Genomic DNA, 72089 nt, shown 5'->3' with positions numbered 1-72089 from the left:
CATGCAGCGTCCCACATATAGGACGTTTTTAGGATGATTTGCCCACCGGCACTTTGGCGACCCCTAGTGGCTCGGGTGTGCATATTTTGTAATACAATATATATATCGAATTGAAGGCCTGTCGATAGCGAAAATTCAAAATCCGTTAAGCGGTTCTCGAGTTACATGCCAGTATTTGAGGCTTGTGCAAAGGCAATTAACCTCCCGGAAGGTTAAGAAACTGCGAAACGCACAGATTCAAGTTCATTATCCTGCTCATTTGCCATCTCCTCCAGAGTCAGACAGGAAGATTGTGATCCATTTCATCTCTGGTCCAGGTGCATGCTAGCCTAGTCTCATGCTACTGTAGGTGCACGCTAGCCTGGAATCAGTAGAGGAGCAACTACCGTAGCCTATATCTTCATCAAAAGTAAAGAAATACAACTACCAATAACCCCAGATGGCAAATACGTGTATTTCAATCTGTAATGTAATATACATTGTGTTTTTAACCTCTTAACTCAATGGACGCCACAGCGATATGCGTGATGTGTTGTTAAAAGGCAGATGCTCTAAAATATAGGAATACGTGGCTGTGTTTGCAGGGCTATAACTATATTCTATATTATAGCTATGGATACAATACTATGGCCCATTTGACATCGACTATCTATCGTTCAATATGTGTTAAAGAAATAATTTTTTTATCCATACATTCCCGTTTTATACCGTGGTGAATATGACTATAGTTTTAGAGTAATCCTGTCTAATCTAAAACGACGCTATGCAGCAATACGTGCAATTCACTAAAAACGTTGCCGTTTCTCGCCTGTACACGTTACTATTTTGAAATCACATCTATATTATCGGTATTATGTTTCATCATGAATGCCTGAAAGGGTGGGGGGGGGGTCGTTTTTTGATGCTTTGATCGTCACCAACGGCACACGTTGTGGAGAAACGTTACACACATATATTGTGATCGAAGTGAAATCATGGTTGGATCACAGCAGGTTTGATACCATAGGCCTTACCTTCACTAGGATGTACCCCAAAAAGAATATTGCAATTATCTGATCGCAAGTCCCAGTATTGGTGTGGATCGTGTCGCCAACATAATCCGCCACACATCATGCACCGGGAGCATTTGACGCTTCTCAATCCAACCATTATAACCGCCCCCCTTGCCCGACCAATAGAAACCTGACCGGAGACTTTTGATCGACGCACAGGCCAAGATATAATGTTTCAAAGGGTGCTCGATACTCCCACCTGCATGGATGCGGCCGGTATTGCACTTTGGCATTCTCAGGATGATTCCCTATGTTAACCCAGATGTCCATGTGCCTGTAATGAATGGAAATATCGATGAAAACCCGACTATACTCGGGTCTGGCGCTGAACGGTTGGCGGGTTAACCCGACTATCATCGGGTCCGGCGCTGATTGAGTTAAGCCTGCGCGGTCCTGTACCGGACCGACAATGACATCTCGCCATAAATCCATCTCTACAGATTGTATGAATTAATGTCGCGTTTTTTTTCAAATGTAGCCAAGAGTAAATACCCTAACCCTGTCAAAACAACCATCAACGTGTATATTTTCAGCACTACGTTTGTTTACAAATGATTGTAAGTGTTATTAGTGAAATATTAGTTATAGAAATCTAGTCGAAAAAAGGCGAGGATTGACGTGAGGAAATGACGCCACCATTTTGTTGCTAGTCCTATTAGGAGAGGAGACCCAGAACTTTCTATTGGCTTTCGAATTTCAAAAACTACACTTCATACCTCACGCTAGCCCCTGTCAATCGTCTGACATACCTCACGCCAGCCCCTGTCAATCATCTGACTTCTAGATTTACTTTTTTATTTCTTTTATTTTTTGGGATCATATCCCGCAAACCTGAACGTTATTGCCATAAAACAGAACACAGTTAGTTTCTCTACCTTTCTGTGAATGTCTAGCAAAAAAACTAAATTTACATTATAGAAAAGTAACTGTACTTACAGTAGATTTCATTCATGTTTTGTGAATCTTGCCGGGTGATACTAAATCCAGATTGAACTCTGCCATTGGAAAGGGGAGATTTGGCCTGATCCATAGATGTGTGACTCGGCCATAAGGTAATTTTTTGGCCTGATATTCTATTATTCATATTTCAAATTGCATGTGTCCGGATGGCAGAATTCAGTACTGTCTCTACAAAATCTCCTGTTTAATCATCTGCCCTTTATTCATTTGCTTAGATCTTTTGTACACGTGATCTCAAGAAGATGCTGAATGAGCTCAGTGGCAATTTTTCATGTCTGGTCATTTCTAGCATGGTGTTATTCACCATCAAAGATGACAAAAGAAATACCATTTACTTTCAGAAAATAGGGCTCTATAGGTTAAATGTTGCCTATTTAATGTAGATTATCTGCCCATTTTATGACTATGTTTATTTCATGTCTACATTACTGCTGTGAATCACTTTGGGCTGCAATTCCTGTTATGAAGGGTGCTATACAAATACAGTGTATTATTATTATTATAATTTCTTTTTATATATATTTTTTTTATAATTTTTTAAACATAAACATAAACATAACAACATAAAATTAGATATACAAGCATTAATTAACAGTACACATCCAATTAAATCAACATTTAAATAAATGTATTATACGAGATATATACCTAATACTTGCTATCTAATACCCTACACCAGGGAGGGGCAACTGGCGGCCCGCGGGCCGCATGCGGCCCTCACCGACGTTCCATGCGGCCCCAGGCCAATATAAAAAAAAAAAAAAAAAAAAATTATAATTTTTTTTTTTTTTTTTTTTTTTTATTGTATTCGACTAAGAAGAGTTGGCAGTCAACTATGGCTCCTTTCGATCGATTAGTCGACTATTTGACTAATAGGGGTCAGCCCTAGTGTGCACATATTCAACGCTGTTGAAAGTGCCGTGCAGCAATATGGGGGTTTTGATAAACTGTCGGCTGTTGTTACCGATGGATTCGCCGGGCTTCTAAGGCAGAGTGGCATTGAGTGTCCAATGCTGCACTGCATTATACATCAGGTAAGTTCGCTAACATAATTTCCATCTATTGTGCATCACTATAATGACCAATGCGAGTCGAGTGTAGTCAAATTATATGCGAGAGTCGTTAAATCGTTTTTCTTTTTTTTTATCTGATATAGGAGGCTCTCTGTGCCAAGAAGCTTGAATACAGCCATGTTATGGATTTGGTTACCAAGGTTACCAATCTAATTCGTGGAGGCAACAGGTCACTAAACCATAGAAAGTTTGTCTCCTTTTTGGAAGAGATGGACACTGATTATGGCGACTTGCAGCTACACACAGAAATCCGATGGCTGAGCCGTCGGAAAGTACAGGAGCGACATTGAAACACTGCAAATGCAATTCAATGATCGGTTTGAAGATTTCAACGGCATGCAGTCACGGATAGCGCTGTTTGCCGGCCCCCTCACCGCTACGGTGTCAGAGCAGCCCCCACCGTTGCAGCTTGAATTGTGCGAGCTACAGTCAGATCCTTTTTTTCAAGCAAAGAGAAATGAGAGGGGAATTTCGTTTTGGAAACTGCTACCTGAGCACCGCTTCCCACTCCTCAGGGACTTTGCCCTCTCTATGGCCAGTATGTTTGGGAGCACATACATACGTGAGAGCAATTTCTCAAACATGAAGCACATCAAGTCAAAGGAGAGAAACAGGCTGTCGGATGAAACATTATTTCATCTGATACAGATTGCATGCACAAACATTGAAGTTGACATTCCTGCTATTGTGCGCCAAATGGAGAGACCACAAGTGTCTCATTAAAGACAGGGGTGGGAGGAGATGATGAAGAGGTGTAGAGGGGGGGAAGGAGATGATGAAGAGGTGTAGAGAGGGGGGGAGAGATGATGAAGAGGTGTAGAGAGGGGGGGGAGATGATGGAGAGGTGTAGAGAGGGGACCATTATTATTATTATTATAATCATTATTGACCCACTGTGGGGCGAGGGTGAATGTCATGCCAGTTTGATAAAGGGTCAATGGGAGGCATGTAGTATTGCACTTTACTTTACTTGCACTTTACTTGTTTACTTTTGTAGTGTTCAGATAACACTAATAACACAAACACAAAGCAGCATTCCTGCTGCATTTCACTACAACAGTAAATCAAAAGTGCAATAATAAATGATTTTGTTAAATGTATAAACTTGTATCCTGCTACTAAACAAAACATTCCTGAGTGATTCATATCCATAACATGCATTTCAGTGTTATAATGTTTTGTTAGCAGGATAAAAGTTTATACATTTAACAAAATAATTTATTATTGCACTTTTGATTTACTGTTGTAGTGAAATGCAGCAGGAATGCTGCTTTGTGTTTGTTGAGCAGTGGGCTTTAAGTTCATACATTTATTTTATTAGAAGCCTTAATTATAATTGATCATTTTTGTATATATTTGGGGTTACAGGAAATACTTTTAAATTCAGCTGTTTATAAATTCATAAAGTTGAAATTGCATTACTAAATGCATTTGAAATGGAATAAAAACAAAGTTACAACAAATTATAATTGTTTATATACCTTATTTATCACATCTGTGACTATTATTGGCTATTTGAGTGATGGGGTACTACTGGCGGGACTGCCGATAAACAATGCGGCCCCCCAGATTGATTGTGGACATTTTGTGGCCCTCACCATATACAAAGTTGCCCACCCCTGCCCTACACGCATATGCTTTCGCTCGCTTCCCCCCCCCCGAACCCCCACTTGGATAATCCATCCATTATCATTCGCTCCTTACCAGGCACTACAATTCATATGCTAGCTTTTATTCTCTCCACCACTTCTAACCACATTGCAATTTTGGTTTCACTGACACCTAAAATCCTTGTTGTAGATATTTCTAGATAAATCACAATGAGATATGTAAGAATCCAAACCTTCCTACAATTTTTTTCCGGTTGAAACCATCGTGATGCTATCAGCTTTTTAGCCGCTGTGATACCAGATAAAACTAATCTCTTTAGCTGTATAGGGACTGCAAACTCAAAAACATCATTCAACAGCAATACAGAGGGGTGTACAGGTATATTCAGAATTAAGAAATTTGATAATTGCTGGGACACTTCTTTCCAGAATATCTTAACTGGTGGGCAATCCCAGTACATGTGCATAAATGTACCCTCATCCCCATTTGTACATAAGGGGCATCTGGAGAGGGAGCTCCAGTAGCTCACCACGTACCGCGAGCGCTATTTCGGCGCCGTGGACAACCGTGCTCGTCACGGATCTGGGGTTTAGCGAGTTCGAATCCCGGACTGCGGCCGTGCCTTTCCCAGAATGTCTTCCCCCCCATCTGAACCCTTTCAGCCTGTTTCTGTCGGTCATCCTTGACCAGAATAAATGTGATAAACACATAAAAGAGCCAGGGGAATGGCCAAAGTTTAAAAAAAAAAAAGGAGCATCTGGAGTCTTGTTTAAATCCCATTCTGTTCAATCTTATAGGAGTCAGGTATGTCCTATGAATATAGTTAAGATTGATTTGTTGATGGTCCGGGTTACGTGACGCAAGTCGAACGTTTGCCCAGGCTTCTTGCCAATCAAAATGTATTTCCAGGTCTGGTATATCCCTCCTCCAGACTGAGTCTAGGGGGAGGATTTCATACGAGGACGTTAGTAATTGATGATAAAAATCTGATACAAAACCTCTCGATGTCTCTCTTTCATAGAATAATTTGTGGTATCTGTGGTGTTCAATTGGTATCCTTAATGGGACTCCATGAGCCTTCAAACATACCAATAACTGTGCATAAAAATAATATGTGGATCTGGTGAGATTACATTTTTTATGTATTTCTTCATATCTACAAAAACCCTGTTTGTTGAAAACATCTCCTAATGTGTGTATGCCCTGCTTTTCCCATTTAGGGTATCTTATAGGTCGTTTTCCAATCAGGAGTGCATTGTTATTGAATAGGGGAGTATGACTATGCCATTTATGTGGGTTAGAATATTTTTTTTGTGTTTCACGCCATATCCGGATCGCATGAGTATTATTATTATTATTATTATTATTATATTATATTATAGGAATGTTTAGACTTTACAAGCTCAGATGTGTGTAATACGTTTCTCCAGTAGTTTTTCTGTTTATGCAGTCATGGAACTGTAGTTACACAACTGTAGTACAGCTTTGGAGCCATTTTTCGACCACATCAGAATTTTTATTAAATAGATTTTTAAAACGTTTGAAAGGTTCACACCTTTCGACACCAATTTCAGAAATATTGACATCTGGAGATATCTGCAGCTTTACGTGGCTTATTCATAACCAGAATATAATTGTATTCATGTAGACTACTTCTATTTTTACTTAAAGTAATAATCCACAAGATCCCCATTTTTGTTAGTTTTTGGCTATTTCTTTTGGTGATAAGTGATCATTGCTGTTGTGTTTTTGCATTGTATTCACTTGTTTTCCATCTTGAAGATTCATGCTAACTACTGAGTTAGTCTTCTATTCATTTCAACAACCTGAACAGGAATGTCCTATCAGACACCAGTGTTTTAGAACAGCTGAGAACAGCTAATGTAAAAGCGTTCATGAACAGGGTATACGTAGTATCAAGTCGCTCTTAAATGAGTTATTCTGACTCGCTCAGGCCTGCAGTTTGAATAAATGTTTCTCAGTGGTAATCAGATAGTCATTCAATACAAACCATGAATTATTGTGCATCTCAAACAGAAGTACTAGATAGTACTTGTACCTGTTTACACTAGAAAGTACCTGTACCTGAATCTGTTTACACTAGATACAGTAGTACCCCTACCTGGATCTGTTTACACTAGATAAGATAAGATAAGATTTATTCATCGCCTTGTGGAAATTCAGGCATCATAGCAGCATGGGGGATGGGGGAGGGGAGGTAGAAGACATGGTACAGGTCATAGAATTATAGTACAGTGGAGAAGTAAAGATTCAAATAGAATAAATAAAAAAGGCAGTGTAAACAATATAATTAACTCTGGACATGCACATATGGGCAACAAGGTGCACAATGATATCTATGAATCTGTTAGATAGTACCCCTACCTGGATCTGTTTACACTAGATAGTACCCCTACCTGGATCTGTTTACACTAGATAGTACCCCTACCTGGATCTGTTTACACTAGATAGTACCCCTACCTGGATCTGTTTACACTAGATATTACCCCTACCTGGATCTGTTTACACTAGATAGTACCCCTACCTGGATCTGTTTAAACTAGATAGTACCCCTACCCTTTTCCCCATTTTACAACAATTTGCTCTCAGTATGAAGTCATATCTCATATCCATGCACCTCATGTCTCAAAAGGAAAGACGTGTCTCAGACTCGCTCAGGCCTGTAGTTTGAAGAAACAATTCTCAGTGGCAATCAGAGATAGTCATTAAATAGAAATCATGAACTACTGTGCATCACAAACAATCAAAAGAGCATTCCAAAGGGGAGTATTACGTTTCCTTTTTCATTTGGCACAAGCTTAAAAGGAAATAACATCTATTTATTATGATCTATTCAGTAGCCTGTATGGTTTCCAACTTCCATGAATAACATTGTGATCAAGACAAACACAATATAATGATCTGTAAGGTGACCTTGGGTGTCGTGAAAGGCGCCACCAAATAAAATCATTATTATAATCACTACATACTTCCTCTATTTCTGCCCCCTCATAATAATTGGTACCACTAAAGGACCTGTGTCTGCATCGGTCGTTTGTCTTGTAAGTGTAGATGATAGTATGGCTGGCACGGCTATTTAAGGGCATTATCCAATCAACACGTAATGATTAGAATTTGAAATTGGCCCCGGTTAACCCATTAGAACCCACACCCATTTCTACTTCAAGGAAAATTATGAGGGGCATAAGACTGACTAAATAGACTACAAAGAACACATTTCTGAATTTATTTTCAAAATAGCGCCTCCTAATGGCAAATATCTGAAATGTTACATATATGTCACATTGGGCATTAATCATTAAACTTATTCCTAATTCCCATGTAGTGCACTACATGGTACTACATGGTACTACAGGATACTACATGGTACTACATGGCACTACATGGCACTACATGGCACTGCATGGCACTACAGGGTACTACACGGTACTACATGGTACTACATGGCACTACATGGCACTACATGGCACTACATGGCACTACAGCGTACTGCATGGCACTACAGGGTACTACACGGTACTACATGGTACTACATGGCACTACATGGCACTACATGGCACTACATGGCACTACAGCGTACTACATGGTACTACATGGTACTACACGGTACTACATGGTACTACATGGCACTACATGGCACTACATGGCACTACATGGCACTACAGCGTACTACATGGTACTACATGGTACTACATGGTACTACATGGTACTACATGGTACTACAGGGCACTACAGGGCACTACATGGCACTACATGGCACTACATGATACTACATGGTAATACATGGCACTACATGGCACTACAGGGTACTACATGGTACTACATGGCATGACAGGGTACTACATGGTACTACATGGCACTACATGGTACTACATGGTACTACATGGTACTACAGGGCACTACAGGGCACTACATGGCACTACATGGCACTACATGATACTACATGGTAATACATGGCACTACATGGCACTACAGGGTACTACATGGTACTACATGGCATGACAGGGTACTACATGGTACTACAGGGGACTACAGGGTACTACATGGCACTACAGGGGACTACATGGCACTACAGGGTACTACATGGTACTACATGGCATGACATGGTACTACATGGTACTACATGGTACTACATGGTACTACATGGCATGACAGGGTACTACATGGTACTACATGGCACTACATGGCACTACATGGCACTACATGGTACTACATGGCACTACAGGGTACTACGTGGTACTACATGGCACTACATGGTACTACATGGTACTACATGGTACTACATGGCACTACAGGGTACTACATGGTACTACAGGGTACTACATGGCACTATATGGCACTACATGGTACTACAGGGTACTACATGGCACTACATGGTACTACATGGTACTACATGGTACTACATGGCACTACATGGTACTACATGGTACTACATGGTACTACATGGCATGACAGGGTACTACATGGCACTACATGGTACTACATGGTACTACATGGTACTACATGGCATGACAGGGTACTACATGGCACTACAGGGGACTACATGGTACTACATGGCACTACAGGGTACTACATGGCACTACAGGGTACTACATGGCATGACAGGGTACTACATGGTACTACATGGTACTACATGGCACTACAGGGTACTACATGGTACTACATGGCATGACAGGGTACTACATGGTACTACATGGCACTACATGGTACTACATGGCATTACAGGGTACTACAGGGTACTACATGGTACTACATGGCATGACAGGGTACTACATGGTACTACATGGCACTACAGGGTACTACATGGTACTGCAGGGCACTCCAGGGCACTACATGGCACTACATGGCACTACATGGTACTACATGGTAATACATGGCACTACATGGTACTACATGGCACTACAGGGTACTACATGGTACTACATGGCATGACAGGGTACTACATGGTAATACATGGCACTACATGGTACTACATGGCATGACAGGGTACTACATGGTACTACATGGTACTACATGGCACTACAGGGTACTACATGGTACTACATGGCATGACAGGGTACTACATGGTAATACATGGCACTACATGGTACTACATGGCATGACAGGGTACTACATGGTACTACAGAGTACTACATGGCACTACAGGGTACAACATGGCACTACAGGGTACTACATGGTACTACATGGCACTACAGGGTACTACATGGTACTACATGGCATGACAGGGTACTACATGGTACTACATGGCACTACATGGTACTACATGGCACTACAGGGTACTACATGGTACTACATGGCATGACAGGGTACTACATGGTACTACATGGTACTACATGGTAATACATGACACTACATGGCACTACATGGTACTACATGGTAATACATGACACTACATGGTACTACATGGCACTACAGGGTACTACATGGTACTACATGGCACTACAGGGTACAACATGGCACTACATGACACTACACGGTACTACATGGTACTACATGGCACTACAGGGTACAACATGGCACTACATGACACTACACGGTACTACATGGCACTACATGGCACTACAGGGTACAACATGGCACTACATGACACTACAGGGTACTACATGGTACTACAGGGGACTACATGGTACTACATGGCACTACAGGGTACAACATGGCACTACAGAGTACTACATGGCACTACAGGGTACTACATGGTACTACAGCGGCCCGCCTGATCTAAAACCTACCGAAGTCGGCCCATGTCACCCCACTTCTTAGGGACCTGCACTGGCTCCCCATTGCTGCACGTATCCGCTTCAAGGCCCTCGACCTAGCATACCGTGCGGCAAAGGGAACCGCTCCCACCTACCTCCGGTCAATGGTCTCTAACTACACACCCTCAAGACCCCTACGCTCTGCATCTTCTGGCCGCCTCAGATCTACTCCTATCCAAGCTCCCGGAGGGTCATCAAAGAGAAGCCGCCTATTCTCAGTCCTTGCCCCACAATGGTGGAATGAACTACCCATCCCAGTTAGGACAGCCGAATCCCGTCCAATCTTTCGCCGTCGACTAAAGACTCACTTCTTCAACCATTATCTGAAATGATAAAAAAAAAAAAAAATAATCTAACCCCGACTAACCTTACTGTCATGCACTTGTCCTAATAAACTAACCTACACTGTAACACGCAACACTTTGATGAACATTGTTACTCAGCTGATAGAGTTATACCCTTCTTGCTGTCTTGTCGCACAGAACTTGTAAGTCGCTTTGGATAAAAGCGTCAGCTAAATGACTAAATGTAAATGTAAATGTACATGGCACTACATGGTACTACAGGGTACTACATGGCACTACATGACACTACAGGGTACTACATGGTACTACATGGCACTACAGGGTACTACATGGCACTACATGACACTACAGGGTACTACATGGTACTACATGGCACTACAGGGTATACATGGCACTACATGGTACTACAGGGTACTACATGGTACTACATGGCACTACAGGGTACTACATGGCACTACATGGCACTACAGGGTACTACATGGCACTACAGGGTACTACGTGGCACTACAGGGTACTACATGGTACTACATGGCACTACAGGGTACTACATGGTACTACATGGCACTACATGGTACTACATGGTACTACATGGCACTACAGGGTACTACATGGTACTACATGGCACTACAGGTTACTACATGGCACTACAGGGTACTACATGGTACTACATGGCACTACATGGTACTACATGGCACTACAGGGTACTACATGGTACTACATGGCACTACAGGGTACTACATGGCACTACAGGGTACTACATGGTACTACATGGCACTACAGGGTACTACATGGCACTACAGGGTACTACTACATGGCACTACACTACATTGAAATATGACTGATATTTGTTTTAATATGCTTTGAACAATTGAACATTTGAACAAATAAATACTAATTGTTCGTATTGTGACATATGTCACAGCAAATTTTCATGATTTTTTTTTTTTTTTAACTTCATTTTTTTTTTTTTTTTTTTTTTATCGCTTTTCTGGTCAAGCATGACCGACAGTTGTAGGGTGAAACGGGAGAGAGAGCAGGGGAAGACATTCGGCAAATGACGGCGAGTCTGGGAATTGAACTCGGAGTCAACCAGATCCATGACGCAGCACGGTATTCCGCGACGCAGCGCGGTACATGGTGTGCTACTGGAGCACCCTTTTCATGAACATTTTAAGGTGATATGCCCGGTGTGACGTACATGTGTCACACCAATTTTTATCAATTGTTTTCTTTTGCATTTTATTCAAGAAATGTGTTCACAACAGGTTATATATCATAAAGACCATGTTATGTAAGCATTATAATTCTTAAATGGGCAAATCTTACCTTTTAGCAACAAGAATCTAGCTTTTGAATGCTAGCTACTTCTGTCATTTAGTCACCACCATCAGTCATCATTGTGGAAAGGTGGTTTATGGGAGCACAACATCACATGATCTGTCACATGACCCCACCAGGATGTTCCACTGGTGTTCCTTTGGGACTTCATGAGATAAAATCAAAGAAAAATTTCCAGAACATGTAAAGTACATGTGACACCTGTGTCACGGTGGGCCCTATGTCAAAATCCCCCGCCGGAATGGAACAATGCTCCACTTCTACAAGGTCCATTTGCATTATATTGGTATCTAGGGACATCTATGGACCTCAGGGAATGTATTCCCAGTGTCAGGAATATAGTGTCTGTTACTATGCTTGAGTAAATTGTAATGAACCAAAGGAGAATATAAATTATTATTTTCACTTTGACAGTGAATAACACCATGCTAACATTGACCAGATGTGACAAATTGCCACTGAGCTCATTCAGCACCGTCTTGAGAAGTGTACTACATTAAGCAAATTAATAAAGGGCAGATGATTTACAGTGGGTTTTGTAGATACAGTACTGAATTTTACCATCCGGACACATGCTATTTGAAATATGAATATATATATATATAAAGAAACAATATACGTTGTATTTTATCGCAATAACGTTGAGGTTTGTTTTATGTGAAAAATGATTGTCGGCGGCTGGTGTGAGCTGGGTGTAGTTTTATGAAATGTCGAAAGCCCTGGGTCTCCTCTTTATTAGGACTACAACAATTTCATGAGTGCTGAAATGCAATGCATAGAGATATTTATAAGCTCATATTTCGCAAATAACACTCAAAATCATTGATAAACAAACGTAGTGCTGACAATATACACGTTGACTGCTGTTTTGATAGGGTTAGGGTCTTTACTCTTGGCTACATTTGAAAAAAAACATTATACTTAATACGGACTGTATTGATCTATTTATGACATAAATACATTTGTGAAATAAATCTTGTACCGGGCAGATCGGGCTTAAGAGGTTAATTAATGTATCATTTAAAAATTGTATGCAGGTCCAAAATTTATGTTCTTGTTTACATGTTGCAGGCCCATTTCTCCACATGGAATCCACCTGATTGGATAAATGACATGCTGGTGCTCTCTATCTAGTGGCTGAATGTTTTCTATAGCGCCTTTAAGTTATTGGCTAGTCTAAATAAAGGCTAAATAAAAATGTTAAACATCAGTGCATTACAAAAAAATAAAGTAATGATACACTGACCAGACCCGCTGGATCGAGCTATACAAAGGTAAAGAAAAAAATAAAAAATAAGAAAAGAAAAACACAAGAATTTGTTGAATAATTGAATCACTTGTGGTATGAATGACTGTGTTGACCATTTTCTTTGTTAAAGGCTGGGTACCTGAACCTACAGGGCTACCATCCAGAAGGTATTCTCTCATTTGGTAAGAGATCTGGATCAAAAAAATTCTTTATGGCTGGTCAAATGAATGGCTTGCAATTTGCTGGTAAGTAGTTAACATTTCCATGGTGTTTCTCTGTGCTTCCATTGCATTACTCAAACTAGCAAATGATGCAAAAGGTTTAAACACTCTGAACAAATGCACTATAGAACACCTTAAAGCATTATAGACCAAGACCAACGTTGTAAGGAAACAATGCCTTTGCTGCCCCCTTTTTGTTAATGCAGTAGGTTCAGCACACTTGGTCCCACTTCCACCTGTGATCTAAGACCACCCCAAGGTATTTATACTCAGTGACAGGCTGCACAGGCTCTGTCCTCTAATGGCTGTCAGACCCTGCTTGAGCTCTTTCCTAAAATCAATAGACGTCTCCTTTGTCTTGTACGTGTGCAAGTGGAGATGGGGATCATCACACTGTGTAATAAACTCATCTAAAACTTGGCCCTGTTCCTCCTCGTCACCCTGGAGGAGGCTGACCAGTGCAGTATCATCACCCTGGAGGAGGCTGACCAGTGCAGTATCATCACCCTAGAGGGGGCTGACCAGTGCAGTATCATCACCCTGGAGGAGGCTGACCAGTGCAGTATCATCACCCTGGAGGAGGCTGACCAGTGCAGTATCCTCATCCTGGAGGAGGCTGACCAGTGCAGTAAACATCAGAATCAGAATCAGAATCAGAATCAGAATGGTCTTATTATAATATACTTTACATACAAGGAATTTACTTTGGACGTTACTGCTGCGACATTAGTGGACAGACATTAACACATCCAATGCCGTTCACGAGAGGTCGCTGTGGGCCGTGTGGGCCAGCGCTTTAATGAATGGGGATACATGCCGGTGTTTGCAGTGCTAAAACTATATTAAATATTATTACTATGGATTAGGGGTGTACGGTATAAACGGTGTACGGTATAAATGGTATGAATTTGCACTACGGTATGGATTTTGACTATACCTTCATACCTTGTGACCGGTAGACTAGAGCAGCTTGTCACAACAGTAGCAATGACGTTAAGGTTACTTGACGATTCACTCGACGTTTGCAGTGGTTGTTGCATAGTGTTTAATTGTACTGGGTTTTTCTCTTGCTCACAGACCTTGCCATATAGTTTGGGCATTTCAATTTGGCTAAGGAGGCTGAGAGGAGACTTGCTTTAGCGCAGCAATGGGCTAACGTTAGCCGCTAAGCTAACGTTCTAACATGACTCCGCGGCACCAGTTTCATTAGTAAGGAAAGGGGGGGGGGTTATATTGACGAGGCTAGACAACAGAGGTTCAAAGATAACTTCACATTTATTGGCTATTCATTTCTTTATATCGCATTATCCATCGGGCTGCTCTCATTTCCAACTCTGTGTGTTGACAATGACATCCTGGTGTGACATCATCAGTTACGGCAACTTAGGACGCTCTAACCTCAAACTCAAACCTATTACATCACGCTCTCTCGCTCTCTCTCTACGTTGTCAAACATGTACACTAAAGTTAAGTTATGTTGGAGTTTTATTGTCTTTGAGGGAAAGAAACATCCTGTCCTGCAGTAGTTCTTATTTTCACTTTGTGCCGCTTGATTTTATTGTATTTCATGAAAAAAGTGTTTTTCAGAGATGGAAGTAACTTGAGAAAAGGTTTTGCATTTTTCTATTACAGTTTTACACAATAAATGTTCTTAAAATACCTCTGTACTATGTGAAATATGTCCTAGTATTACAAGAGTACAGAAATAGCTGCCAGTGTTTACCCCTTCGTAAGCATTTATATAGACATTTTAAGATAAATGAATATACCGTGATATATACCGTTATATGCTTCAAATTATACCGTGATATACATTTTAGACCATACCGTGCAGCCCTACTATGGATCTAATAATATAGTCGATTGTCATTGAGTTTCTTCCAGTCAAGATGCAAGAAATTTTCATCCATACATTCCCGTTTTATACCGTGGTGAATATGAGTATAGTTTTAGAGTAATTCTGTGTAATCCCAGGAAACGCCGCTAAACAGCGTTTAGTGCATGTCACTAGAAACCGTGCCATTCCTCGCTTGGATCAACAATCAATCTGAAATCAATGCTATATTATCGGTATTATGTTTCATCATGCATGCATGAAAGTGTGGGGGTGGGGGGGGGGTTTCTATGCTTCGATCATCACCAACGGCATACGTTGTGGAGTAACGTTACAATAACACTTTCGGATCACAACGAAGGCATGCTCGGATTAATGCAAGATTGATACCATATAGCACTTACCTTGACTAGGATGTACTGCAAAAAGAATATTCCAATTATCTGATCGCCATTCCAAGTATTGATGTCAATCTTGTTGCCAACATAATCGACCAAAGTACATGAATCGGCAGTGCTTGATTCTCCCCAATCCATGTGTTATAAACGTTACTACTGCCCGACTAGGAAAACCCAGACCGGACTTTTTAGATCAACGTACAGGCTGAGCCAGAGAGATTCCAAGGATGTGCAATACCGGCCGCAAGGCGTTAGGTGGCGGTATTGGACGTTTGCGATCTCAGACCCATTCAGGACAGCCTGCTCCCTCAATGGATTATGAATGGAAATAGTGAATAAAAGAAATAACGACCCAGAAACGAGAATCTTCGTTTCCGGCACTGAACCGTTGGGCCACAGAAACGAGAATTCTCGTGAGCGGCACCGGATGTGTTAACAGACAGGTAATACAATAAAGGGGTATAATATATTTATGAAATAAAATATAGGCCAGGGCTGTATGACTGTATAAGAGGTTGAATAAAATTATGGGATATAAACTAAATTAAATATAGCACAATAGATAAGGTGTTTTCCAGCAGAGAAGCTGGGTACAGCTGTTGATGTATGTTATAAAACAAAGGGGACAGGGGGCAGCCTTGACGAGAACCTTTATAGGTATTTGTTTTATCAGACAGTGAAAGGCCCACTTTCACCCGCTGAACTCTCTGACTTAGAAAGTCCAGCAGCAAAAAGAAGCAGATGTCTGTCTAAGTAGAAAATAAAGGTGAATAAGATGACTAGAGCCGATTTCCACCTTTTGTCAACAGACGGATGCTACTACGGCACTTTTGTTGTGCTAATATCTAGGCCAAGCATGTTATTCAGGTTGCAGCTCCTCACCTTTAACCTTTTACTGACCCCCCTCACGAAGAGACAAAAGGCCTTGGGATTTGTAGTTGTTGACATCTACTTTTTGGAATTTGATCTGAAAAATACAGTTTCACCCATAGGGTCCATTGCAGGCAATTTAAGTTCAAAACCCAAATGTATGCATTTCTCTTATCTCTTATTTGCATTGTGCGATTCATCACTATTGATACAGTGCTGTCATTTCTATTTTATTACTGCAAGAACAGTGCTGTCATTTCTATTTTAATACTGCAAGAACAGTGCTGTCATTTCTATTTTAATACTGCAAGATCCGTGCTGTCATTTCTATTTTAATACTGCAAGATCAGTGCTGTCATTTCTATTTTAAAATGGAACATACAAATAATAATGTCTCATTAGCTTTACTAAATCTAGAGATCGAGTAGATTTGAAAATATGACAAAGTTGACACAACAGCCATGTAGTTCACGTAATTTGTTCAATTAACAAAAATGTTTAACCCAAAACGGAATTTGAATTACTACTTTCATGCATTCATATAACCACTTGATTGATTTATTGATTCACACACTCATTCATCCAGGCACCAAAATGCACCAGTAGATCTTGTCTTCATTATCCTCCTCTTTCCTCTGCACACATGTGGTATGGAACCATTTGTGGCAGTTGTCACATTGGACCCACGACACAGAGCCTTCAGAGTCCAGGGGAGGATCCCGCCACGCACTCCACCTGCCTGCTCTGACCTCTGACCACTGTCCCTGCACCGTGTGTTCCAAACTTCTTCAAGACACAACCATACCTTAATTATGTAATACAATAAAATAATAAAGAATATTGTGTAAAATGTGTTTAACCAAACCATTACCAGGCAGGCAAACAGACACCCACACACGCACATGCACATGCACACAGACACAGACACACACGATGATAACTTCTGCACATTACCTTGCTTCTCTATGGGTGCCTTAACTCGTTACTCATGTCATCTCATTTATGTTAACAACAAGAGTATCACTCCCCTCCCCCACACCCCGCAAACACACCGAGAGGGAGAAAGGATCAACATTAGTGAGAAACAATCAAGATTAATCAAAATTAAGTTGCATAACTCTGAATAATGCTTCCTTTTATAACGCAGAGGCAAAATCTGTACATTATATAAAACACAACATCATGCATGTTTGTGTGTAAACTCAAACAAAAACCACTCTCTTGCGACTCGACAGTTCAGTCAAGTTCGGTTTATTGCCATTTCTTTAATATTTCGTAGCCATGTCGCTCATCATAACTTCAGACAAAGATAGGTCTCTGCTTTAGATGGCACTGTATTTCCCCCCTTCTCATCGGATATATCACGGCGTAAATGGCTACTGTAGCAACATAGCCATCCTATTTGACAAGGCTTGGAAGAAGCAGGGAGAGATAGACAAGGAGGTACACGCCGTAACATTTACAGACATAATAAGTCGGTCTTTGTATCAAATTAGAGAAAAACTTGAAATAATATGTCATTTATTAGACAGTAAACAAACACAGTTATAAACTAATTAGACACCATACACCTAAATTAAGCTGAAATTAGAAACTGCATATAATGGCGTATTAGACCCATTCCGGACCAGTACACTAATAAGACGTAATAAGCCGTACATTGTATCAATTTAGACAAAACCTAGAACTAATAACACATAATAAGCCATATTTTGTATCAAATTAGACAAAACCTAGAAATAGTATGTTCTTTATTAAACACTGAACAAACACAGTTATACCCTAATTAGACACCATACACATAAATCATGCTGTAATTAGAAACTGCACATAACGGTGTATTAGACCAATTTGTTGCTCGTTAGAAGAAAACTGTACCGTATACTGAAGTCACACCGGGTCACATCTGGTCATTACTTCACGCGTCCCTCGTAGCCTGGATGTTCTCCAGAGTCCAGTGGAGTTTGTAGGTAGTAATACAGGAAGTAGTACATGCTTCCTTAACGCTCTACTCCCATACGAGTTAAGACATGACCATTTAATGCCATCTCACTATCTGCCCGCAGGAACATCATGCTCTGGAAGCTTTCTGGATAGTACGCCTTCATCTCCCACCGTGAGACCCAGATTAGATGTTTTTAGAGGTTAATGTACGACTACATTACAAAACAACTGTACCATACAAAAGTTATATCATATATCGTGCTGCTAGAGACCATTGACTGTAAATTATTTTATATGCACACACACACACACGCACGCACGCACGCACGCACGCACGCATGCACGCACGCACGCACGCACGCACACACACACACACACACACACACACACACACATTCATGTTTGATTGACATGGTGGTTTCTCAACATATTTGAACATGGAATTCAGAACCCTATGAGCATCCAATATAGTACATGTATGTGAAAATATGCTATATGCTGGCCTGGTTACCTGTCTTGTTGTTCTACTAATCCCTCTGTTGGTTGAACACAGGTCAATAGACTTTGCCTATTCTCTATTTTACCTCGTTACAGTCCTCAGGTCCTCTTCTTGTTGACAAATCAAACTTGCCAATGTGCGCATGTGCATAAATGTTCCCTCGCTTAAGCACAGACTAAAGACAGTGCCTAATTGCCTCTACGAATGGAATGTAACACATTTCATTCACAAGTTCTGTGTGAATGTATCTGAGAACGTATTTAACACACCTGACGACCGGCGCTATTGATATGCAAAGTAGCCCAGGTGGGTACTTAGCGAGTTGGCATTCCTGTGTGCACGCGCGTGCCGTGCACATCCGTGCATGTGCATGCACGCGCTTCTGCTCACAAAACTTTGGCTGCACTGCGTGCAACCCCGTCCCATGAGGAACGCATCACTGCCCACATAATTTCATGAAGACCAGCCTCCAATTTCGCTCACTTACAGAAACCTTGTCATACTGTATATTATGCAGAAATAAAGGCTTTGACATGTGGCACTAAAGACTAGAATGCAAGAAGAAGTATCCTGACATCATTAACACTTTCAGCGCCACGCCTGGTTTTCCGTTTTACCGCTTGAATGCCACCATCGGCGCCAATGTTAACGTTAATATCGCCTAATCTATGTTTTAAATTATGGCTATGTGTCTAATCTGCCCATCGCATTATCAAAGACTATTTTCCAGTCAGTGCTGTGAAGACAGATTGTTTTTTTATCGCGTCGTTGCCGTTTCAGAGCAGTTAGAAAAGCCCCCGTTTTGATATAAAAAACAGCTCATTCTGGAGCATTCTATGAAAATCGTCTTTTAGTGGAATATTCCACAACGTTGATATTCGTCGGCCTTTTTATGAATCGTTTTCAAATAAACGCTAGATGATCAATATTATACGTGCACGCACGCACATTACGGCCGCGCACTGATAATCGCCTCGTTGATTTCCTCTCGGACTTTTACAGTGAAACCGAAAGAAGACATTTCACAAAACAGCTTATAACTTCATCAAACTTACTCTGATTATCCTACCACATAGAGTCCTTACCTGACATCAGATGGTATCCAACTGGTATATTCCAATTCCTGATCACCATTCGAAAAAATCGATACGTGTATGGATCCAACGCGATACAGTAGAACTCCATGATCCGCGGGGATCTGAGGCTCCAGAATGAACTCTAGTAACCCCGGCTGGATCAGTGAACTGGAAAATGTGGAGTACCGGATTTTTTTCCCCATTCATTTTCATTGAGTCCATTCCAAAATCACTTATGTCATCTGGGAGACGACAGGGGGCGCTTTTTTCCACAGTGATCGCCGGCGCCCCTCGGCTATACTCGGGTAGGCTCGGGTGATGCAATAATTTTTTCAGATCGCACAAAAAAAAAATAATAATAATTCCGAGAAATCTCGTGAGTGGCATGCAACCACCTAAAAAAAAACGAGAAATCTCGTGAGTGGCACTCAAAGTGGCATCCTTCAATTGGCGAAAAGGTACTTCCAGTCTTCTCCAACACAAACCATATAGGACAAATCAGCTTCACATCACAACAACAACATCAACAAACATACTTCCGTGTAGAAAGCTCACAATCTAAGGCCTTTTTTTCATCTGTTTCGTTTTCATTTAAAAAAAGTTTTCCGTAAACACGAAATAGTTTAAAAAAAACTAGTGCATCATAATGAGAACACTGAACTGCTGAAACGCTGCCGAAATTTACAAAATAAATGTCTTTCCTGTTTTAGACTGTTGTATCTGGTAATGATACTAGGTACCCGCGTTGTTGTCAGATCAGCAATATACTCTTGTGAAGAATGGGATGTCCAGACATGCGCTCCTGACTTTCTTGCAAGTTTATTAACAAAAGCACACAATGACTGCTTCTTAAAAACACTTGCTGTCGCTCAAAACCACTGGATGTATACAATAATTCAAGGTTTGAATCGGCGTTCTCCCAACTAATCTAACAAAAATGTCCGCTGATCGTATCCCATCATTGGCAACGTGGATATAGCTTATCCTAAAACATTGTTACTATTACATTTACAACACATGATAATTATGAATATTAAGGTACTTCTCTCAAAGACACATATTTCAACATAACACATTAACTGTTTTGTCCCAGAGTAAACCACAAAGCTGACATTCACAGGAGTTATTTTCAGTTCAGAGTATCAAGATATTACCTTATTCATTAAACTTATTTACCTAGATTTCTTTAAACCAGAGCTTTTCTAAATAATTATCTTAAATGATACTAATTCAACCAGTTTCCCTTGATACTCAAACTTAATTAGTTTACACAATAGTTTTGCACTTTAGTAAAATCACTTGACCTCCCTTAATCCTGTACATTTGGCTATATACCACTCCAAGTTTACTATCAAAATGTTTCCCAGGTTAAACACTTTATTTCAGTAATAATTGTAGTTTAATCTGGTTTAAATTGAATATAGAAAAATACATTTCTAATGTGTCCTAATCACTAAACATAATCTCCTCCTGTGGTCAGAAGTTGGCGCTTTTCACACCTCTGAGAGAAACAGCTGATGACGCCTGCTTGCATGCAAATGCATATGTCTCCCTTCTTCAGTTCCTCACAGCATTTTTTGATTACTTGCATTAATTACAGAATGAGTTTTTTTTTATCTACTTTTTCTCCCCATTTTCTATTTTTCTCCCATCCCAATTTCGTATTATCCAATTCTACCCTCCCCTGTCTCTAACGTTGTTAGACCATGCCTCCCATTGGTCGGCTGCAATGTGGACCAAGCCTTGCATCACCTGTCCCCTCCGGTACACGAGGAGGCAGCTGTCACATCTTTTCACCTGTACAGCGCGATCTCTCAGTGGCGAGGAGTAACGCGTGGGAGGCTCACGCTGCCCCTGTTGCTTCCTGATTCTGCTGTACAGGCGCACCAACCGACCTGTAGGAGTCGCTGTCCACAGTGTCCGATCCCCACCCACCGGCTTTCCCACCCCCTAATACTGCCAATTGTATTAGTATGAACGACCAGCCAAGCCGGAAGCAACGCAGAGAGCTGGGCTCGAACCCAGCATATCCTGCGTTAGTGGCGAGCGCCTTGCCCACTGCACCACTTAGCCGCCTAGAATGAGTTATTCTTAAAATATATATACTTTATCCCACATAATACTTTGAAGATGTAATACTTAAATAACTTTTTTAAGCTTGATTCAACCAGAAGTTTATTTCATGATTATATCTTAAGTAATTTTCAAAGAGCAGCCTAGCTGCTCACACAACACTGTTGATACAGATGTTTATCACATATACATGAGATTTGAATGTTATCACCGTTATTGGCCGAATCATTGTTTTGAGTCTTCGGGGGTGAATCATATCCCTTTTCCTTCTGTTGTGTGTTGCTTTGAATTTCGCTGAGGTGTTCTTTATACAAAATTGGTTTCTGTGAGACATCCTGGCTCGCGTGACCTGGGACAGCTGGTCCCTATATTGATTTAGCTGTTTAAGGTCATGGGAAGATTTTCTCTAAATGGCTTCCTGAATTCCAACTTGGAAGGTAATACTTATTTTAAGAATATGTATAATTTAACAGTCAAATTATACTACAAGATAATTTTGAAATCAAGATAATTTTGAAATCCTGACCGGAAGTGTTGTTGTGCCGTCCGGTTTTGTGCTTTTGAGTTGACCTAGTTTTCCACACACACACACCGCAGCGCAACGTAGGTTCGGGAGTGGAGAGATAGAGAGAGAGAGAGACCGCGTGGCTCAAACTACCTGTTGGAATAAATTAATTGATTGATGTTTAACTTCTGTGTGTGTCCAGTTATTTCGAATAGCAAATGTTGTCTGTATTGTCTGTCTATTGTATTTAGTTGCTTAGCTATTTAGCTAATGTGGATAGCATTTTGAATAGCATCAATGCTAGCTGGCTGGCTACAGATTATGGAGGCTTTTTAATCATCAAGGTAAGAGAGGATTTGTCATGATCAACTGAAGGCGTATGCTATGGAACAATATGTGCTTGGGTTTTCAGAAAAAGGCCAGCTATGTCACGCTAATCTCTAGTTAGTATCGTGTATTGCATCAAGTGTAAGCACAGCAGAGCCCCGCTCCACTTCAGGAGAAGACGTATCGCTTGTAAATATGGTGACGCAATGGGGGGGGGGGGCGTCTCCAGAGTTGTGCACTCTGGAGGGTGGTATTAAAAATTACCGTCTTCAGGCTGCCAGAACGCAGTTCCGTCTGGCAGAACGATGCAAACGATCAAATACTTTGCCTAAAACGACCAAAATTGTTTTAGTCTGGACATGGCCTAAGTGCCCAGAGTCATTGCTTTGTCGGCCTCATCCAAGGCATGAGAGCTGGAAAAAAATTACATTTACTGACATTGGACCTCATTCCTAGGGAGGAGAAGAAGAAGACGCCATAGCCCATGTGCTGCACACAGCAGCATCACACCTGGACAAGAGGCAGGGGAACTATGTGAGAATGCTGACATCGACTACAGCTCAGCATTCAATACCATAGTCCCCTCCAAACTCATAGCCAAGCTCAGGGACCTGGGCTTGAACTATGACCTCTGCCAGTGGGTCTTGGACTTCCTGACGGGCAGACCCCAGGTGGTAAGAGCAGGCAACTGCACCTCCTCATCCATCACGCTCAACATAGGGGCCCCCCAGGGCTGTGTTCTGAGCCCCCTCCTCTACTCCCTGTACACACATGACTGCGTAGCACAGCGGAACAACAACACCATCATCAAATTTGCTGATGACACAGTAGTGGTGGGCCTGATCTCTGCCAACGACGAAAGGGCCTACCTGGAAGAGGTAGAGAACCTGTCACAGTGGTGTCAGGAGAACTGCCTCTCCCTGAACGTCAGCAAAACAAAAGAGATGATTGTGGACTTCAGGAGGTCGGGGGTCAAGGACTACAGCCCCCTCAGCATCGACGGGGCACCGGTTGAGAGAGTGAACAGTTTCAAGTACCTCGGAGCCCACATATCCGAGGATTTGACATGGACCACACACATTGACAGTGTTGTGAAGAAGGCACGACAACGCCTCTACTTCCTCAGGCGCCTAAGGAAGTTCCAAGTCAGTCAGAAGATCCTTAGGAACTTCTACTCATGTACAATAGAGAGCATCCTGACTGGCAACATCACCTCCTGGTTTGGGAATAGCACTGCACAAGACCGTAGCAGACTACAAAGAGTGACACGTTCAGCCGAACGCACAATTGGAGGGGGGCTCCCCACCCTCCAGAACATTTACAACAAGCGGTGCAAGGGGAAGGCTAAAATAATTATTAAGGACTCGAGCCACCCGAACAACTGCCTCTTTGAACTGCTGCGGTCAGGCAAGCGATACCGGAGTCTTAAGGCGAGCACAGAAAGACTCAGAAGAAGCTTCTATCCCCAGGCCATCAGGCTGCTAAACAAACAATAAACACTATGCAACAACCATCAAATGCACACAGCACACACACCCACACGCACACACTCACTTAAACAAACAACACACTGCAGCACCCACTCTCCACACTTTAGATCACACAAACACACTTTATATTTATTGATAAAGGATTTGCACTACAACTCGTACACCTACTGTAAATTGTACCTAAATTGCACCTCATCCCATTTCTGCCTTGCACTATATAGTATTGTATATTAGTACACTGCACAGTATTGTATATTATATGGTAACTCAGTTACGTCTATTCTGCATCGAACATTGTACATATGTCTATACTGAACACTGTGACCTAATTTTTTTTACTTCTAATTTACATGCTATACTATAGGGATGCTCGATATTGGGTTTTTTACCGATACCGATATTCCGATATTGTCCAACTCTTAATTTCGATACCGATACCGATACCGATATCAACCGATACCGATATATGCAGGGTTTCCCCACAAAAAAACGGAATAATTTCAGGTAACTAATAATTTCACGGGATGCATTCAAAAGGCTTTCTAAATGTAAGCATTATCTGTGCAAAATATGATAATTAAAAAAGTAAAAATTAACATTACATATCTCTTGTTGTTGAATTAAACCAACATGCATACTTTTGACAATAAATAAAAATAAGAATTGGTTCTTACTTGCTTGCCTGGGTAAATAAAGGTTAAATAAATGTAAAAAAAAAAAAAAAAAAAAAAAAAATTGTTATAGTTTTCTTTTTTTTTTTTTTACCGATACCGATATTTTCCGATATCACATTTTACTGCCGATATCGGCCGATAATATCGGTCGGCCGATAATATCGGACATCCCTACTATACTATGTTATTTTATTTCATACTTATCTTGTCTTGCACAGTCTCTGGAGCGTAACAGTAAGAAGCATTTTGTATAAAAGTATTCTGTACTTCTGTATGACAACTATTAAAGAAACTTGAACTTGAACTTGAAACTTACTTTATTGTCAAAGTACAAAAGCTCACAATGCAATTGAACTGTACACTTTAGCATATTCCTCCTAGTTACACATACATATGCATTTCTCCAGAGAGGTCAGATCGCAGGGTCAGCCGTAGTGCCAGCCACCTTTCAGTTCAGTTCACTTATCAACCTCTTCCTATGTTTCTTCTGTGTTTGTGTGATGATAGAGACATGCAATTTGCCACAATGATAGGACACTATAATCAATGGCCAAAATGTCATACTTCGAAAAGCCATAACTCCTCCAACTGGCATGAGACTTACTCATATACTTGTCTACATATATACGCACTTGGTCTACAACTGCACCCAAAGGACCACCCTTGTCATATTGGATTGTGGGCATTGCATCAAATCCTCCAATGAAATGTTGTCTGAGTGAAGCAACAGTTGTGATTGGAGGATCAAGAAAAGAGGGGTTTTAGATCAATTCTCATCAATCATGCTGGGTGGTATCTAGGGAGCGGCATATTTCATTGTGTAATTCTGAAAGTTGTCAGGCAAAACTGTGTGACCGCCACACCCAAAAAAAATTAAATCTGTATACAGGAAGTGGCATGTTATTCGTGAAAGCTTTGTCTGATTTGCACCAAACGTTTGCAAAACTCCATGATGGGGAAGAGGTTTGCAAAGTTTTGTGTCTACAAACAAAGGTCAAAATGTGCAACTTTGAAAAATCATTAGTTGTACACTGCAAGTCAGACTGACACAAGACTATCCTTTGTTTAGCTAATTTTATATCGCTTCTAAAATATGTATAATTTCACATCACTTACCTCTCTGTGACCAAAGACCAGCAAAGTTTCAAGTTAAAAGAGCGGATAGCGCATGAATAATGGTAATGTTGACATTTAGATATTCATATTCAGATTTTAATGCTATCATTAGAATGTCACATTTATTAGCAACACACACACACACACACACACACACACACACACACACACACACACACACACACACACACACACACACACACACACACACACACACACACACACACACACACACACACACACACACACACACACACACACACACACACACACACACACACACACACAGACACATGTCTGATTGTCATGGTGGTTCGGTGGAACAGATTTCTCAAACATTTTTAACATGGATTTCAGGGAGCGTCCAATATATAGTACATGTATTTGATATAAATGGAAATATGCTACTGTACATGTACATGCTGGTTATATATAGTTAGATATGACCATTTAATGCCATTTATCTCAACTATCTGACCCCAGGAACATTAGGCTATGGAAGCTCCCAGGACATTAATCTTCATTTCTCACTGTGAGACCCTGATTAGACCATCTTAGAGGGACATTTACAACAACTGTACCGTAAACTACAGTGAAATCATATATCTTGCTACTAGAGACCATTGACTGTATATGATTTAATATTTAACATAGATATATGGGTGATTATTTGATTTTGGGCATTTTCATGTCCCTGGGATATATTTGAAAGAAAAAAAAAATATTCCAGATTCTTTATGCTATCATTGATTAGTATAATTAATTACTTACCTAGACTTAATTAGTCAATTTAAAACATACATTTTTTATCTTATTTTTTGTTGTTTAATGTTGGAATTTGACCATTTTCACCTTGTCCCAATCCAGAGTTTTAACGTTTGGTCTTGTATTTCTCTAGAAAAAACTATTAAAAAACAATACTTTTAGGTATATATTACTATAACTACATTTGAATCAATGATTCTCTGCCAAATATTTAACTTAAGTACAATATGTGAAAAAAATAAATATCAAAATAGGTTTGTCCCTTAATATCTGTGTCATTACCATCACGTTGAACTATTTGCAATACAATGAAGTGTTGGCTACGCCCCTTGCTTTGGTACCCATTACAACCTGTAGTGACAGTGGAGCACATGACTGTCAGAGTGGAAGACTGACATTTTGATCACCAGGAATGTAAGATATTTTCACATTTACTTACTCATACTACATAATATGTTTATTGTGTGTCATTACCAAACACACTATAATTTGATAATGCTTTTGAATCTTAGTCAAACTTCTTCATATTTGTAGGTACATTGAGTACATTGCTAGCTAGCTAAGAATTGAATATAAGCAAGTTTGATGTTATGCTAGCTGTTAGCTTAAAAGTAAGAAAATGTCATTACCATCACGGTCATTACCGCCACACAATGAAGTGTGGTGGTAATGACAACGTGTGGTGGTAATGACAAAGATATCTGTTTATAGCTTCTTTTTTTTTGATAACATTACTTGTATGTTTATGTATATGTAAATATATGTTGTGTCTCATTTATAACTGATATGTATTGTTATTTATTTATTTATTTATTTATTGGTTTTTGTATTTGTTTATGCTAGTGTCTTCACCATGGCACCTAAATCAACAGGCCAAAGGTCAAAATCATACAGAGACAGACTTAAAGATGATCCAGAACAATATCAAAGATACTTTCAAAAAGAAAAAAAGTGGTATAAAAAGAGAAAAGAGACGGGTAAGCTGCAATGCATATATCAGCTGCCCAAATGCACACAAAGATATAAAAGGCATCAATGGCGAATCAATCAAAGAAACAAAAGAACAAACGATAAGCAAATATGAAATATGGATATAACTAACAGTGAATAGGCCACCAGTGTCACCAACACAACAACCTGAGCAACACAATGCTGTCCCTGTCCCTATTGCCAGATGTGAAAGTCCCAATCAGCCTACACCACAAGAAACCCCACAACAAAGAGGACGAAAAAAGGTGAACAGAAACAGAAGTAAAGTCTACAGAGATCTGTGTGAAGCCAACCTGATGTTGGAGAGAGCAAAACGAAATATGGAGAAATATAAAAAACGATATGAAAGACTGTCAAATAAGCTCAAACCACAAGAATCGCCACGATCAAAATCAAAACAACAAATGAAGTCAAAGAAATGTGATCTCAGGAAGACACTATATTGTTCCACAATACTCTAGTGTCAGAGCTGCGAGACACCAACACTAAAGAGAAGCAAGTAATTTCAAAGATTCTAAGGGGGGGAATTCTGAAAAAGTACAAGTTGGTGTATCTGGCTCAAAAGGAACTTGGATTCTCTGCAAAGATGATGCGGAAATACAGAAGAGGAACTGGACTTCAGAAGAAACATGCAAATGCATTGCCTCTCTCTACCAGGACAAAAGTCAAAGAGTTTCTGGAACGTGATGATAACTCACGGGCAACAACAGGGAAGAGAGACACATTGACGCAGAAGAAAGTGAAAATGCAAAAGCGCTTTCTGAATGAAACGTACAGTCTTTGGCGGAAATTCAAGAATGAACATCCACAGCTCAAGATTTCCTATAGTAAGTTATGGAAAACCTGCCCATTTTGGATAGTGAGGCCAACCGTCCGTGATAGGGACACATGCTTGTGTAAAACACATGCAAACACTCAACTGATGGCTGACAAACTGCTCCATCACAAAGTGCTAGACTAGCAACATTAAGGGCTAGATCCACAAAGAATGGATTGCACAGTGCTAGTTGCACCCTACTTACAATTCATTATAAATAGAAAATGGGGGACCTGGTGTAAACAAGACGAAAGTCTTTCTCTGGTCTGCATCCCCTTAACAATTGTGTGTATTGAGCCTTACTGTATTGTACCCATTCTGCAATCTGTTAATAACATTTTCAATCAGTTAAGACTGAGGAGATGGTGTTTGACCCCAGAGGTGTTGGGGACCACAGGCCTGTGGTCATCCACACACAGTCCATCTCGCCGGTCTCTTCATATAAATATCTTGTGATTTTTGTCGATAACACACTAACCTGGAACACCCATGTAGATAGCCTGTGTAGCAGACTACAACAACGACTGCACTTTCTATGTCGCCTTAGAGTTCATGGTGTAGATAAAAAAAATGTGTTACTTTTCTACCAATCTGTATTAGAGAGTCTCATCAGATACGGTATTACAGCTTGGTTTGGTAACCTGTCTGTACAATTAAAGTCCAAACTGGTCCGTCTGATGCAGACTGCATGGAAGATCATAGGGGTGAAAGGTCACCCATCCCTGCAGTCTATTTTTTAACAGGCTACTCTAAGGCAAGCCAATAGAATAGTCTCTGACCCCTCCCATGTCTTACATGCCGAGTATGAGCTACTGCCCTATGGGAGAAGGTTTAGAGTTCCACGCTCTAGACTAAATAGGTTTAAAAACTCCTTTATTCCGATCTCAGTGAAACTTTTAAATAGTGCCAGATAAAGGGCAACTATCGAATAACTGATATTTGGTTGTTATATTATCGATATTCGATAACCGATATTTGGGTTTTTTGGGTATACTATTATATTATACTAGTATATTTGTGTATACTATTCTAATGTGGTGTTGCCAGACATCCTGCTGTGCAGGTACTTTACTAGACATGTTGTGTAGGCTATTATTGTTAGGCCGATTTATTGTGTTCTTATTTTGTTATATAGGATGGCCTAAAGATGTGTTTCCTGTTTATGTTCATTAAGATGCATTAAGTTATGTATTTGTCAACTTGTCAATGCAATTAAACTTTCAAATTTAGTTCTGCCTTCTTGTCTATTCTCAGTCCTTGCCCCACAATGTTGGAATGAACTACCCACCCCAGTTAGGACAGCCGAAACCCATCCAATCTTTCGCCGTCGACTAAAGACGCACTTCTTCAATCATTATCTGAAATCTAAATCTTGTCTTCTTTTTAAGATTTTCCCATTAAAAGTTTTAAAACACATGGTGACAACCAACCCCATAGTGTGTGACAACCATCCCCATGGTGGGGTTGGTTGTCACAATGTGTCAGAGTGTCTTTGATAGGTGATTAACTCTTTGTTACAATACTTTGGAAAATGAGAGGGATACACATTTCAAGCCAACATCTTAAGCTTCAATTTAATGTAGGAATGACTATTGAAAGATGTTTTGATTATGAGCAATTCACACTAGAGTAAAAAGTGTGACAACGTCCCCCGTTGATTGATTGATTGATTGAAACGTTTATTAACAGATTGCATCATGGGTACAGTACAGTACAGCTCAATACATACAATTGTTAAGGGGATGCAGACCAGAGAAAGACTTTCGTCTTGTTTACATCAGGGTCCCCCATTTTCAATTCATCATTCGTTCTCCCCTAATATGGTATAGAATGGAAATTGTGCTGGTCCCAGAGCCCCAACTGATTACTAAAAGACATATGATGCTCAATGCCTCTGTCTGGAAACAAGTATGCTCCCTCATGGAGAAGAAGATGTAGGCATGTTAAAAGAACAAACCTCTTACTGTTAAAGTATGTTGTTTGAAACCATAAAGGTTGTCAGTGTTTTTTTTAGATGGTTTCTTAGATGTTCCTATCCTGTTGTAACAGTTGTTGATAATACGTATGATTCTGATGTTGTGTTACTGTATCCATGAATGAATTCAATAAATCTATCTAAATGTCATTCCCATCACATTTAGTCATTACCACAACAGTACGTCATTACCAACACATGACATATTTCTTAACAAATTTGTAACAAATAGTTTAAATCTGACATTTTCCTACATGTTTTCCTATATTACAAGCCCTCCCTTAACATTTTATGTATGAAAAACAAGAGTCATGGACCTGTTGTTGTAGTAATTGTATCTTTCTTGACAGGATCTAGCAATATATTTAAAAGGCTGCATATCTAAAGATCTAAACTTTCTAAAGCATGTTTAAATTCAAGTAAAATATTTCAAACCACTAATACATCAGAAGTAAGGTATAATGTTACATAAATGCCTTAAAAGCACAAATGTTTTACTTTTTTTTTACATTTTAAAGAGTTATTTGGTAACGTGATGGTAATGACAATGTTCTCTGACATTCTAGGAAAAGTGTTAAATATATTAAATTCCATAAAGTGATGTTTACAACAATGTTCATATTATGATTCCTGACAAAATGACTATAAAGCTTAATTGATCATTTAAGGTTTTATGCAATTTTATTTTTGATAAATAGATTTTCCCAAAAGTGCCCAAAATCAATTAAACGCCCATATATATATATATATATATTGTATAAATTACACTAATAGTGTATTATAATGGTAATGGTGACATTTAGATATTCGTCTTCAGACTTGTTTTATTTGTCACATATAAGGTAAGGTACATTACAGTGAAATGCTTGGTTCTGTATGACCCTCCTATTGTGCTTCAAACAGTAAACAGAATAAAGACCAAACACTATACAAAATATCAATATACAAAATGAAAGTACAAAATGCAAAAATTAGGTAGAGAGGTAGTGCAAATATTTTTGTAATAAATAGATGAAATATGGTGTAGTGTTAAAAAGTGTTTAAAGTGTCTAAAGTTAATGTTTAAAGTGAGTGTGTGCAATTAATGTAAAATGGATGGATTAGTGTTGCATAGAGTCCACATTGAGCGTCCTGATGGCCAGGGGATGCTCAATGTGGACTCTATGCAACACTAACCCATCATTTATTAGATGGCCTGGCAAGAGGACAAAGTGCTTATCGAAGGGTAATAGGGAAAGGGGACAAAACAATTAATAAAATAGAAAGGAGACAAATGATACATACATCAGAGGTAAGGGAAATAATTAAAACAAACTAATAAAATAAACAACCAAATAAAATTACCAGGTATGTAATACATGAACTACCCTCCCACTCAGGGCATTTTGGGGTAGAACACATCATAGCCTACTACAAAAACCTAGGGGTCCGCAAAGACGATTTCAAACTAGAAATGGTAACAACAGCTGAGGTACTCCAAAAACTGAGCGCCCTCCAACCTAACAAGGCCACTGGCCATGACAATATCCCCTCCAAATTCCTCAGAGACTCAGCAGCCGCCATCACCCCAGTCATCACACACATAATAAACCTCTCCATAAAACAGGGACACGTACCCAAAGACTTCAAAATTGCGAGAGTAACAACACACTAGACGCAGGCAACTACCGCCCTGTTTCTATCCTTACCTCCATCTCGAAAGTCATGGAAAAAATAGTATACGAACAGGTCGAAAAGTACCTGGCGGAAACAAATCTATGAATTCCAATCTGGCTTCAGAACATCCCACTCCACTGACACATGCCTTCTCTATTTAAACAACCACATCAAACAAGAGGTGGACGCGGGCAAATACTGCAGCATGGTCATGCTGGACCTACAAAAGGCATTCGACACTGTCAATCACTCCATTTTGATTGACAAGCTAAAAGCAATTGGTGCTGGATGCAATCCTACCTGGAGGGGAGAGAACAGATGGTGGAGGTAAACGTTACCCTATGCCCCCCCCCCCCTCCCAGTGAGCTGTGGTGTTCCACAAGGAAGCATACTAGGACCGCTACTGTTCCTAATTTATGCAAATGACATGTCGTCAGCTTGTGACTGCAACTTGTTCCTGTTCACGGACGACTCAGCCCTGCTGGTCTCTGACAAGAACAAGTTACAGGTTGAAAAAACCCTCAGCTCGGAACTGGGCAAAATCTGCATATGGCTTGCTGATAACAAACTATCATTACACATGGGCAAAACAGATTCCATTCTCTTCGGTTCAAATAACAAACTCAGCAAGACCGACAGCTTCTCTGTAACGTTCCCCCGGGTCCTGCTCCACAACCCCCATTTGTCCATGGACATTTCCCACGCCTGAACTACGTCTTAAGGCGAGCACAGAAAGACTCAGAAGGAGCTTCTATCCCCAGGCCATCAGGCAGCTCAACGAACAATAAACACTATGCAGCAACCATCAAATGCACACAGCACACACATCCACACGCACACACTCACTTTAAACGGGCAACTCACTGCAGCACCCACTTTACACACTTTAGAACACCTAAACACACTTTACACTTTATATTTATTGGTAAAGGATTTGCACTACAACTCGCACACCTACTGTAAATTGTACCTAAATTGTACCTCATCCCATTTCTGCTCTGCACTATATAGTATTGTATATTAGTACATTGCATAGTATATTGTATATTGTATGGTAACTCAGTTACTTCTATTCTGCATCGAAAATTGTACATATGTCTATACTGAACACTGTGACCTCTATTTTTACTTCTATTTTACATGCTATACTATTTTATTTCATACTATCTTGTCTAACACAGTCTCTGGAGCGAAACAGTAAGAAGCATTTTGTATAAAAGTATTCTGTACTTCTGTATGACAACTATTAAAGAAACTTGAAACTTGAACTTGAACTTGAACTCATCCACCAGGTGGCCTAGTTCAGTGTATTCATCTTTGTTGTCTTCTATTTATTCATTTCCTGTCTGTCATCACCAATCTGTTGTGTGTTCATCTGTTGTCGGTGCATTGTCTAATTTAGTTTAGTCTCCCTTGTGTTGTATCTATGTGCTGTTTGGTCTTGTCATGTTTCTGTATATTAACCCTGTTATGTTTTCTGTAGTGTTTAGTCATTACCCCAGCTGTGTCTCATTTACTAAATCATCCTCATGTCTCTAATTAGTCTGTGTACTTAAGTGTTGTCTGCCGAGCAGTCCTTGCTGGGTCATTACCAGTGATGCCACAGATTACTTGTAAAAATAATCTGATTACTGATTACTGATTACTCCTTTAAAAAGTAATCTAGTTACTTTACTGATTACTTGATTATCAAAGTAACTTAGTTACTTTAAAAGTAACTAGGTTACGAAGTCGTCGTCGTCCCCCCTGCTGCTGCCACAAGAATGACAACAGTTTTTTTTTAAAATAATGCTTTATTGAAAGTGCATATGTCATAAATCATGATTGGCTGCTCAGACAGGTCATCATGAGACGTCATCAGCCATCAGGGCATACTCCGGTATAGCTGACTGTACCCCTGGCTCTCTTATCATCAGCATTATGAGATAGTAACTAAATAGTAACGCACAGCCACTTGGAAAAGTAACTGTAATCAGATTACTGGCTTGTAAAAAGTAACAAGTTAGATTACTATTTACTGAAAAAAGTAATCAGATTACAGTAACTAGTTACTTAGTAACTAGTTACTGGCATCACTGGTCATTACTTTTGTTTCCTGTTCTCTGTCGTGAGTACTTGTGAGTCATTAGTGTTGTGCTTATATCGTTTTTTGAGACTGTCGTCTCTCTTTTCTTTTCCTTATTTCAAAGTGTTTCTTTTGTTATAATGCTCCGTGTGTCACAATAAAGTGCACCGATTTGTGAAGAAGCAACGAACGCATTCCGTCTCCTGTCTATCCTCTCCTCGGGTCTATGCTGCAATTGGGTTCCACACAACACCATGCCATCTAAACGTTCTGGTCGTAACACTTCTCAGTTACAGTGGGTGACAATATTGTCACAAGGAAAGATGAAATTACATACCTAGGTTCCATCCTAGAGGCAAATCTTTCCTGTGACAAAATGGCATCCAATGTAATAAAAAAAAGTCAACCAACGAACTCGATTCTTGTACCGGATCTCCTCTCTGGTAAACAAGAATACCCTGAAGACTCTGGCAGGAGCACTCATTCAAGGGTACTACGACTATACTTGCACCTCATGGTACCAAAGTACCTCAAAGGCGCTAAAAACAAAATTACAAACATCACAAAACAAACTGGTCAGACTACTGCTTGACCTTACTCCCAGAACCCACCTCACCCCTGCCCACTTTGACAACCTAGGATGGCTTAGAGTAGATGACAGAGTACAGCAACTTGCAATGGGCCTGGTCTACAAGATACACTACACGACTAAGGTACCCATGTACATGTCGAAATACTTCCCAAAGGTCAGTGAATACCACGATCACAACACCAGAGGGAGCTCCACAAATCATGTTAAACCCAGATTAGACTCAAACAAGGGACTAAACATGTTTCGCAATTATGCCACATCAATGTGGAACGCCCTACCCAAAGCTGTAAAGGAATGTGAATCACTACCCACTTTCAAAACCACTCTCAAAAAGCACCTACGAGAGACTGCAATTCGAAACTGGCCCCTGTAAATGTCCTAACGCAACCCCCTCCAATGTACAATAAATGTCCTATTAAACCCATTAATACACGAGACCCTCTTCTTGGGACCAAGTAAGGCTTAGTCGATAATCCAATGCACAGTTACCCCCCCCCCACAACGCCTACCCAACCCCCCACCCCCCACCCCACCACCTACAATGTACAGTTTCCCCCCCACCCCCCCTCCACCCCTCCTACCAACCTTCTACCTACCAACCTCCTCCAGTACAGTGTCTTCGTCAAATGTATATAGTACTCTCTTTTTTACACTCTTCTTGTATCAAAAACAGCACTGTATTTGTAAATCTGGTATGTCATAAATGTATCAGATGTAGCAGTACTGTCTATCTGTATGTCATGTATGTCATATATGTTATGATGAATTGAAAATGGGGGACCCTGATGTAAACAAGTCTTTCTCTGGTCTGCATCCCCTTAACAATTGTGTGTATTGAGCTGTACTGTATTGTACCCATTCTGCAATCTGTTAATAAACATTTTCAATCAATCAATCCATCATGAAGCAGAACAGACACATTACAGTTAAAAGGCTGGGTGACAGTTGCAGGTGTGTGTGTAAACAACTCTGCGATAGAGTCCTTAAAAGTAATGAGGGGGATGAATTTGTCCATCAAAAGTATTTTGCGTCTCGTTTCAACTGCTGGGAGCAGCAAACTGGAAGGAGGATTGGCCAAATGAAGTGTCAACACCGGGAACTTCTAGCAAGATATGATGAGCAGCTCTGGTGTTATAGGGAGTAGAAGACAATTTTAACAGGTTTATAAAATAAGGAGGAGTCAGACCAATGGCCAATATAGAGATGTGTACAAGTCACAGTGATGTGTTGAAATCTTCTTGCTGGATCAACGAGACCCAATCAATCAATCAATCAATCAATCAATCAATCAATCAATCAATCAATCAATCAATCAATCAATCAATCAATCAAATGTATTTATATAGCACATTTAAACATGACGCTTGTCAACCAAAGTGCTTCACATAGCTAAGCCAAAAAAAAAAAAAAAAAAATCAACAGATAGACAAAGGAAAAACAGAACAACACGTCAACAAGTAAGGCAAGAGTCAAAGTGAGTCAGGGAAGGCCAGGCGATATAGGTGGGTTTTGAGTTTTGATTTAAAAGACTCGATGGAGGGGGCAGATTTAATGGACATGGGGATGCTTTTCCAGAGATCAGGGGCTGCGACCGCAAAAGCACGTCCCCCCCTAGACTTGAAGTTAGACCTACGGGTGGTTAGGAGATCTGAGGGCCCTGGCGTTGGTATAGGGGGTGAGGAGGTCAAGTCAAGTCAAGAGTTTTAATTGTCACGGCATACAGGTATACAATGAAATGCGGGTGGTCTTGCCCTGCTAGGTGAGCAGGGGCCTTACCATCTAGGGCTTTGTAAACCAATAAAAGACCCAATGTGTAACGCTCACAATTAATGTTATGCTTCTATAACCAATTTAATCTGATACTGTTATTGATGTTGGATTCATTGCCGCACTTAAATGAGGCCTTGCAACCCGAAACAGAAGAAGAAGAAGCCTTTAATTGTCATGCAGACTAACACACACACACACATGTGGGGGGCGACACTATAACACACACACACACATGCACCGACACATGCTCCCATCCCGTCATCCTTCCCCCCAAGGGCTGCCGGGAACAGACATGGGCTGCGGCGTGGGCCGCGCCCCCGGGGACCAATCCAAGTGCTCCTGTCCGTCTTCGTCAGGGACGTGACAGCATTAGCGATCTGTTCTGCATTAGCGATCTGTTCTGCATGTTTTCCCATTGGGGTTTATCTTATTGGGAGGGAAAACTCGGGAGATACCCCACCTGCGGACCTGGCAAACGCGGCAAACCTGGTCCCCAAGCGGGAATCGAACCCAGGACCTTATGTTGTTACCATAGTTACAGTATGCTTTGAAGTCTCTACACAGACGTATCACTAAGGCCATGTGATGTGAGACACACTAACTCAGATGTCACAAAGCTCTCAGACTATTTCGTAATCAAACTTACAGTATGCATATACTGTCCCAATTTACAGTAGCCTACACTACAGGCAGATTACACCATGTATCATACGATGTATCCATGATCATACATGGAACTTCCCATGGGTTACTTACATTAACAGTTTCTTCTTGGGACTGTTTTGTTTATTAGGATCCTCCATTAGCTACAGCATTGCAGTAGCTATTCTTCCTGGGGTCCACAAAGAACGTACATTGTGACCATGCAACATAACATGTACATCATAACATAAAACATTACAAGTAAACAGGATAAAGGACTAGTACACAAACACACACACACACACACACACACACACACACAGACTAATTCTTACATCATAACATGATATTACAAGTAAACAGGACAAAGTACTATTAGTACACACACACACACAAGCACAATACATTACTTACATCATAATATATAACATGACACAGGACTAGAGACTTGGACTAGTACACACACACAGGACAATCTCCAATCTCCAATAATCAAACGTAATCATATGTTAATAATAGCTAAGAATACTTACCTGTACACAAATGTATGCCCATGCACCCTTGTTCATACACGCCTAATTTAACAGCCAACTAAATTGACGTTAATAACATACTGTAATGATGCTGTGGCAATGCACAAGTGCCAGCACAGAGTAGTTGACCTCATAATTGTAACGAATAAATAAAAAAAACAATGTTCATACATGATGATGGTCTACCTCACCCTCCACAGGCCCTGTGCAACACACTCAATCACTCTCTCTCACACACACACACAACACACACACACACACGCACGCGCGCACGCACACACACACACACACACACACACACACTGAGAGAGAGCGACTCAGCGAGCAATAAATGCTATTAAAGTTCAATATGTGGCTGTTCTGATGAAGGGCGTTGTTGCAGAGGGAATCAGCGATGCCCACGGACCCCCGTATGAAAGGCAGACATGGCTTTATCTCCGGGAGGCTCTGCAAATTAAAGACCTCGTAATGTCGTCACAGAGAACCGGCGATAGAGACGTAATGGGGAAAAGGTTTGTTGTTGTTGTTGTTGTTGTTGTTTTTTTTGTACCAGACGCGTAAAGAAAAGAATGGGTCTGGCTTTTATAATGAAATTGAATCGTTGCTCCGTGGCAACAAAGAAATATGAGCTTCATAAGCCAGAGGCGGCGTTTGTTCGCGGTCTACTACGTGGTCGAAGCGCGGCACGCCGGGACGCTACCCTTCAACTGTTCATGACCCCCCCCCCCACACACACACACACACACACACAACCACTTTCTGTTTACGCTGATGGGGAGGAGGGACTAATTAGCGTGTGACCCCAGTGTTAACGCGGCCTGTTAACACAAACACCTGCCTCTTGTAGCGGCTGAGCCAAGACTCATATAATGAAATGAGGCTTTTGCCGAGGAGCACCTTGTGTGCGGATAAGCCGCGCTGCGCCTCGCGGTCATCCTTGATGTCGGTTCACTGCTATGCAAATCATTCCCCCCCCCCCTTTCAATCAGTTCCCCCGGCACACGTTCTCCCCTCGGCCCGCTGTTTGCGTGTCAAAATGTAAATGTTAATGCAGCGCTGTGAGGTATATTAACAATTATGCAAATGTGCATATAAGAATACCCGATAGGATCTCCCTCGCTGCTCTAAAGTGCAGGGGCAGAGGTGAACTGTGTTAGGCAAACCCAGGTGCGGGGAAATCCAACGGAATAACGGCGGCAACACATTGGATAGAAGCGGCGGTAAAACCTGCGTCACACAGAGAATATAGAGGCGTTCCATTTACGAGGTCACGTTGCGACTGTATACATTTTATCACCACGCTGTTTAAAATACCACACTAAGAGGTTGCACTGTTTTTTTATACGCTGCATTGTGGGATATATTCAGCACAAAGCATTTACATAGTGTAGTATGTCTCCTACAGTATGTTATTAAACATGACCTGAGTCTTGTTCCATTGGCATCCTGTCACACTGTGGACTCTTTGAAATGAAGTCATGGGAGAGGTCATGCTCTCCCTCTCTCTCTCTCTCTCTCTCTCTCTCTCTCTCTCTCTCTCTCTCTCTCTCTCTCTCTCTCTCTCTCTCTCTCTCTCTCTCTCTCTCTCTCTCTCTCTCTCTCTCTCTCTCTCTCTCTCTCTCTCTCTCTCTCTCTCTCTCTCTCTCCCTCTCTCTCTCTCTCTCTCTCTCTCTCTCTCTCTGATGTCCCATCCCATCAAGTGTTAACCAGAGAATAGAGATGAAAGCATTACTCTGTTGAACTTAACGCACAGTGGTTTTAGACACCTCGCCCGGCCAGCTCACGTGCTTGATATAGCTTGTTGTAGATGCAGCGTGGGCAGCTCCTGGTTATGCTGCCTGTGTATCTATTTGTATTATCTATTACCAATAATGAAGGTAACAGGTTCGTAAAAAAAATCTATGAATTAAAAACCTGATTCCTTTGAATGATCCTGAAATTACGGAAGGCTATGCTCCAATGGCTGAAAGTTGAGAATATAATTTGTATTCTGACCAAGCCTGTACATCTATATTCTAGGATCTTGCATGTGAAGTTCATGATCATTATACTGTAGTTCATACTGTAGTATCATTATGTTGTCTTTTGCTTTGCTTTCAGCAAAACCTTGTTTGTTTCTTTTTTAGATTATGGACCCCAGGAAGAGTAGCTGCTGCCATGTGTGGCAGCTAATGGGGATCTTAATAAGCAATTGAGCGTACATTTAAGACATTTGAGTCCATTTCAAGCGATTTTGAATTTAGTTTCTGCCCCAGGTGTTCATATTCATATATGACGATACAAATAATAATTGGGTGTAATGTACAGTAGCACTAGTATTTGTCACATTTGCGTTTGTACCACCTGTAAAATATTTCATATTTTTGTTTTATCTCGTCCTCAATATGAAATGTTCTATTACTTGGACATTAGCATCAATAGTTATGTGCATTTCCCTGCTTCAAGTCTGTCCGTGGTCACCTTTCTGGGGTGAACTGCAGAGCAGTGAGCGAATCAGGAATGATTATCTGTTAATAAAATGTTCTGTGACAGTAATTGATAAACACATGGCGTTTGTAATTCAGAGCAGGCTCTTCTGTTCTTACCACATTGTTATTCAAGCACGTCTGTGTCGCTGGAGGAAGTCTGCAAATGACAGGAAAACACAAGCATCACCGGCCAAATAGAGTACAGCGGCCTGAAGTGAAATGCTATAAAAGTGTATTTTGATAAATAATCGTTTAATATATTATATTAACACATTTGAAGCCTGTCAACTTCAAAGGATGTAATCAGAGCAGCAGAACTGGACCATATACCACTTTAACACAACCTTTAATCAGAGCAGCAGAACTGGACCATATACCACTTTAACCTTAAAGGTAAATGAATCAAGGGTTGAATGCTGGAATACACAAATGTCATGTATAATGCATACTTTATGTATATGTCTCTACATTTACTTTTACTTTTAGAATTTGAATGGAGGACTTTTACCAGAGTACTCATTTATCTGGGTTTTTCTACGTTTACTTAAGTAAAGGAACAGTGTACTTCTTCCACCACTGGAAACATGCAGTAGAACGTCTGGTGGGGGGTGCATGGGTATGAATTATTAAACCAAAGTGTCTCATCAGCTCTAGTTGAGAATGGATGTAGGCAGCACACACTTTACAGCAGCTGCCAGAGTGCGGCGGTCACTGCGCTCGAGAGTCTCGTTCGCATCTAGAAAGCAGTTCTGTGTTTCACTGAACTCTACAACGTACGGGAGGACAAATGTATTGCAGGCCTGGCGCTGGAAGAGGCCGCCGCGGAGCTGCTCATTGGGGATAAGAGAGAGGAGAAACGAGAAAGTGTTTACAAAAATTCCCCACCATGTCTAACTAGGATGGATATGAGGATTGTGTGTGTATGTGTAACTAGGAGGGAGATAGATTTTTCTGTGTCTTTATTGGATCTTATAGTAAGATAACCGCTTAAATTTTGAAGGGTCTTGCTCTTGGCGTGGGTAACGTGAGTGACGCTAACGTTACCTTCGCATGTCTGTCACCACGTTCATCAGCTTTTCTCTGTCAGCTCCCAGATATTCCTATGGCTTGTTGACTATTCTCCTCTTGGCAAGAACAGCCGAGGTGCGAGGTGTACAGTACCGGAATAAAAGATGAGAGGAAGTGCTCGCTCAGGCAGAGAGGCTTACCGATGCCAGCCATAAGCCTTGTGCCCATCTAAACACACACAGAGAATACACAGACCACCACACAAACACACAACACTGGAATGTCCCCAGTCCTACCTCCCCCGTGCCCCACCGGGATCCCAAACTAACTTGGGGAGGCAGGACGACCTAGAGGTAAAGAGGCCGGCCAGTAACCGAAAGGTCACTGGTTCGATCCCCACCCCGACAGGAGGAGTGTATTCGTGCTGTGAGCTGGTGACATAAGGGTGGCTGGTAACACATCTACGGTGCCCCACCACCCTGCCTAAGTGCCCTTGAGCAAGGCACTGAACCACAAAACTACTCCAGGGGCGCTGCACCGCAGGCAACCCCGTGCTCTGGCCTCTCTGATGAAATGCATATGTGTGAAAGACTGTGTGTATGTGTAACTAGGAGGGATATGAGGACTGTGTGTATGTGTAACTAGGAGGGATATGAGGACTGTGTGTGTGTGTTACTAGGAGGGATATGAGGACTGTGTGTATGTATAACTAGGAGGGATATGAGGACTGTGTGTATGTGTAACTAGGAGGGATATGAGGACTGTGTGTATGTGTAACTAGGAGGGATAGGTGAAAAGACACATTTCAATTGCCTTATGTACAGTACATTGACAATAAAATAATCTTCTTGTGGTTTGTGTGTAAAACTTAAGCCAAATTTATACTGCGAAACTAGTGGAAAATATCTCGCAGAGGACACAGAAACTATTCTCCACCTTTTAAGGTTGCGTCTTCCTCTAAGTTCCCTATACAACTACTCAACTGTGTGATGATTGGTAAGTTTTACTGTTTTACAAGATGAGGTTTACTGGAGTGAAAAGAACGTTTTAAATCATTCCATTATTTAAAATGTTTCCTTTTATGATTATTACGTTGTAGGCCCATTACTATATGGTTAAGGTGTAATTAAAAGTATTTTTTATTGGACTGCATTTTACCTCCAGCATAATTCACAGTCTGATGAAGGCACCACCCAAGACATGCTGGTAGTAACACAGTCCAGTACAACTGTACTACCTGCAGGAGAGGAGAGAGAGGAGCGTGGTCTTCATATAGGCCAGTGGTTCCCAAACTTTTTTAGTCAGGCGGGGTAATTGGAAACATTGGTAACACTTTATAATAGTCCTAATTCTGTCACTGTTTGATGTCACAAAGAAGGGTGTATCCGAAAGCTGTCTACAACATTTGTAACAGGTGATGAAAAAGTAAACAAATAATTAACTGTATTAGACATTTGTTAATGATGAATAGGCTTCACTTCAGATTAGGGCACACAATAGCATCTGCAAATGATTTATAGATGTTTTATGAATGTCTTAACAACAACTTTCATATCCATTTTTCAAAGCATCTACAAATGTGTTACTACACATTAAACAACATTATTTAATGACGAACAAATCAAGTACAAACAATGTTGATAATGAGTTATAGATAATGTAGAACTAATTTGTAAATGTTATACAAATATAGTTATAAATGATTTAATAATAATTTACGAATGTATATAAATGATTTGTTCATGATTAGTTCCTTATCTACAAATACCTTAAACAGGTCTTATAACTGAGTGTTATTATAAAGTGTTACCGAAACATTTAGGTGCCCCCACCCGCCACACATATATTTAGATTAGTTTTATAGAACTTAAAAAAAAAGTGTAATCAGAAAAAAATACCACACCATCTATATATATATAATTTTTCATCTTTTTCTTTTTTCTTTTCTGGTCTAACAGGGTCTTGGGTCTCATAGTAAGATACCCACTTAACATTTTATTATAATGCTTTTATTTTGAAGGGATAATCACTCCGACCTCAGTATACATGCAGCCATGGGAGACAGGCAGCTGTGCCTTGTCATGCTGTCTTGCTCTTGGCTTTGTAACGCGAGTGATGTTAACGTCCCCTGGAACGCATGTCATGGCTGCCTCAGCTTTTCATTCAGCTCCTGATGGTGTCAAAAACCTTTCCATTTTGTTTTCTGATATTTTCTCTCTCCCTGGTAGCATCATCTATAGCTAGCTCGCTACCACAGGCGATATAACTCGATTTTGTGTGACGGCAACCAAGCAACAGTGTTTGTTGCAACACATTGTATTCAAACCTGAATACATTTCGTTCCACTCTGATTGTTTTGTTCCACTGGTCGTCTCTCATAGCCAGACCTCTCTTCACACTGCATTCTATCTGTGCCAGCAGCCCACTAGACTAGTAGGAACAGCCATAGAACAGTGCTCTTGCTCAAGGACACTTCAACGCTGTGCCTGGAGGAGCTAGGGAATGACCAAAGTGAATAATATATTATAATACACTTCATTTGAATAGCACCTTTCATACAACAATTGCAGCTCAAAGTGCTTCACAACAGACAAAAGACAGGCATAAAATGAGCACCTAAAGTGCAGACATATACAATCACAGTTTTTCCACATTAGGATCTAACATCCCAATAGGCCACATTGTTTATGGTTTGATTCAGTTTTAAAAATAGACAATAACAATAAAAAGAGTAAAATGGAATAAAATAGTGCAGTGCAATAAAACAGTAGAATAGAATAGACGGTAAAAAGATGCAACACTAGTGCAGTGCAATAAATGAATGAAGGAATTAATGTGTGAGTGAGCGACAGAGTGACTTAGTTTCATTGCTGGTCTATGAGGTAAGAAAAAAAAACAAGATTATGTCCCTTTCCTTTCCTCCTGAGCAGCACATGCAATGGACCCCAGGAGACCTGCGCTCAGGCACTGGAGCTATCTCAGTATCTCAGTAGAGACAGATAGACTGCAGCAGCTTTACACAGCACGCATGCACACGTGCACGCACACACACATACACACACGTGCACACACACACACACACACAGATTCAAACATTATGTGTTGGGGATGGTAACAGGCTCCGACAGAGACCAGAGTCTGGGTGAACCAGTCAGAGCGTTTCAGTCTCACTTTGTTTTGGCGGGATGTTGGACAACAATCAGCTGCTTAGAAAGAGAGGAGGGGGGGGGAGAGAGGGAGAGTGAGAGAGAGAGAGAGAGAGAGAGAGAGAGAGAGAGAGAGAGAGAGAGAGAGAGAGAGAGAGAGAGAGAGAGAGAGAGAGAGAGAGAGGAGAGAGAGAGAGAGAGAGAGAGAGAGACAATGGCAGTGACAGAGAGCTATTGGGCAGAATGTGAAAGGCGCGCAGAAGCCGGCCAAGGGAGGAACGTGGCCAGCGAGAGAGAGAGACAGAGACAGAGGGAGACGAGGGGGAGAGGAATCAATCACTTTACCCTCACTTCCTCTAATCATAGGTTGCTTTCAATTGCATCATTTCGCATCCTGACATGAAATAAATAGAATCTCCTCCCCCTGTTGTTTTCATTCCCGCCACTCTGTCTATTCATATTTAATAGACGGCCTAAGTACTGTAGCCACCGTGGAGATAGCGCGTCTGGACCGCGGTGAACCTCGAAAGCCATTATTTTTTACATTCAGAGAATACGTTAGTCAAGCTATTCCTCAGAGAGGCAGCTTATAGGCTAAGTCCACGGCGAGCGTTGCTTCGGGAGTTTCATTAGATTCAACGCTACAGCGTCCCCAGGTGCTTCTCACCGTCATTTATCATGCCGTCAAAATGACCCATATAGACCATAATATTCTCTGGAAAGCTCGGGAGACATTCAAGAGCTCCCCTCGGGAACGTCGGGAAGAGGGACAGATTCACCCTCTCTCTCCCTGACTTGATTTGTATTATTGAGAGTCGTTTTTCGGATGAATAAATTATACGTTAACATTTTAAACAATGTGTTATTTGCTTCGTTTTTTAGGCGTAAAGTGAACATCATGAAAGCATTATAAAGAAGGTTGACGAACACCTTGATAGGGTTCTCACGGGTCATCTAGCCACGTAATTATTGGAATTGTGGAATTTTGAATCTACTGTGTAGTAGGGTTGCACGATACACAGCTACTAGAAAAGTATTGCGATACCCAGCCGTTAAAAAACGGTCCAATACTCCATTTTATTAGTATTGATACTTTTACTTTTAGAATAATACCCTGATGCTGTACTTTCTATGAGTTGAGTGGATGCGTGACCGGAGCAGTGTGTGTGTGTGTGTGTGTGTGTGTGTGTGTGTGTGTGTGTGTGTGTGTGTGTGTGTGTGTGTGTGTGTGTGTGTGTGTGTGTGTGTGTGTGTGTGTGTGTGTGTGTGTGTGTGTGTGTGTGTGTGTGTGTGTGTGTGTGTGTGTGTGTGTGTGTGTGTGTGTGTGTGTGTGTGTGTGTGTGTGTGTGTGTGTGTGTGTGTGTTTGTGTGAGAGTGAGTGTGCGCTTTGTGTAGTGGGCGTGTCAACAGTGTCAGTTGAACACACACCAAGGTATTTCCCACATGGTCGGTTTGTGATTCTGCCTAAAGCCAGGACTCTAGGACTACATTAGCGACTGCAATAGATGTGTGCAAAAGATTATCCTGGTATCGTGATACTTAGGCTGGTATCGGTATCAAACACTACACATGACTTCTCTGACTTTCCAATGCATTGTTTTCCTTCTTTGTGCCACTGTAAAACAGAGGGTTAACCTGTACCGGCAGATGTACTGTATAGCCCTGTATGGTAGGTTGATCTTTGTCATTCAAACATTGGCGGTTTGATTACAATATGCCATACATACTAAGAAAATAGCAGGCATACCATCGTCAAGTTTCAAGTTTCTTTAATAGTTGTCATACAGAAGTACAGAATACTTTTATACGAAATGCTTCTTACTGTTACGCTCCAGAGACTGTGCTAGACAAGATAGTATGAAATAAAATAGTATAGCATGTAAAATAGAAGTAAAAAAAAAAGAAGAAAAAAAAAGGACTCCGCAGAACATCGTAATCATGTCCATTGACAGCCTAGATTGTGTCTCTCATGCCCATGCTTTTATTCGATTGGAATGCAAGAATAGTGTAGATCTGCCTCACATGGCCCCAGTCACCCCCCTCCACCTCACCACCCCCCTCCACCTCACCACCACCATCACCACCACCATCACCCCCACCACCACCACCATCACCACCACCACCACCACCACCACCCCCGGGGGGAAATTAAACACACTCAGGGAAGAGATGAGAAGACGAGAGGCCCAGCAGGAAACAGCCAAATGATAGCGACCCGATATGACAAGGGCAATGTGCCCAGAGGCGAAAGAATGCGAAACAGTGGCGTGCCTTTCCCGATGACGTTACCCCCAGATGGAGGATAAAACGTTCCGTGAAAAGAGCGTGGAAATGTGTCAGCTTGTTTTGCACTCCAGCTTTTCCCCCGCTTAGCTGCCGGCGAGATTCATCCCCGGCCCCCGTAATGTTCTTAATAAGCGTCATCCGGCGTTTGTCTCCATGTAATCAATGTGAATGTGTTGCAATGGGTCCGCCGCCGCGGCGGCGTATGATTATGGCGGGAATACGCGAGGGAAGCGGGAGAATGTAACCAAACAAAGCTGGAGGACAATCGTCGCGGGAATAAATGCCAGTCCTATCAAGAGGGTATTGTAGCGCACAGGGCTGGGCGTTTTAGAAATGAGAGAAATGAGAGAAATGAGAGAGAGAGAGAGAGAGAGAGAGAGAGAGAGAGAGAGAGAGAGAGAGAGAGAGAGAGAGAGAGAGAGAGAGAGAGAGAGACACACACACGCACGCTGAAACTCTGTTTCACCCAGTCTCTGGTCTCTGTCAGAGCCTCTTACCATCCCCAACACATATGTTTGAACCGTGTGTGTGTGTTGGGTTCATGCACATGTCTATGTTTGGATGTGTTTGGACTAATATGTGTATTTATATGTACACAGACATACCATCCTTGCAACATTTTGTGTGTGTGTGTTGGGCTCATGATCTGGGCATTGTGACTAATGCATCATTGTCACTGGTTTCTAAGAAATGTGTTGCAATGTCTGTTGAATATGTAAGCAATGCCCGGTGAGGTGTGCATTAACCAAATTGAATGGACGATAAGGAGGCAGAAGAACTGTCCGACACAAAGTGGAGTCAGTCTATTAAATTCAGTTAATGCACATCTCAAAGGGCATTACCCCGGCTTAATCCATGGCCACTTGCCAACAAATGAAAATAAGGAGCATTCATTCATATTCTCATGGGTTTTGCATTCAAAATGAGAGGTCTCTAACAAGCCATAGCCCCGAGGACACCCGAGGATCTGCAATAATACCTGGAATAATACCTGGAACACAATAACGACCATCCCGTTATTAACACAATTTATATTGCAATAGCATCGTACGTTACCTAATAATAATAATAATAATTATTATTATAATAATAATAATAATAATAATAATAATAATAATAATAATAATAATAATAATAATAATAATAATAATAATAATAATAATAATAATAATAATAATAATAATAATAATAATAATAATAATAATAATAATAATAATAATAATAATAATAATAATAATAATAAGATGGGGCGGAGCTGAGCGATCATGGAGTAGACGTGTTTCACATGAGCTCCCTTCTACCGTGCTGAATATAAGTTTCTCCCCATTAGTCTTTATTTTATTTTTATTTGTTTTTTATTTGTTTGCTAAGTCGTCGTGTTTAGTATACATTCATCGACTTTTTTCGACTTTCTACGATGACGGGGGTGGAAACCAGAGCCATGAAACCATGCGCCACAACCAGCAAGCCGTCACCGCCGGGCCTAGCCACACCGTCTCCCGCTGTCGGGGAGTTAAGCGAAGCTGTGCTCTTGGTCATGACCAAGCTACACGCAGACTCTGAGACACGCATCGCTGAAGCACAGAAGAAAGTGTTGGCGGATTTCTGTGTCAGCCTCCGTCGTGAGATATCAGAGGAAATACGGCTGGCGGTAGTCCCGCTGACAGACAAGATGGAGACGATTCACGCTGCCTCATCGGCTAATGCTAACGAAATAGCCATGCTAACGACGGAGGTATCATTACAGTGCGAGAAGATGGCGGGTCTCGAATCCAGGCTGGCTGAAGTCAACAAACTACAGTCGGCAATGGAGGAGATGCAGTCCCGGGATAGACGCCACAACGTCAGGATTGTTGGAGTACCGGAGACCAGCGGTGAGGGCCGTCTCTCTGAGACCGTGCCCGAACTGCTGCAGAAGATACTAGGGACGGACGTCCTCCCTTTGCCTCCTATCTGCGAATCGGCCTACAGAGCGGGCAGGTTTTCTCCCGGCGTGAACAAAGAGCCGAGGCCCATCATAGTCAAGCTGAACAGACTCCAGCAGAGGGAACTCATCATGCGGTCGGCTCGTACCAGAAGGGGTAATCTGAGGCTTGGCGATCACAAAGTGGCCATTTTCGAAGACTTTACACCGGAGGTTCAAGCACAGAGAGCCGAATACAAGGTGGTCCTGACTAAGCTATGGAAACTAGGCCTGAGGCCCACGTTATTCGCTCCCGCGAAATTATCTGTGTTGGAGAAGGTCGGTGGTCAGCGTTTGTTTTGGTCGTTGGCTAAAGCGAAGGAATATCTCGCGGAGACACCCGAGTCTGTTGCTTGATATCTATGGCGGGTGAGTGACTTGGCGGTTTGGGCCTATATACATTGATTGGGCCGACTGTTCACAAATACTTGCTGTCATGCCCAGACATGCTAACTGCCCAATGCCCATCCAACTGGCGGTGCTTCCCAATGACTTCTGTTACTTGCTAAAGCTGACCTCATGGTCGTACTTGTGTATCGCCTCTTTGGAAGCTAACGAGCTAGCTGAACAATGTACATAATAGGCTAACGTGCTATCCGGATTCATCACTAGCTTACGCGCTAGCCTCGGCTAACCAGCGGGCTTCGTCTATAGTCTGCGCTGAGACATTCGAGACCCGTTAATGGTTACGTATTTTAGTTGCTGTTGCTGTTCAAAGGGACATTGGTTTGCACAATTCAAGAGTGATCGAATCCCTAACTAACTTCTGGTATGCTTTTATTTTTATATCCAGGTTGTTTTGAACTTTGGGATCCATAGTAGAAGCCAAGGTCGGTTGAATATGCATATACAATATAAGATAACAGGTTGGGTCGGGTATGGCTTGCACTTCATGGCTATATGGTTATAATATATATTATGGCTTGCACTTTAGCCATGCCCCTCTTTTCCTTTTCCTTTCTTTTTTCTTTCTTATTGTCGCTGTTTTTATGTCATCTGTATGCGCGATTTAAATGTGATCCGATTCTACCTTGGACTAACTGCTGGTTTGCCTTAATTTTGTTTTGAATTTTCCGTGATCCATTTATGCTATAACGTTGCGACATTAATATGCAGACTCCAAGGTAGATGGTTACAGGGTTGATGCTGAGTAATTATATAATAATTATTGTCGCTGTTTTAATGGCATTTGAATGAGCAATTTAACTGTGATTCGATCCTACCTTGGACTAACTGCTCCGACCGATATCTTTATTGAAACAATGTATGATAACAGGTGGTGTCAGGTGTTGCCTATTACCATCCCCGGATTAATTAATTAATTAATTAATTAATTAATGTGTTTAATTCTATTCTTACATAGGTCATTTCAGCCGTTGTGCCTGATCAGAGGGACAGCTAAAGGGGTGCACTTTGACCATAACACCCTTTTTTTTCCCTTCCTTCCTTCCTTTTTTTTTTGTCTTTGTTTAATTGACATTGTTCACACAATTTTGCACAATTAACCTGTGACCCGATCCGGCCTTAGACTATCGGCTGGGATGCTTTAATTTAATTTTGTTTTGAATTTTCCTATACCCTTTTGGGCTATTACAATGCGACGTTGAAGCGCAGATTCAAAACAGATGGTTGCAGGTTGATGTGGAGTTATTATTTAATAATGGCTATTTTTACCATTATGGTTGTCTCATGTGGGGCCAGGGCTCAGGTGGGTTTCGACCGATATCTTTATTGAATTTTATTTTTATTATTATTTGTTTTTATTGGACTAGTGGGGGTTTACTCAGGGGTTTATTTAGAGGGGGGTTGGAGTGGGGAGCGTCTTATTGATCCATGTCTCTAGTGGGAAGTGATAGGAAGATGACCATCCTCAGTGGATGGGGCATAGGGTCGGGATTGGAGAGTGGGTATAGGGGGCCTTATAATAGGACGGGTGGGGTAGGGTTTAGAGTAGAAGGAGGTGGGGCTGTAGCTGGGGTGGTATTTTTATGTGTTTTATGTACTGTTGTCTTAAATGTGTGTAATTGTTCCTCCTCTGAACTCCTGGGATTGACCGTCCGGGCCCGCCGGGATCAGCACCTCTGTACTCAGCCTGGCTGCACTGGTATGTTCTCAACGCATTTATACAAGCTCGACCATGGCTAAATTGAATATTTTAATTTGGAACGCAGGAGGGCTTAACGCCCCACACAAGCGTGCCAGTGTCCTTTGGCTATTGAAGAGGAGAAATATTGACCTTGCTCTCCTTAGCGAGACGCATTTATTGGTAGGTGACGTGTCAAGACTGGCAAATTGGCAATATCACGTTATCTCCTCATCCTCAGCCGATGATAAGACGAAATGAGTAGTCATAGTTACAAGACGTAACCTTGATATCAAAATCTTGGATGTATGGTCGGACACGGAGGGAAGGATTACTATAGCAAAAGTTGAATTCTTGCATAGGAAGATGGCTATAATAGCATTGTATGCTCCTAACACATTTGATTCAGCGTTCTATAATACAATCACAAAGAATATGTTGGAACTTAATGGATACGCTCTCATTGTGGGTGGCGATTTTAATGCGTGCTGGGATGCGGAGATGGATAGGTCCGGGCCCTCTGAAACGAGCGACCAAAGACGGGCCTCTAAGGCCCTTAGGATGTGGGCCAAAGACACAGGGCTCACAGACCTTTGGCGCTTATGCAACCCCACCCTCAAAGATTACTCTCACCTGTCAGCCAGACACAAAAGCTTCTCTCGAATTGACTATGCATTCGCGTCCCCTAATATGTTTGATAGTTTTGATGTCTCATTGGTTCCCTTGGCTCTCTCAGACCACAAGGGGATTTTCCTTACGGCAACCTTTGGCAGGCTCTCCGCAAGAGCTCCCAGATGGCGTTTTAATTCGACCTTGCTAAAGAACGATGACTTCTGTTCTGAGTTCAGGAGTAAACTAGCTGAATTTTTGCAGATCAACGTTGGCACAGTAGAAGACCCCAGGGTCCTGTGGAACGCATTGAAAGGATTTATCAGGGGTCATGTCACACTATTTGCCTCCAATTTGCGAAAATCCCGGTCAAAAAAGCTAGAAGGACTGGAATCATTATATGCGGACCTATACGCATCCTTGCAAACTAACTATAATGAACGACTAAACACACAACGTAAGATAGTCAAAAAAGAAATAAACTCCATACTTAAACAACAGTCTGAGTTCTTGATACATAGGACAAGACAAAATTACTATTTTCACGGCTCCAGACCTAGCCATCTATTGGCAATGAAAATACGCTCAAATGATCATTTCTCGGATATCCCCTCGATTAGAACGAGCCAGGGTGCAGTCACTACTGATTCGAAAAAGATCAATGACACTTTTAAAGAGTTTTACTCACAGTTATATAGCTCAGAGGGTAATCTTGATGACTCTAAATTTGAATCGTTCATTGGCGGGCTTGAGATACCCCACATTTCTGAGGAAGAGGCCAAGGAACTGGGGAGACCGATTACTCTCGTAGAATTGAGGGAGATGATTGTTGAAATGCAGAGGGGTAAGGCACCAGGCTGGGATGGTATTCCACCCGAAGTGTATTTAGCTTTCTGGGACCAACTGGGTCCATTGATGCTCGATATGATCAATTACGCTATCGAACAAGGGGAGTTCTCAAGAGATGTCAATATGGCGTTGATTTCTTTACTTCTCAAGAAGGACAAAGATCCCAATGATTGTGGTAGCTATAGACCCTTGAGTCTTCTCGGGGCCGATTTAAAGGTGTTTGCCAAGGTGCTGGCCCGTCGCCTGCAGAGATTTATGTCTGTATTGGTACACTGCGATCAAACTGGTTTTATCCCGGGGCGTCTGGCTGCAGATAATCTTAGGAGGCTGTTGCATGTAATCGATAACAGTAAAGACAATACAACTCCGTCCACAGTTCTGTCTTTGGATGCCATGAAGGCGTTTGACAGACTTGAGTGGTCATACCTGTGGAAGGTACTTGAGGTCATGGGTCTTGGAAAGAGTTTTATTCATATGATTAAAGTCCTGTATGCCTCGCCGTCTGCGATGATACTGACAGGCAAAAACTGTTCCACACTCTTTCCAGTCTCCAGATCTTCTAGACAGGGTTGCCCTCTGAGCCCGGGACTGTTCGCGCTTTCCCTCGAACCTTTGGCCCAATTTATTAGGCAATCGGAGGACATCGTCCCCATAATGGTCAACAATACTCCACACAAAATTGCTCTCTATGCGGATGACCTGCTGATTTTCATGGACGACCCCTCCCGGTCGGCCACAAAATTATTGAGGATAATCGACGACTTTGGTAAATTGTCAGGTTTTAAGATTAACTGGAACAAGGACTTAAGAGAATTTTATGATCTTCCCGGCGAGTCCTTCTTTCTTTACCTTCAACTAAGGTCAGCACTGAGGGCGCATGGCGTACCGTGGGCTCAAGCCTTGCACCCACACCCCTTCCTCAGGCTCATAGTGGACAGGACGACATCCAGAGGGTTTGTCTCCGACTTTTATACGCTCTTAATTCAATCCACGTATAAAAATGTATCATTGGATACAATCTGGCGTGTGGATATCCCGGAGTTGGACCCCGAGTTTGACTGGGATGATGTTTGGGCAAATGTGGCATTATCTTCCCGCAACCCCAATCACCAGCAAATTTATTTTAATTATATTCATAGGACCTATCTTACACCTAGGAAGCTGTATGCTATGGGACTGATAATCGACTCTCGGTGTACTTTGTGCTCTCAAAAGGCCACTGGCACTTATATGCATATGTATTGGGATTGCCCACCAGTGGCCCGCTTCTGGAGGTCAATAACGGACAAACTTTCAGATCTGTGTGGCTTAACTATCCCATTCACAGCTGTTACGCTACTCCTGAACGATATAACGACACTACCCGCGTCCGTACAACTGAAAAGGGTTGTCCTAGCGGGCGTCACAGCAGCGAAGAAGCTAATAGCAATGAGATTGAAGGAGCCTGAGAAACTTACAATGATTAACTGGTCCCTAACTCTATTGGATGTGATTTATCTTGAGATATCCACAGCCCGGGTGATTGGGGTGGGGCAGGCTGGAATTGACCTGTGGTTCGCAGCAGCTGAGAAGGTAAAGACCGCAGTGTGCGGCTGAGCGGGGTTGGGGTGCGTGTTCGGGGGAGTCCGGCGGTCTCTTGGGAGGGGGAGGAGGAAATGTTTTTGTCTGTCTTGTCTTTTGTCTTGTCATCTTGAGTTTAGCTGGGGATATTATGGGGGGGCAGCTATTTAACTATTTAACTATTTCTTCACTGTTTGGCCACTTTTACACGGTCTCTGTGAGTCTATGGAACACCTCTACAGGTTTTTGTTTTTTCATGAAGGTTCATTGCTCTGTTTTCGGGTCGTGTTCGCAAAAAATGGTCCTTGTGGTGGATTGGAGATGTACGTTTTATTAATATAGGGTCACACGGCCGGGAATCAGGGCTGAACACTGGGAAAGACCATTTATTAGATAGTACCCCTTGGAATTAAAATTTAGAAGGTTGAACTCTGTTTTCTTTTCTCTTGTCTGTATAATTGTTAGTCTGTATTATTATTATTGTATTTGTTTTTGTTATTTTCTTGTGAAGTTCTATGTATTGTGATTGTGGTCAATGTGTTGTCTTGTTTCATGTGAATAATAATAAAAATTTGATCAAAAAAAAAAAAAAAAAAAAAAAAAATAATAATAATAATAATAATAATAATAATAATAATAATAATAATAATAATAATAATAATAATAATAATAATAATAATAATAATAATAATAATAATAATAATAATAATAATAATAATAACTTGGTTTTATATAGCGCCTTTCATAAAACCCAAGGCCCCTTTACATAGGGGTGAAAAACAACAATAACAAACATGGTGGACAGACACAACATTCAATGTAGGAAATAAGGGGTCAAAGGCCATGTTGAAGAGGTGAGTCCAGAGTTGGGGCGTTGCGGAGTTCTGCTGGGAGGGAGTTCCAGAGGCTGGGAGCTGCCAGGTTGAAGCTCTGGCCCCAAAGGTCTGCAGTCTTGTTCGGGGAATGGAGAGCTGACCAGTGTCTGAGGATCGCAGGTAAATAGGACGAACCTTGGATACAAAGTGTCAATGATGAAGTGTCTAGTCAAGGTAAGCAAGCTAACGGCATGCTAGCAAGCCTTTACTGTCACTGACATCATCTACGGTTGGAAAACAGTGGACGTGGTATGGCAGTATGATCGACAACAATGCTAGACAGCTAGCCAGCCACGTCACTAAAGATAAACGACTGTACGCCAGTAACGCACTGTGAGTAGCATCAGCCGATGGCTCTTGTTTCACTCTTGTATTTCGCTGTATTGGTGCGAGCATGATGCTCTACAACAGAACGGCATTCCTCACAATAAAATGCTGTTGTTTGTATGCATAACCCATACTGCAAGCAAACCTGCCTCACTTTGTTTTTCTTTTGTCACATCTGTGTAACTGATGGCGTCTGGGCTACTGGCACCTCGTATAATCCCATCAGTCTCTACACCACACAGCCGTGAATAGTGTTCCGATCCGACCGAGCGCTTGGAAACAATCCTTTCAGATAATGAAATGTGGGAATTTCAATGCGGGATGAGTTCACATTAAAGGGGATATATCCCCTTTGCAAAATAAGTGAGGCAGCTAGGACAGTTTGCTGCCAGAGGAGGACAAGGAGAATATTTCAAATAGTTAAGAACCCAAAGTATTGCATTAGATCACTTGTGTTTTAGGGGACTTGGGGACTTTAATTGCTCAAGCTGTTGTGTGGGAAGTAGACTATACTGTATATTCTCACAGTTATTTTTATGGTTGTTTCTGGAAGTGAGCAGACTTTCTGCTAACGCTTGTTTCTCCCTCTCAGCTGACTAGTAGACATATCATGTTGACTTTAACTGTGTCTGTTCAGCATTTTATCTGTTACATGCAACGGTCGATGGAAGCACTGGTGAAGAGTTGTTTGTGTGTGTGTGTGTGTGTGTGTGTGTGTGTGTGTGTGTGTGTGTGTGTGTGTGTGTGTGTGTGTGTGTGTGTGTGTGTGTGTGTGTGTGTGTGTGTGTGTGTGTGTGTGTGTGTGTGTGTGTGTGTGTGTGTGTGTGTGTGTGTGTGTGTGCGTGTGTGTGTGTCAGTCCCGGCGCCATGGGCGGGCATTAGGGGGCCGGGCCCGCCCACTGAGTCAACTGTGCCCACCCTGGTAAAAAAAAAAAATTGTCAATCAAAGTCAACTATCCAAATCCTTAGTCGGGGACAGCCCTAGTGGGCACTGATGTCAACAACAACACTACTGAAGCTAGCACGGCACTCTGTGAGAATTTGTTTTCTACCCTCAAGAACGTCTTTACAGAACATCGCCTTAGTATGCTTCATCGACGCAACTAAGGCCACTTTAATTCAGTTGGCATTTGAGAAGGACTTAACAAAAAAGTTCAGGAATGAGTGGAGGGGCAGTGTTTTAAGAAGATTTCACTCTGTCCCCAAACACCGCTTGCCTCTCTACTTATGATGGTGAGTAGCATGTGGAGGAATTTTGTTTGCTTTTTTATGCACCTTATTTTTGTCAGTTCAGTTCAGTTTGTCAGTGAATTCAGAAGTGTTGAATAAATGGAGACTTTTCAAAGATATAGAATAGAATAGAATATAAATGTATTATCCTGAGGGAAATTTGACACAGCAGAATAACAAAACAAATGGCCTAAAAATAGAATAAAATGAAATAGAATAAAAATAGAATAAAAGATACTGAAGTCTACAGTAGGTGTAATAATGCACAGTGCTGTTTAAAAAGTAAGAGTCCAGGAAGATGGTAATTGTCACTCTGTGCTCAGTGATGCAGTGAGGCACAGTGATGCATTGTATAGTCTGATGGCTGTCAGAATGAAGGACTTCCTGTGCCGTTCAGTGCTGCATTTAGGTAGTGTGAGCCTATAACATGCTCCTCCTGTCAGCCAAGTCTGTGTATAGTGGGTGGGAGGGGTTTTCCCTGATGGCCTGGAGCTTAGCAAGGTTCCTCCTCTCCGCCACCCTCGCTAGAGTCCAGCTCCACCCCAACCACGCTACTGGCCTTCTTGACCATCTTATCCAGCCTGTTTGTGTCCCCTGCTCTCAGTCAATTGCCTCTCTGCTGTTTAGTTCAGCACCGTGGGCGTGTGTGTGTGTGTGTGTGTGTGTGTGTGTGTGTGTGTGTGTGTGTGTGTGTGTGTGTGTGTGTGTGTGTGTGTGTGTGTGTGTGTGTGTGTGTGTGTGTGTGTGTGGTAGAAGCAGTGTGCCCTCTTGCTGCTTGTGTGCTTTGCCATCCTGTAGTGTTCCAAGATGAGATGAGATAGACAAATTCAATAAACTGGCTAATCGTATATATTACATTAGCCTAGACCTAGAGGTACACTATGTAGCCAGGATGTTAAAGGGAGAATCTGTAACGCATCTTTTGTTTTGGTCTGCATGATGTGTGGGTTGAGTGGGGCTAGTGGAGGGGTTGCTATTGCTGAGGTCTTGAGAGGTCTGGGGAAATTCACAGTATGAAGGTACAGTACTCCAACTCCAAGCCACACATCAGACCAAAACTAACTTTTTGTGTAGGGGTCACTGTTTGAAGGCATTACCGATTCTGTCTTTAATTTAGAATGGTGGGCAGACAGTTTGACTGTAAATTAGTAGGTGTCCAGTCCTGATTTAATAGAAAAAAATAAACATAGACAAATAAAATAGGTAAGACACAAGATATGCATGGTAAAAAAAGAAAAGGACATGCTGAGTTCCTGAGAAACTGGTTCCTATATACACTACTATACAATATACAATTTACAAATGCTCACAGCAAATTGCTTAGACATCGAGTTTAGCGTGGCCTTCCATTCGGAATCTTGCCTTGATACTAGCCTTCCCGTGTGCCTGATCCGCTCTTGGACAACGTGGTTCAGACCGATGGGAGGCATGCTGGGTAATATCTCCAGATATTGCATGTGAGGCGGCCGGCGGCTGCCCTGATGAGATTATTTTAAGTGGCGCATGTTGCAGAGAAAACGTTTTCAAGTTACGGGGAACTGATACCACTCTTCCCGTTTTTGCATATTGGCTCCCGCCACACGTATACGGCTTTCCCGCCTCTCCAGGAAATTGCATTTCCAGTAAGGTTATCAAATAAGTTCGTCTTGCCTCTCGGCGCCTGGCACACACAAAAAAAGAATCCCTTTTCCTCCTTTTTCTGAAGATGACATCTCCGCTCAGCGACGGAGTAGATTACTGTTGTACTTGAGGAGAGAATTAGGCGAGGACTTTAAAGGAGCAGCGCGCCCCGGGAACACTGCCCCTGGCACATTTCTGACGTTCTTTGACCTCGATATGATTTGAAATAAATGTTTGGTTCCTTGGCAGCAGTGCACGGCCCATGCGAAAGAAAAAAATACATCCTCTCGATATAAAACCGGCCTCTTGAAGCGTCCTTTTCCTCGTGGAGATACAGCCGTGATGAAAACATCCATGCTACTTTGTGAGTAGTTGTTTAGAGGCCCGGCGGAGGCAAAACAAGTTACTATGAGCGTGGCTAATCGTCTGAGTTACGCTCTAGAAAGACTAGCGACTGTGTAACTGCATCAGCTACAGTATGCTGTCGAGAGTGACAATGACAAACATTTCTGCCTCTGTTTTGTTTAATTCACCTTTCTGCGCACAGAAAATGTTTAGATCGTAAATGGACCACATTTATAGAGCGCTTGTCATGATGTATTTCTGTATAATCATGAACATCGGGTTATATTACGATTCTTAATAATGATTAGAATAGAATAGAATAGAATAGAAATACTTTTATTATCCCGAGGGAAATTTGACACTGCAAATCGCTCAACATTAAACATTTAGACCAGGGGTCGGGAACCTATGGCTCGCGAGCCATATATGGCTCTTCTGGTGACAGCATATGGCTCCCAGAAATGTTTGAAAAAAAAAAAAAAAAAAAAAAAAAAAAAAAAAAAAATTTTAATGCTTGTGATATTTCTTAATAATACTGTGTCATTTTAAAGTAAACAGAAATTAGTTTTGAAGATACAGCTAATAGTATCTGTAGCTGAAGATATAGCGAGCAGAGCTGGCGAGGGAACACAAGTGGACAGAAATTAAAAATCTTCAACCTGAAGACCAGCTGATTCTTAAAACTTGGAACGAGCTTCCTGTGACATACCACACAATGCAGCGTGAGTATTGCCGTATTGACCATGTTTGGCTCTACATATGCATGTGGGCAGTCATTCTCGCATATGAGGAACATTAAGACCAACCTACGCTCACGTTTAACTGATGGAAGCCTCAACGCCTGCATGAAGCTCAACCTCACCACGTATGAACCAGATTACAAGGCCATCAGCAAAACCATGCAGCACCAGAAGTCGCATTAAAAGTAAGACATATTTAATTTATTATACGTTAAAAATACTATATGGCTCTCAATGAAATATATTTAGAAATATTTGGCTTTTATGGCTCTCCCAGTCAAAAAGGTTCCTGACCCCTGATTTAGACAGTACAGGTCACGAATAAGAATAACAAAACAAATCAAATTGCCTAAGATAAGAATAGAATAAAATAGAATAAAAATGGAATACAATATACAGTAAATAAATACAGTAAAAATATACTGAAGTCTACAGTAGGTGTAATATTGCACAGTGCTGTTTCAAAGTAAGAGTCCAGGAAGATGGTAACTGTCACTCTGTGCTCAGTGATGCAGTGAGGCACAGTGATGCATTGTATAGTCTGATGGCTGTTGGAATGAAGGACGTCCTGTGCCATTCAGTGCTGCATTTGGGTAGTGTGAGCCTAGCACTGAACATCCTCCTCCTGTCAGCCAAGTCTGTGTATAGTGGGTGGGAGGGGTTTTCCCTGATGGTCTGGAGCTTAGCAAGGCTCCTCCTCTCCGCCACCCTCGCCAGGGAGTCCAGCTCCACCCCAACCACGCTACTGGCCTTCCTGACCAGCTTATCCAGCCTGTTTGTGTCCCAAAGGTCAGTGAATACCACGATCACAACACCAGAGGGAGCTCCACAAATCATGTTAAACCCAGATTCGGCTCAAACAAACAAGGGACTAAACACGTTTCGCAATTATGCCACATCAATGTGGAACGCCCTACCCAAAGCTGTAAAGGAATGTGAATCACTACCCACTTTCAAAAACACTCTCAAAAAACACCTAAGGGAGACTGCAACTCGAAACTGGCCCCTGTAAATGTCCGAACACAACCCCCTCCAATGTACAGTAAATTACCAAGTATGGTCTCGTCAATAATCCAATGTACAGTGTTTGTTTGTACAGGTGTACAGTGTCCCCCACCCACCCCTCCTTTTGGTGCAGGTGGTTTTTATCGCACCATGTGACAAAGTCACCGTCCTTTATACATCCCACTATCGCAGAGTCATCAGAAAACTTCTGAAGGTAGATACAGTATGATGAATGATGGAAAAGCTTTCCACATACTGTACAGGAAGACCCTATAAGGGTCAGAGGTCATTAGGCTCTCAACATTCCATAGTACTTAATACAACTACAAATACTAAATACTTAAGGTACACAAAACAATGTATAGAAACTGGAATGGACTGGCGTGGGGAAACCTGACCTTCTTTGTCTTGCATAAAGAATGAAACATTTTAACACTCACTCTTCCCCGCACTTTCCTTTACAGAGCATGAATCGACCAACAAATACATATTGGAATAAGATCTAAGTTTCCAGTTTCCTGGTTGATGATTTCTCATAATTATAATATTCCCCATATCTTGATTGACACCCCAAGAAAGCATCATTACAGCGCTTTTATACAAATCGATTTACAACTTATGCCTCACAATCACACATTCACTCACACATTCACACACCGACGGCGGAAGCAACCATGCAAGGTGCCAACCTGCTCATCGGGAGCAGTTAGCTGGGTAGTCAAGTCAAGTCAAGAGTTTTATTTGTCACGGCATACAAGCATGATACAGTGAAATGCGGGGGGTCATACCCGCAGCGATGTGCAACACAAGTGTCTTGCTCAAGGACACTTCGACACGCTGCCCGGGAGGAGCCGGAATCTAACCGGGAACCGTCTGATTACCAGGCGACCACTCTAACCTCCTGAGCCACTGTCACCCCATTTTACTGTATTGTTTTGTTGGCCGAAGAGCAAAACCTCCTATCTGAAAAATTCAGATTTTTGAGAAAGTGTTGTTGCAGAATGCTATTTTTTAAGGATACCCAACACAATACACTGTTTTTGGACATGTGTTAACAATACCGGCCATGGTATTAGTGCCTCGCAAAGTGCAGATAGGAGCCCCCCCCCCCCCCCCCCCCCCATTTTTATGTAGATAATAATAATATAATAATAATCTTCATTTATATAGCACCTTTCATACACGGAGTGCAGCTCAAAGTGCTTAACAGAGACACGTCTTCTTTAAACAAGTCAAGAAGAAAAAAAAATTAAGAATACATAGTAACGCAGTAAGTCAAGAAAAAACAAGAATACCATAAGGTCCATAAGCTCAAAATAAATGCATGCATGCAACACTCCCAGACGTACCCCACGTGAAGGTAAGGAAAAACTCACTAAAACCTAACAATAGGAAAAAATGCTCCACAGGCAATGTGGAGGAGAGAAACCTTAGAAGGGCCAATTCAAGGGGGGATCTCCCTTCTTAGATGTCGGTGATATTAGTGTTGCATGTTGCATTAAAAAGAGGCGAACAGCTGGTAAGCATGCACCCATGTGTGTAGTGAAACACAGATGAGTGCATGCGATAGCAACTGAACATTTTGAAAATTTGTATATAGAGTTGATCGTGATAACAACTGAACATTTTATAAGAATAAAGATAGGAGGTTTTGTTCTTATTATTACCTCATTACCCTCCTTCCTGGTATTTCTTAAGCCACGTCAGCCACGTCAGCGTCACAGCGGAGACATTCTTCAGTGTCCGTCTCGAGCCTCTGTGGTCTCCTCCTCGTCTGAGCCCCCCGGTTGATTAGAGGACGGAGAAGGGCACAGAGAGCGGGGCCACTCATCACTTGTGGCCTTTTCCACGGGCACCTTACCACCCGCTTTGAAGGTCCCCTCAGGCTTAGCGGCCCAGGGGGGATCAGACCAGGAGCAGAATAATCTGTCCGGCAGGGCTGTCCATTTTATTTCTAGGACAAGATCTAAGCCATTTCATCTACAAACAAAACACAACAAAGGTATAACTAAAAAAAAAAGAAAAAAAAAAGAACGAAGGAGAAAAAAATGAAAAAGCCTTTTATTTGATCAGATATTGTCGGTGCAACTAATCAGCAAATGTCACCATGCAAATCTCACAACATAACATGTAGAGATCCACATCAAGGGGGGTGGGTGGCTGGGTAATTATTGAAGAGGGCTTAGGAGGGGCTAAGCCCCCCCCCCCCTCCCGCAAGGCCCCGTTCGTCGGTTCATTTGTATATATTTTTATTAATACATAGTCATCTCGTTCGGTCATGGTCATAATAAGCATATCTCTGGGTTGTTGCCAAGGGGTCGTCTACGTTTATCAGTTAATACTGAATTGATGATTATTAATTGTCTGCAAGCGCGCAACGAGAGAGAAGTAAGCAAGCATCTGATATTAGTTGTCACATTCGACTTCATATCTGCCTTGCTTCAATGATTACTCATTAACATCCATTTATCTTGTCGGGCTTATTTATTACTTAGATTACTTAAATTGCCTCGGAGCAACGTTACAAGAGCATATTAATATTAATGCGTGGCTAAGTTGGTGTTTTTTAAAGCGGGCGCCCTCGTTCCTTCCAATATCACACACACTACTTGTCAGGCGGGAAGGTAATTGAACGCGTTGAGGCTCCGTGTCAAGGCGCCTCATACATGTTAATGTGTGTATAGTAGCCTATATCGCCAGACGCGGAACGAGCGCCTCGGAGCTGGAGGGATTGGTATCACATTCGCATCGCAGTCCGTTTCTCTTCTCTCATTTGTCCTGCGCCCTCTCATTACTCACCTTAGCCCAATTATTATGCAGAGGGGGAGAGTTGTGGTGAGACATTACTGAATTGTATCCCCCACCCCTCCCCCCACCATGCCACGGCCATGAAGCCACCTTGAGGATTCAGCGCGGGTAGAAAAGCACACACCCTACCCTCTGTTCTCCACCTGAAGGGTCCTCTCACTTCTCCGGGGCTCGCCGGGCTCTGTGAGAGACCCCTGCGGCAGAAACCAGAGTATGTCTATTATGAGGGGGTGGGGGGGTACCACTTAGTCTAGACCAGTGGTGCCCAAATGTTTTCAGTCAAGCCCCCCTCGGGTAAATGGAAACATCCCCCTCCCATTTAGTTTAAGTACAACACATTACATCTACATGTTCAAATGATAGCTCTACATTCCGACAGCCATCGTGACATGAGTCTTCCAATCCCTCCACTCTGCAGTAAACATAAAATACACGTTATCCAATCAGGAGGGATAACAGGTAAATAATATGTCAGTGCAGTAAGCAAATTTAGCTTGGCAAGATTCCTTGAAATAAGCAAACATATCTACGGTTCTCTCTCCTGATTTGATAAAGTGGGAACAGGATACCAGGAAAATTATGTCTGTTTACTGCAGAGCTGAAGAACTGGGAGACCCATGTTACTGACCAAACATTCTATAATCAGTGATGGCAATGTTGGCTGTCAAAACCAAAAAATACCACTTACAGCACCTTTAAATCTGAATAAATGTCATTCCACACTGATATTCCACTGGTAGTCTCACATAGGCAGACCTCTCTTCACACTGCGTTACCCCCCTGTAGTTCACCCGAGTCCCCCAAGGGGGGAAGGGGCACGCCCCACAGTTTGGGAACCACTCGTCTAGACAGACATAAGATTGCATCTTTAAAGAGAAATTCAGCAACGGTGCTGAAACATAAACATCAGCCTGTTTGTGTTACGTTAACTCATTCAGCGCCGGCAGGATATGACCAAATTAGGGCTTGTACGCCAGCGCTTTAATCAATAGGAGGACGGGGAAATTTGCGAGTGCTTAAAATATATCTTAAATTATGGCTATGGGTCTAATACACCCGTCGCTTATCAATGACTTGCTTGCAGTCAACATGTACAAAACAGATAGTTTTTTCATCTGTACATTTCCGTTTTATACCGTTTTGAATACGAGTATAGTTTTGGAGATTTCTAGTAATTCCAGAGACAGACGCGATAATAGCCCTTTAGTGGAATACACAAAACATGTTGTCATTTTTCGGGTGATTTATGAATCGTTTTCAAATAAACGCTAGATTGTATATGTGTCCTTATGTACGATACAAAAGCGGGCTGAAAAATCGCTTATCCGTGCCTTGCTCAGCGCCAACGGCACACACACACACACACGCGCTCCGATGGCGGTGAAAGGAACAACTGATTAACCCAAGATTCGTAACATAAATTCCTTACCTCACATCAGATGTTCTGCAAAAAGATTAATCTAATTCCTGATCGCCATTCCAAATACAGATTGCGTCCATTGATCCAACGTTATAGTCCAAAACACATAATCCACGCTGCTCCCAGTCCCCCAAGTCAAAGTGGTACAACGATACTGCATGCCCGAGAAGCAAAACCCGGACCGGACTTTTTTTCTTGATGCATATCCCCAGCCAATCCAATCCAATGATGTGCAATACCATCCGGGAGACGATAGGCGGCGGTATTTGCCCTTTTGCGAGCTCAGACCCATTCCCAACGATAACATCAGGTTGGATGGATGAAAATGAATGGATATCGCTAATAAAAAATAACGATTAAAACCCGACTATACTTGTGATTGGCGTTCAAGCGACGGCGAGTTAACCCGACTATACTCGTGGTTGGCGTTCAATGAGTTAATATAAAAAAAACGTAACTGCACACTTTGTTTGGTTGTGTATTACGCAGAGGAGTGGAATCGAGTAACATGACTTGGACTCGAGTCACGTGACTTGGACTCGAGTCACGTGACTTGGTCTGATACATTTTTATGGGACATTAATGAGAAAGGCAGACACAAAGTTATCTGTATATTTAAAGGGTTGCTGACAGCAATTCACCTACTCATCAAATGAGTGACTCGACCTGACAAAATAAAAATTACTTTAAAGCCTACAACTCATGACTTGGGACTTGCAAAACTACGACTCGTTCCAACCTCTGGTATCATGACAAACACCTAGGCCCGGTGGGTGAATTGCTGTCAGAAACCCTTTAAATATACAGATAACTTTGTGTCTGCCTTTCTCATTAATGTCCCATAAACATTGATCAGTGCATCGTGATGCATGCGACACCGATGGATAATTCATTGGCTAACTGGTTAAGCCCGTTAATGAGGTATTTTATGTCAGGCTCCTGAATATGTCCCTGGGGATATGTCTCTTCCTCTCTACCTGCCATTCTCACCACATCTACCCATCCTATACCATCAGAGAGCATGCAGCACAGGGTTGTTTCTCCGTGTGTGTAACATGTGGAAACATGGCATGATATACGTTCATAACATGATATCTTATGATATGTATTTGTCTGAATATACCTGCATATAAACCCATATAATCTATACTTACTTATACCCCTGCATACAACCCATCACTCGGTATGATAGCGTGTACAAATGCTGTATATACCATATATTTATTCTCACCGCATATCTATCCACACCTGTCTGTATTTACATTTTACATATCTGTAGATACTATATCTATCTCTATACTATATCTATATCTATACTATATCTATACATATCCGACTCTTACTTACTACGCTATGACTACTACCATACTTTCTTTACACCTGTATCACTGTACATATTATACTACAACTCTGTACATACATCCGATTAGCACTACACTCAGTAGTATTCATTTGTATATTTTGTACGCAGTTTAATCACCTGTACATTGTATATTGCTGTTGCACTTTACCGCTACATTTGCACTCTGGCCAAAACTTTCGTTGTACTGTACTTGTGCATAACGACAATAAATTTGAATCTAATCTAATCTATACAGTAATAGGAGAGGCTCTGTATAAGATGCAGGACATGTCTGCACCTCAGGAAGCTATTTGTTTTTTTGTGCCAGTGCTAAATCAAAGACCAAAGTGTGTGGAGGGCTCCCCACCGGCTGTCTGGGGAAGCGCTGAGGCCTGAGCACCAAAGCCAAATTAAATGTTTTATTTCCCCAGACTATCACTGACAAGGTCCTCATCCCACATGTTTTAGTCAAAGGAGGGGGGTTCTGAGCTTCTGACACATGTCGGGGCACCGTGGGCAACGCTCGTGTTGCTATGACAACGTGTTTACTATGTTTACATCATAATTAGTGCACTGAACAGTCTTCTGAACACATAAGTACATACACACCTGCATATAATCCTTCTATATCTACATATACACCTGCATATAATCCTTCTATATACAGTACATACATATACACCTGCATATGATCCTTCTATATACCTACTTATACAATGGCATGCAAATATCTTGATTCTGATTGGCTGAAACAAGTTAGACGTTGTTATATCGTATAACACACTCCACGTGACCCCAGATCACTCCCACAACCTAATTATTATTATATATTGAGTCCGCCATAGATAGACAAATGGAAGTATGAATATCTTTTGAACGAATCCGGCAAAAAAGATACAGTCAACTGGAATATGTTAGTTCGTTACACATATGTTGGATTATGTAATTGGTTTGTCATGACCCATTGTGAAACAAAAGAAAAATCGAAAAAATAATTATAAAAATGGCCACAGATATTTTGTATTTATTTATTTGTCAGACCATTGGATCTACTATTGGATCTACTTTCTCTGTGGATGGTTTTATGAATAAATCTCCATTATGCTTCAATTACTGTGTGTTTATTGTATAGCAATAAGGTTGGGTGAATTGGGCCATTGTATAAACGCATTAAATCACTTGAAGTCGTGTGTTATACTCGACTCCGCTGCGCGTCGGGGCTAAGAACCACCCCTAGGCGTGATCTAATGAGTATAACACACTCCTGCGGCGTGATTTAATGCTTAAATATACACCTGCATATAATCCTTCTATATACCTATATACACCTGCATATGATCCTTCTATATACCTGCAATTAATATTACAACTCTGTACATGCATCTGATTAGCACTACACTCAGTAGTACTAATTGATATATATATATTATACCGAGTTTAATCACCTGTACATTGTATATTACTATTGCACTTTACTGTTACATTTGCACCCTTTTCATTGTACTGTACTTGTACTGTACTATAATCTAATCTAAACAGGACCCTTGGTCCTCTTCATCCTCTATACACTGTGCCTCTGTGCTTCACTGTGTCTTTCCCAGAGGCAAACACAAGTCCTAACCATCATCTAGTCTCTGGAGCGTGCCTAACGCGGGGGCAGACAGTCACCAGGGATCATTTCTGCCCTTGTCGCTTTTCTTTAGGCCGATTTTTCATTATTCCTTTTCAATTGTGATTATGATGATGATGATGACCAAGCATTTCACTATAATGTATATAAGTACCTTATATGACAAATAAAACACAACTTGAAACTTGAACTTGAACTCATATTGAAATTGTAACCTTTTTTGTCCCGTTTTAAGTTACTACCTGTAGCCTAACTCATTTGTGTCATTTGAGAATACCGACCTGTGTGGCATCAACGTGTGACGATTTATGCAGGTCTATATCAAACATTTACAGTCATACATTCTACACAAATTGAGTTATAAGGGCCTGTTATGCCACACCCCTTCCTTCTGGGCCAAGCTGTTCGAGCCGTTCCACTCCACCCTCTTCTCCCCTCGAAAATAAGTGGCACGTGCTAGCCGACATCTCATGTACCATGAAAGGACAGTGCACCCCTGTTGGCCCGCGGTGCGACAGGTGAGCTAATAATACAATTAGGGCTCCAGTGCCGGCCACCTGCTGCGCCGTGGGAGCGGTGATGGTGAGGGGAGCTCTTCCTTTTCATGTTGGTCACAACGGTGGACCTGTGGTGGCCATTATCTCTATATGACTGGTGAGGAATAGAACTAAACTGACCCGTCATTCCCCAGGTGCAATATCCTGGTACTACTGTAGGTAGGCGATGAGTACACTACAGACAGTAATTTCTTTGAGATTTCTCAAAAATGACCTGGATATTTCTTGTAAATTATTTATCGCCACAATAATAAGAACAAAATAACATTCATAAAACACAGGACAACGTAATAACTGCACCAAGGGGCGAAATAGGAATATAGAATATGTAATATTTAGAATATAGAGCGAATAGGAAGCAGTAAATACCTGTATGTCATGTATGTCCCTATGCCATAAATGTCATGTATGTTGTGTACGTATGTCATAAATGTCACTATGAATTTAAAATGGGGGACCCTGATGTAAACAAGACAAAGCCTTTCTCTGGTCTGCATGCCCTTAACAATTGTGTGTATTGAGCCGTACTGTATTGTACCCATTCTGCAATCTGTTAAATAAAGTTTTCATTCATTCATTCATTCATTCATTCATTCATTCATTCATTCATTCATTCATTCATTCATTCATTCATTCATTCATTCATTCATTCATTCATTCATTCATTCATTCATTCATTCAGGATTAAAAAGCACACCATTCCAGTCACTCACAGATTGAGGTCTTACATTCTGCAATAGAGGGGAACATCTACATGTTTAGGGACCGTTGGAGTCCATTTCATGAGCTAGGGGGCACACACACACACACAAGCTAGAAAGTTGATGGATTGAAGAGTAATCTTGCTGCTAGCCTTATAACAGAGTCATTAGATATAGATCGGGAGAATGGGACCACTAGAAATGAATATGAACGTAAGTGGAGAAAGACAGCTAGGTTAATAACAGAAATATAAATGGATTGGGGGGCGGGGGGGGGGGGGCAGGGAGGACAAAGGAACAGGGAACAGGGGAGAGGGAGTAGTATGATGAAAAAGTTCAGACCGATTGCGATCAGATTAGAGCGGCGCTGAAAGTATCCTGAGAGCCTTTGGTTTTGAAAGCAGGTCAGAACACAGTGGCCTTTTCTTCTCGTATGAAAGAGTTTTCTGGGGAGCCGGATGACAGCTCTTTTGTCCTCCAGGCAACAGATGGAGCGTCTGACTTCTCCCAATTAATGATGATACATTTCTCGGTTGCAATTAGCGCTAAGCGGCTGAGTTTCTTGCTCACTGATATTGCATAGAGGGGCGTTAGCCTACCCACTTGCGGGAGCCGTGAGGAGAGAGGATCGACTGGGAGGAGAACGACAAACGTCAGGGTAGCCTGTACTTTTTACCATTTTAAGATGAGATCAGATGTCGAAACTATTTGATTTGTTACAATTACAATTTGGGAGTCATTTCAGACCCTGAAATGGTTGGATTAAGCCAATTGTCGTCAAAGTGGGATCGTTGAGGGTTGCCCCCAGACAAATGGGGAATAGTTTAATTTCACTAATATCTTTGTGAGGCGGCCGGCCAAGTAGCGACCATGCCACCGACCTTTAGAGTGGTCAGAAACTCCGGAAGACACTGGTATATGGGGCATTTTACCGAATTGGTTCAAAGTGCAGTCCCACAACAAGAAAAACTATTTAACAAAACAATTAAGTATTCAGACATATATATTTACTAAGAATATGTTATGATCTATTTTAACCCAAGGCATTAAATTATATTGTGATGAGCTAAATATATACAAAATCATCATTTATAGGGTACTTTCTATTGGGGAGTAGCTGTCCCCAACCCTGATATGTAAATTTCAATGTATGTAAATAACACTTCACAAAATGTTTAGATTTAGTTCTATGGTGTAATTTCAAAGATCTTCATGCTTAAGTTTAAACAGAAGTTGAACGATTTAGATTTATTGTGGGTTTAATTTTTTTATTAAAAAACTATACTCAAAAAACCTTGTCCCTAGTTTTCATGTCACTACCGAAACACAGGAGTTTTAGTCCATTGGCTGAGCCTGGTTATATATCGCATAGCTCTGCTCAGCGTCATAGTGGCAATACTCTCATAGTCTGGCCACACCCCCATCCGCTACCTACATAAGCAGGGGTGTGGCCATACCATCAGCTCCTTCTTCAATTTTCACCACGTTGAGTGCCTGCAAGTACCACACTTTAAGTTTGATGGATTTTTTGAAGAAAGTAGAAGATCAAAGAGCTACGTTGACATTATATCTTTGTTTTCTCTCTCACTGTTTTCGAAAAATACGGCGATAATGTCTTCATCACTGGGGTGTCTGGAAGATGATGATCATTCTGACCTCCACCGTTTTTTCCGTATTAGGGCCTCGCGTCGCTGGTCTAATCCCCACCTGCAGTCCTCCAAGCTGCAGCTGGACAGGTATTACCTTCGGTTCTGCAGCTGGACTGTGCAGGAGGAGCGTCGGCTGTTGTGAGAAGCGAGCTACCTTTCTCTGGGTGAGTGATGATTTTGCAACGCGAGCGCCAGTTGTGTTGCTATGGGGGGATTAGCTGCACAATTTACGAAAGCCGGCCCCAGACTAGTATCCTTTTTCTGCCTCTTAGACGGCAGAGAGAGGGTCCTGGTTTGAAGCCCACGGTAGTCAATCTAGTTGGCCGTGACCAAGATCTGTGGTTAAAACCCGGGATCTGAGGACGAGCGGATTCTTCTCTGTCAAGTGAAGGCCCCATCTTTCAAGTTGAAAGTTACCCTCATGAGGAAAAGTGGGTTTGGTGCTTCGTTTTCGGAAGCTCCACGCTCAAGTCGGCTGCAGCCTGTGAGGGAATTGTGCCGACACCGCTGTATATCTGTCAATCACCGTTCTGGAAACTGTGTTGATTTCTTTTTCTCTTCTCTCTTAGGATGAGGAGGGAGTCAGACGGCAGCTGTCCGAAGTGTTGGGTTTATTGTGTTCTTGTGTGCAGTTTCGGTGATAGCTGCTTAGCTTGCGTGCTAGCTGGGTGAGCTAACTGTTAGCCAGTTAGCTGTTAGCTGCGGCGCTGGCTCGTTACGTTCACTAGGCCAGGAACGTTAGCTTGTTGCTACCAGTAGGAGTTGGCTGTTAGCTTATGCTACACCGGTGAACATTAGCCGTGAGAATAGCAGGCCTTAACACTCTGACTACGACGTCATCTTTGACAGAGGATGTAGTCGGGCCCTACACCGTGTTGCCCCGCCAGCGAGGACTTTCGTCAACATGGAGAGACCAGTGGTTGCAGTCCTCTCAGCCTGCTCTCATGGTGTAGGTAAGAGTCCTTCTGGACACTTAACGCCTCTTCCTTCCTTGCCTTCTAAATGTTTTGTAATAACGATGTTTTTTTCCAAAACGTATGTTGCTTCACTACATTGGGGATACGACATGTGTTGTGTGTGAATTGTCTTGTCGCTGGTATAGTTTCTCTCTACCTAGAAAATCTGGGTTGTTTTTATGTGAGTAAAAATGAACTGGTTTGGTTGTGATGAGAACTTGTGTGTTCATGTAACGTTAGTTAACGTGGTTGAGCTCACAACTAGTTGGGTTAATAACCCTGCAAAGCTATGCTTAGTGACATATGATTGAGGGGTGAGTCCTTCTCTCAGCCTGTGATGACAATAAACAGGTAGCGTGTTCACATATTAACAGGGCGGTACCTGTTCAACCTAGTCGTATCAAGGGTAAGGTGGGGAGGGGTGATCCCCCCGGTTTCCCTGGGGCTTCCCCCCCTCCTCTTAAACATGTTTTGTTTACAATATATTGTTTCACTATGTTTGTGGGGATACGGTGTAATCCCTCAGCTTCTGCTGGGGTTGTGCTCCTGCTTGGGAAAACGATTACTTCCTAGGGAAAATATTGTTTTGGTCGCTATCATGTGGACTTAGCAAGGCCTGTGGCCAGTACTTAATCGAGGACTTGTGTCTTCTCTCGTTATGAAAAATGGCATTCCTCTTACGGTAGTGAGAGTGTACTTTTGCCTTTTTTGTTGT

This window comes from Notolepis coatsorum (genome assembly GCF_963971535.1).
Source record: "Notolepis coatsorum genome assembly, chromosome: 7".
Lineage (NCBI taxonomy): Eukaryota > Metazoa > Chordata > Actinopteri > Aulopiformes > Paralepididae > Notolepis > Notolepis coatsorum.
Note: the sequence above shows the minus strand (reverse complement) of the source record.